Raw genomic sequence first — 72,089 nt, 5'->3', positions numbered from 1 at the left:
TGGTTGTTGCTCTGCCTTCATTTCTGGCAGGAAATGACAGAACGTTAGTAAGTGGAGGAATCTAATACTACTAGCTTCTTTTAGTGGCGGATCTAGGTTTTAAGTTCACGGGGTCCTTAAGTGCAGGTAACTTAGTTGACACAAGTGAAAAGAATGGTATACTCGGGTCGGGTCGGGTCTAATATATGGTATCATGTTATTAAAGAGTAAAAGATGTTATAATTATTTTTTTTAAAAGAAACGTCACAATTATTATTATTATTATTATTATTATTATTATTATTATTATTATTATTATTATTATTATTATTATTATTATTATAATTTGGTGAGATTTTATTAAAATGTATATATGTTACTAATATGAAGTATCCTTAAAACATCTTTTTCTTTATTTGTCACAAATTAAATAACTATTCGTAAATTTTTACATTTCTTATTTTAACTCATCAAGCTTCTGAATATAGTTGTATATTGTTTTTATCTTAGTCATTATTGAGATTTGAAGATGTTTAAATTCCACTATTGAAGAAACAAATAATACTAATATTAATTATTATAATGTAGAAGGTCATATTCTCTTATCATATGTAGTTTTATACTAGATTAAAGGTTAATATAAAATTTTTAAATTGGTCCTTTTATAAATAACTTTCAAAGTTAAAGGTAAAATATGAACTTGTAACAATTATAAGGGTTTAATGGAAACCATAAGAAAATGGTCGTCTTCTTTAATAGATCTCGACCTGCAACTAAAAAATGAAAATAGATCTTCTATTTCCTTTACATACTTAAGTTAATAAAATTCTTCTATTGGTTAAAAACATTAGACAGTAAATTTTAAAACTTGAATGGGTTCATATTGTTTTGCTAAACGTTTAAGGGGGTTCTAAGCTTAATTTTAAGGAGGTTCATATAACAAACTTTTATGGTCTTTTTAACATAAATCAATCTCTGAGGGTGGTCCATTGAACCCCTTTGTACATAGTAAAACTGCCACTGCTTCTTTAGAATAATATTATAGCCATTACAATACAAGTAAAAGTGAAAAGGGAAAGCCCAAAAGTTCAATTGTTTACTGACTAGTTACTAGCGAGTACGTAAAGAAATAAATAAGTAATTACAATTTTAGTCCCTGCTGCAGTGTTGAGAACCTGTGGACATGAAATTACATATTTCAAGTCTAGGTTATACAAAGCACTGTTTTAGTCCAAAAACTTGTCCCGTCAATGTTTTTGGTCCAAATCATTAATGGATGTTAAATGTGAGGTCATGAAATTTACTCATGATATCTATATTGCTCAATTCTAAAACACAAGAACCAAAAGTCTAAATAATATTTAAAAAAATTTCCAAGTTTTCATTATCATCTAACTACAACATCAAAAATTAAATTTTTAAAAAATAAAATTCAAATATAAATTTAAAATCAAAATCCAAATTACAACAAATGTCTTCCAAAAATATCTGAGCAAGCTAGATGGATTGTACCTTTAATTTAAGTAGATGTGTAAATATATAGTATATTAATAGTGTAATTGTATGTAAAAAGTTACAAGTATTTTATTTCAAACTATTATTATATATATGGGTTAAGTATTGTAAAACAACTATTAAAGTAAAACAAATAAGACAAAATCTTGACCCTTATATCATGGTTAAATTGATGCACGAAAGCAATTGATGTGGGATGATTTTCATGATGCATGGTGATTTTCATTAAAGAAAAACCTATTATTTATTTGTTTTACTTTAATTTTTGTTTTATTTTATCTAAAACCGTTATATATATTTATTACAAACTAATAATTATAAATATAGTCATGTAAAAAAGATATATATATATATATATATATATATAAAAGTTAACTATTTCATAAAAAAATTATTTAATTTTACATTAAATGTTTATAAGATTAGCTGATAACATCATGTAAAACATCTATTAGTCAATGTTAAAAAAAAAACATTCATTAGTCAACTTAGGTCCACCATTTTTTGTCTTTATATATTCAAAAAGAAAAGAAATATAATATTTTTAAATATGGGTGGTTACACTCAGGTGTTGGGGAGAGAAATTTTTGTAAGGGCTTAATTTCTTTTCTCAAGCTAAGGCCTAAATTTTGAACATATTATCAGATAAGCTCTTATAACTTAATAAGTATAAACGACTCCTATATTTGCCCGTGTTTGTACATGACAACAGCCTAATAGAATTAACTTTTATCCTCTTTGCCGTTTGGATAATCCCACTCGCTTTGCTGAGTATACAATGTCACTGGTATTAGATTTATCAAAAATAGGTAACGCAAAGTATCAAAGATATACATTCTTCTTCTATTTACACTTTGGATCGATAGATTTAGTTTTTTTTTTCTTTCTACTTTTACAATTAAAATTAAAAAAACAATAGGAATATTGATCAAGTGTGATCATTTGAACACTCAAACCATATTTTCTCTAGAGGTGACAACTACGGCTGGTGGTATAACAACACGACTAGTACCCGCGTGTTCAAGCAAACAATTGCGACAATTTGGGCAAGAAGAATGCGACTCAAACCACTTATCTATGCATTCAACATGAAACTCATGGCCACAATGTGGTAACACTCGAACATTTTGTCCATCAACAAAATCATCAAGACAAATAGTGCACTCCGTGACTAAAATCTTCACTTCTGATCCGAGCACCCGTGTTGCCATCTTAGTCACGACAGATTTTTTAAGACCAACAGAGTTTTCAGATGTTTGTGTGGTCAATTGTGCACGTCTACATTTCATAACATAACGCAACACTTGAAACACTCCAAAAGAGACTATCAATCCACACAACAAGACCATCCATAGAATATTAACTATGAGATTCATCTCTTTTGAGTTTGTAACATTGGTAGCATTGTTTTGTTGGGGTGAAATGACCGAACCAACAAGAAGACTACGATGGTATGAAGTGGCCATAAGTTTCTTTTCGGGTTTGGTATTTTACACTACTAAACGAAAGGATCAAAGGAAGAAAATTTGTGGATTGTTAATTTCGTTTTGAACTATACCTCCATATATATATAGTATTGGAACTTTGTAAAAAATGTATGTATAATCGTAAATCATTAAATATAGTATAATGTGTGCTTTTTTATTGGTTACGAATCTTGTTAGCAAATCCAATGGGATTTCACTTTTCAAAGTAGATAGCAATTAAGTTTCACATTGAATCTTATGAAATCTATTTGATTATTAAGGTTAAACATATCACATCATTTTCAGATATATATAATATTGGTTCGTCATGCCCACTCTTTGATTGATCGTATGTTAAGCAAAGTTTTGCTTATTACCTATCTAATATCGATCTATAATCTTTTATAATACATTTAACTGCACTAAAAAAGATACGGAGTATATCGAACTGATATAAATATTCATTTCTCGTATCTAAGGCCTTTTATAATCACATACAAATTCTAAAATCTTAGCTCGACAATCTTAACTTGAGATATAAAAAGGGATGTAAACTAGTTAAGCAATTAAGAGCTTGTTTAAATCGAGCCGCTTGAGTCGAGCAAGAAACAAAGTTAATTTTCAAATAGTTTCAGCGGATAAATGAAAATAATCAAACTCTATTACTTGAATAAGCTCTAATTAACCTCCCTCATACACCCTCGAGATATTGGGACCGAAAATAAGTGGAAGATGACACTGAATGCTTACTTACTTACTACTAGTCGAATAAGCATAGTTTCAAGGAGTTTTAAACATATGTTTTAAGCTCTAATTTTGAGCTTGGGCTCAAGAAAGGTGACGAGATTCAAGTTTGATCTCTTAAACAAACAATTTTGGCTTAAAAGTTCTTAATCAACCAAGTTTAGAAATAGATAAACTCATAAACATGTATCAAGCCCTATACCACTTCCCTAATGAAATCGTTGAGTTTAAGCTTAAACACGAGTATAAAACTTATTTGAACTAAAAAAAAAAAAAAACTTATTAGAACTCAAGTCACTTGAGTAACTTTTAAACATTCACATTCCAAAATTTCTTTTTTAGCGGCATACACCCGATGATCTCCATTCCCAAAATGTGGACCCAAAAACCACCCACAGTAGGAACCCTGTCCACACTAGATGAGACAAAATTGACCCAAACCTCAATATTTTTTTTTTATCACATGCGGGACTTGAACCCAATCTCTCTTTTTTTCACCAAAGTTCATGTTACTTGGCCCAATTTGAGTTAGAAATACCTTTAGATATAAATATATTATTGCCAATTGCACTTTAGAACTACTTTGGATAACATTATTAACAAGTACTTCCAGCTGGGTCGCAAGTGTGTTTCATTTAATTGTTTACCACTTAAACCTTAAAAAGATCAGTTATAGATTTTATAGTGATTTCTTTAATTTACTTGAGTGATAGATAAAAAATAAAAAATAATATCTTTTAGTTATCTCATTCTTTGTTCTTTAATAAAGTGAGATTAATTAACTGATTGTTTCCGTCTTATTAGGTTTAAATTATGATATGATTTTTATAAAGTCGTCAAGGCTAGGGTCCTAAGATTTGGACATATGAGTGGCCAAACCATTTGAGATATTACTTAATATGAGTATATTGTGATAACTTATTATGATTGTTCCTAGATACTACTCGTATTAGTTTTCAGACTCGTCTGATAGATGGATATATTCAATATATATATATATATATATATATCAAAGGTAAATATCAAAATAATAAACAATAAAACAGTTAAAAAATAACAACATTAACAAAACAAATTTAACAGAATAAACTCTTTTGTAGTAGAAAAAGAAACCACAATCAAACTAAAACTAACAACAAACTAAATTAAAAAAGGTGAAAATTAACAATAACTTAACAATCAATATCTAAAAATAAAATAACACGAATAATATCCAAAAATAAAATTAAAAGGATATAAAAAATGTGTTTTTTTTTTTTACAAAATTACTTAATTTGTTTATTAAAGATATGAAGAAGAGAAATAATATGAATGAGAATGATTGAAAAAAATTTAGGTTGTATATATTATAATTTATTGGGAAAGTTTTAAGGATATTATATATCTTTAAAATTTAAAAGGTTTTGTTTTGATAGAAAAAAATTTATGATAGAGTATTTAATATAATTATCTATTTAATAAGCAAATAAAAAAAATTAAAAAGAAAGAGAGACCTCTAGAGTAATTAAGAGAAAATTTTAGGGCTAAAAAGAGCTTTAAGAGGTGTCAAGTGTACCCCAACCTCCTCTTTTAGTTATAGTATAGATATGATTTTTTTTTTTTAACGACATAGTATTCTACTTCAACTCCTAAATTACACATTATGCCTGAAATCAGACTCTCGGAAAACCCCTATTAATCCACATTCACAAATGTGAGAAGTGGAACTCGAACCCAGGTGGATCCTCCCAAGTGGGTCAACCAAATATTTGAAACATATCAAAGATTTAAGATATGATAGAACTTGTTTTATCAACATGCCCGGACCAATCAGTTAAGCATTAAAGGTTCTTAATTACGCGATGAATTTCAATCACGATGTTAACTTAGGGAGGTTTTGAACTTGATACATCTTCTGAGAAAACATGATGCCTAGCAACTATAGCACCTTGACGATGGTCGTCTACTTTCAAGCTTATATGGCGGAACAAGGTCCAAGATGTAAATCCGAATTTCTACAATAAGTTAAATCTAATTTTTTTTGAAACACATTTATAAGTTTTTAAGAGATATATGTATATTGATATGATGAGTTTCTTATAAAACTTTTATGGGAGATACCTTAATTTTATAATTAGTTGCCTAATCAACTTAAATTTTATAATTAGTTGTCTAATCAGCTTATAAAGGTGGAGGATAAAGGAAAAAGTGAGTAATATTATTATCTAATTAATGGAAATCATATTCACTAGAAAAGACATACAGAGGTCGACCAAAAAGTTATATTCTAGAAAGGTACATCATGGGTACAAAAAGATGTATGAAAAGTAAAAAGGCCGGTTGAGGCTTGTATATATTTTGTTGTTCTTATTTCTTAATGAAATTGTTAATATGTTGGTGGTGGATGCAAATATATGCAACACTGGTTTTTTACACTTTTTTAGTTCCCAGAATGAAATAATTATAAGCCTCCAACTTTTATCATTTTACTAATATCTTTTGTCTATATGACTTGGGTTCTGGGTTGTTACTATTACAACATAGGTTAAAACAGGCCCGGCGCATTTGAATATATGGGTTTGAAGTCTTGAAGATCTACTAGAGTTTCTCTTCAATGTATGTTGATTTAACCGGAACAAATTAAAAACCGCAATTAAATAACGATCAGACTCATTGTTACAGATTATGTCTCCTCGTAACAATACTCACTCAGTTGTCATCCTCACCTCACTAATTAACTTAATTATTAATATCTACAGTATATAAAGGTCTCTAAAGTCATCAGATGTACTTGTTTGAACTACGTAGACACCCACTACAAGAAAATCGACTTTTAGCAAGGAAAAATGTCCTTGTTAAATGTACCATAATCCTTACTAAATCTACAGTAAGGACATACCTCTCTGAATCATCGTCGCCGATCGTGGCTAAAAGCTTTTAGCAAGAACGGTCAACGACTAATAGCAAGGACAACTCTGAATACGTAATATATAGCAAGGACAAAGTCCTCTCTGTATGTTAAATAACTTTTTTAATATATTTTTTCTAGTCCTTGCTAAATTCTTTAGAGAGTATTTGGTCTTTGCTAAATTTTACAAAATTTCAGCAGCATATTGCTGTAAATACAGCTTTCCGCCCAAAATTTTTCCGGGTCAATACCTGTTTTGCATTCCATATTTTCATCAAACAAAGACAACAATATCATCAAAATCATACAACCACAATATTCATCATATGACATGCATTCATAACATAACCATGCTATCAAATAACACCATCAAATTCAGGCTAGTGACTACAAAATACACTAATTCAGGCTAGTGACTACAAAATAAAAAGTGTCTAAGTTAATAGGATAACATGGGGATAACCTACTTAGAGTTTTGTTTCAAAATAAAGTTAGAACATGCCAACAACAAATTCAAGTTTCAAAAGGAATTGACAAAAGATCCAAGTTCATAAGTCTAGCATGGGAATAACCTAGTGAGAGCCAGAGCCAGAGAGTCAGAGTCGGAGTCGACGTTCTCGCGACCATCTGATTCAATCACAATATTGTGATATGCCAAACCTTTAACAACGTCTTTCAAATGAGTAGCAAGGCGAGTGCATCTTCTCTTTGTTCTTGCTAACTTTTCATCGAGTTGTTCTTGGGTGTAGACAAGTGGTAGTGAGGTAGATGGTCCGGGACTTGATGATGATGATGAAAAGTATCGGGACAAACCAGGTACAACATGTCCAATACCCCTATCAAACTCGCATTTCTTACCGAAAACCTGCTTCATGATCTACTTCTCAGTCAATGGATTAGCTGCATTTTCTTGCTCTTTCAACAGGTCTTTCATTTTATCCTATATAATTGCAACCCGTTGTTATACAAATCTAGAGTCATTTATGCAGAATAACTCTAACTTTAACCAAAGGCAGCACCTAAAACTACATAATACTTTAACCATATCTATGCATAATCCTCATTATAGTTCTGGTCCCACTTTTCTTACATGTTTTGACTACGAGTCAAACAGATTAAATAATTTTAAAAAAGTAATAATTGTCTTGCGATGACAATGTCCTTGCTCAATCTCTGGTCAAACTAAAAAATCAATTAGGCCCACTCTTTTTGTCTTTTAACGGCTTTTAGTGAAGATTTAGTGTCCTTACTGTAGAGCTTTCTTACTAAATCTTAATATTCTTGAAGTGACCATGTTCCTTTTAACACGGACCTAATAGAAGACGGGATTAAGTAACTATTAATTTCTCTTTATAATTTGCCTATATGTCACCTCTCTATATGACGTGCGTAGGCTTAGCTTTTTTGGGGGCATTAGGCGAGATCAATTTTAGAGGTTTTCCATTAGCATACAAATTAAGTGTGACGAGTTTTAAGGTTTAAACATGGAATGCATTTTGTTTTATTAGCACATTTGGGCAACTCTTCACTTTGGGTGAACATACTCATGCTCCAAGACCAGAAGCCAAAGCTATTGAAGCTGCTGTCTCCCCTTCACTTTCGTTTTATTTTTCTTTACGTCCAGGCGCTTAGAAACAGTTGATATAGTGCAAAAGACAAAAAGTAAAGTACCTGCACTTGTTTTATAGAGTATTTGCACTTCTTTTGTTACTTGTACGGCTGCACTTTTTAATTATCTGCATTTCTTTTATCAACTAAACAAAAGAAAGTATAATATTAGGGAGTAGAAAAATATAAAAAAAATATGGAGTAAAATAATTAGGGAGTAGATAAATGTAGAAAGATTAAAGGAATAATATGTACAACTAAACAAAATGGAGTAATAAATGTAAGAAGAGAGAGCAATATTGGATTTCATCTCATCTTTCATAAACGTCTTTTTCCTTGTCATATAGTAACGGGTCCACATTGCTTATATGTCATCTAAGGGTTAAGCGCAAAAATGGGCCCCGTGGTTTGTCAGATTTACAGTTTTTACCCCTTCGTTAATTTTCTGGCCAAAATCATCCATGTGGTTTGCACTTCATCCTTACTTATTTTAAGTCATCCCTATGGTTTGTTCTTTTTACAATTTTCATCCCTATAGTTTGTTCCTTTTACAATTTTCATCCATATGCAAGTCACGTAAAGGCATTTTCATCATTTCACTTCACTTTTCCTCTCACTTCTTTAAAATCATCCATATGGTTTGTTCTTTTTACAATTTTCATCCCTGATATTATTTTCTTTTTAAATTCGGACATTTGTTCATCACGAAAATGTCCCTCACGTGACTTGCACACGGGGGTACTTAACAGAAGTAGGGAAGAAGTGTAAACCACATGGATGATTTTGGCTAATGGCCAAAAAGTTAACAGAGGGATGAAAACTGCAAATTGACAAACCACGAGGACAATTTTTGTATTTAACCCGTCATCTAACTTGTTTTGAAATGGTGTATAAATAGTACAGCCCTCATAGTTTCATATTATCTTGGACAACTAATATAACCCTCTTATAATTCTCTTACATATGTCGAAGATCGATTGATTATAACATTGAACCAATTAAAGTCTCTCTTGTTGTGTTATGGGCTTCCTTATTTTGTTTTAACTTAAAACTACATGGATGATTTTGGCCAAAAAGTTAATAAAGGGATGAAAACTGCAAACTGACAAACCATGGGGACGATTATTGTATTGAACCCGTCATCTAATTTGTTTTGAAATGGTGTATAAATAGTACAGTACTCATAGTTTCATATTATCTTGGACAACTAAACTAATATAACCCTTTTTTAATTCTCTTAAATATGTCGGAGATCGATTGATTATAGCATTAAACCAATTAAAGTCACTCTTGTTGTGTTATGGGCTTCCTTATTTTGTTTTAACATAAAAGTCCATGTAACAAAACCTAACATATAAACTTGGGGACCTTACCAAAGTGGGGTTCTAGGCTATTTCCTAGTGGGCTTAAGCTATTGGGTCCGTCCAAAACGTGAAAGACCTGATTGGCAGATTGGGTAACTCGTAACTGTAATTCCTCTTTGCTTGAGTAAGGATATTACTGTATTAGGCTATTAGCCAAGTCCTAAATTAGAGAAAATGTCACAAATGGTCCCTGTGGTTTGTTATATTTGCATTTTGCCCCTTGTATTTTTTTTCGTTGCAAATGGTCCTTGTATTTTTCATTCTCATTGCTGCAGGTCCCTAACACTAACTTCTGTTAATTTAAGCCGTTAAACCCCTCACGTGCAAGAGGGAATAATCGTAATTTTAACAACTATAGGGACTGTATGTGATAATAAAAGTTTTTAATTAATAATATTATATATATACGCATACTTTTTATATTTATTGTGTATATATATATTTAGTCACACTTTGATTTTTGTATAAAACTTCTTTCAATCTTTAATCTTTTAGAAATCCATTACTGGGTGAGTTTCACTTGTGACTTGTCCATCCTATTTATGGCTAATATCATTTCCTAAAGAACATGTCCTGCATAGGTCTTCAAAACCCTCCAACCGACATACTGATTTTGCGAAACTCATTATAAAAGCAACGTTTGCAAGGCCACGAGTTGCTGTTATTTCATATGGTCCAGACAAGATCAAGCTACGTGACATCGACTGGTGTTGTTAATATTCCATCCTAGTGTCCGTCATAACATTAGATCGAAATCCATATATAGTTCAACCTTCCAAAATTCAAAGAACAAGGTAAGTTACCAAAAAACTTGAAGTGAAAATGAAGATAAATCTCATCCTACTTCTTTTTTTGGTTGATTCTTGCATTTGGGCAATAACATTGGTTCCAATTTCATATAGAAATCAGTGGTAGAAAGTTGCACACCAGGTGTTTGACAAAATGCTTCAATGAAAACAAGTTTGTTTTCAAGGCTTAATTCAATCACTTTCAAAAGAATTTCCAAAGATTAGATAAAGATTCCATTATTTGGTATTAAATTCATTTTTTTTTATAATGATTTTATGATTGTGCTAGATATAGATATTCGATAGAGGACATAGAGATACAGATGCTTGTAAAGTTGTAATGGGGAAGAACAAACGCGGTAAATGACGATTCTACCCTCACGTGATTTGCACGTGAGGGGTTTAACGGCTTAAACTAACAGAAGTTAGTATCAAGGACCTGCAGCAACGAGAATGAAAAATTCAGGGACCATTTGCAACGAAAAAAAAAACACAGGAGGCAAAATACGAATATGACAAACCACAGGGACCATTTGTAATATTTTCTCCCTAAATCATGTTTCCTCTTACTACATGACAACCGACTACTAAAATTAGATTAATTTAAAATACTTAACACTTAACACAAGGTCATCAACGAAATACATCCTTCTTCTATTTACATTTTGGATCAATCAATATTACATTTCTTCTAATTTGACAACTAGAAGTGGTAAACAATTGCAATATTAATCAAGTAATGTGATCATTTGAACACTAAATTTAAACCATATTATCGCTAGAGGTGACAACTACTACTAGTGGTATAACAACGCAACAAGTAGCCACTTGTCCAAGCAAACAATTGCGACAATTTGGGCAAGAAGAATGTGACTCAAACCACTTATCTACACATTTAACATGAAACTCATGGCCACAATGTGGTAACACTCGAACATTTTGTCCATCAACAAAATCCTCAAGACAAATACTGCACTCTGTGACAAAAATCTTCACTTCTGATCCGAGCACCCGTGTTGTCATCTTTGTAACAACTGATTTCTTAAGACCAAGAGAGTTTTCAGATGTTTGTGCTGTCAATTGTGTACGTCTACGTTGAATAACATAACGCAAAATTTGAAACACTCCGAAAGAGGCTATCATTCCACACAACAAGACCATCCATAGAATATTAATTAAGAGTTTCATGTCTTTTGAGTTTGTAACGTTCGTAGCATTGTGCTGTGGGGGAGAAGAAAAGACCGAATCATCAACAAGAAGACTACGATGATGTAAAGTGGCCATAAGTTTCTTTTCGGGTTTGGTTTTTTACACTGCTAAATGAAAGAAAGAAAATTTCTAGATGGATTGTTTTGTTTTGGAACTATACCTTCATATATATAGTATTGAAAGTTATAACTTTGAAAATGTTGTACATATAAATCAAATAATGTGTGCTTTTATATTGGTTATGAATCTTGGTGGCATATCCAATGGGATTTCACTTTTCATAAGTAAATCGCAAGTGTCACATTGAATCTTATGAAATCTATTTATATGATTATTAAGGTTAAACAGAACACATCATTTTCAGATATAATATTCGGTCGTCAAGACCACTTTGGTTGATTGTATATTAAGCAAACATTGGCTTTTTACTTTTCTATATCTATAACTTTTATATTAGAATGCACTAACAAAGATATTATAAACGATGTATTCATACCTTGATCTAAGACCTTTTATAAGCACTACTAATTATAAAAGCATATAACTCGGGCTTGTTTGTATTTTTCTTTTTTTATTAAGTGCTGTCTTAATAAAAATGTATTGGGGAAATTTAAGAATAAGAACAATTTTGCGTGGAATCTCTATGATACAATCTAGAGAATTAAGAATGAAAATATGTGTATATTTGATTCGAGTTTTAAAAATAGCAATTTGCCCCCTTTGTAAATTCCGAAATATAATATCCAAAAAGTGAATGATAATGAAGCAATTGGTAAAAATAGCAATTTTAAAAATAGCAATTTTCACTTAAGTCATTATTTATAAGACCCTTACTCATTAAGCCAATCAAGTTCAACAAACAACACCATAAGTTGAGATTTGAGATGTGAGCTAGTTAAGCAATTAAGAGGCTAAGAGCTCATTTAAATCGAGCTAACTTGATGATTGTGGAGGAGTCGAGCGACAAACAAATTAAGTTACTTTTCAAATAGTTTTTGCAGATAAGTTAACATATTAATATTTTCATCAGCTTGTTTTAAAAGTTGGTCACCAACACCATTATATTGAACGCAAGTTGATTAACTTTTACTTCTAGTTGGGTTGATTGTTTACAACTTTAAAACCTTAGAAATCTCAGTTGTACATTTTGAAGTGATTTATTTACTTTAGTGATAGATTAAGAATGATATCTTTTAGTTATCTCATTCTTTATTCTTTGATAAAGTGAGATTAAATATCTGATTTTTCTGTCTTGTTAGGATTAATCTAATAGCTTTAAGAATTTGACATATGAGTGGCTAAAACATTTGAGATATTACTTAAGGAGGATATTATGATAAATTATGATTGTTATTAGATATTATGATATTTGATAATATATATCCTAGAAAAAATATCTGTAGAAGGAAGTTGTTTGAGATGATATATGAAGATGTCAGTGACGGTCTATTTAAGGATGTTTCAAACTAAAGACATCATATCATTTGAGAATGGGATTAGCATTTTCAAATTTAATTAACTATGGATGAATGTCTATGGTGTGAAAAAACTAAAGTTATGTTCATTGTATGAAATAACTTTCAAATCTTGTCTATTGTTTGTTTTCAACCAATCAAAAACCTACAAGTGGCGGCTTATATAGTTGCCACGTATACCCGATTACATACAATAGATAAGATTTGAAAGTTATTTTATACAATGAACACAACTTTAGTTTTTTTACACTATAAACATTCGTGCATAGTTGTTACACTCACAGATACTAAACCCTTTGAGAAAGAGAAGTGATCTGTACACTACCAGATTTTGACCGTACACCACCAAACATGCTATATAGTATTGTACTGTACAACACTCTTAAACACATTTAGTGTTGTACGGTCAAAAACAGGTGGTGTACAGATCATCTCCCTTTGAGAAAACATGACGCCTGATCAAGAACTATGTCATCTTGAAGATTTATCTATTGAAGCTAATGTGGCAGAATAAGGTCCAAGATTATAAAGACGTGTATACTTAAATGAATTTCAACAATGTTTTAATATGTAATTTTCGTGAAACACATATATAAGTTTTTGATCAATATCGACATAGTGATGATGAGTTTATCAAGAGTTTTATGAAGTATGATCTTATATGGCAATTATTGGTACGACTATAGAACTTAGCAAATATATATATATATATATATATATATAATTATAGATACCTTAATGCTATAATTAGGTGTCTAAACAACTTCAATTTTATAGATAAGCTACAATTTTCGTCCTAGATTTGGTCTTAAATTGCAGGTTTCATCCCCAACTTCACAAAAATACAAATTCTATCCCTGACTTCCATGCTTCGTCAATACTTTTGGTTCAAACCACTAACAACCATTAAAAACGTATTACAAATTTTGTCTTTGTGTTCGGAGTTTGAAGGGATGTATGGATTTTCCTTATTTTGAATACCATTTTTTTTACAAGAACCATGAAAACTCCGAAATTATATATTGGATCACATATTTTTAAACTTCATTCACATGTGAAACACGATAAAAATGTATATTGTAGAATTAATATTTTTGAAAACCTTCTAGCATAGGGTGAACTTGTGAATGAATTTGTTCACGTTTCTGTTCACATGTGAACAAACGGCTATATGTAAGGTCTTGAAAAAAACTTTGTTCTACAATATATATTTTTATAACGTTTCACACTTGAATGAACTTTAAAAACATGTAATCCAATGCATAATTTAAGAGTTCTTCCAGTTCTTGCAAAAAAATAGGTTCTCAAAATAAGGGTCCTTGTTTGTGTTTATATATATATATATATCACATCTTAGGGGGACAATCAAATAAGAATAACCTTTAAATAAGAACGTGGTGAGAACACTTAAAAACTACATTTTGATACAGTAAAAAGTTTATAAAACTAACATAGTGTATAACTAATTATCATTATTTAAGTGTTTAACAACACATTGGTTTGTCAAAATCGAGAAAATTATGTTTTTTGTTTTGTGCATCCATCTTGGATACATATTCATCAAAATGATGCATCCAACAGAAAACGTGATTTTTTCGATTTTGACGGATCAATGTGTTGTTAAACACTTAAATAATGATAATTAGTTATGAACTATGTTAGTTTATGGACTTTTAATGCATCAAAATAATGTTTTTAAGTGTTCTCACCGTTCTTATTTTAAAAGTTTTTTACCGGAGTGTTACCCTCACATCCTATCTATCTATATATACACTAGGTTCACATAAACATATACGGTAACAGGGTACAAGGACGATACGGAAACGAGATAGATAAGTTGTGATATATATATATATATGTGTGTGTGTATGTGTGTACGACCTAGATCAGTCACCACCACCAATACTCAGCTTTCCCACCACCAAAAACGTCTTGAAAACGCTTCCCTGGAGTATTCATTCTCTTGGCATTTGGGAAAGGGAACGGCAACCTTCCAGACGTTTCGATGTTTCAGAAGATGGTCGAGCCGAGCAAATGGAACATAAATCCGGCCAAGATCAGTCACCACCACCAATACCCGACTTCCCCGCCATGAGATTCGACATACCCTCAAACGGGTTGACGAAATTTGTAATTCATTTATAACGTTCGTTGGTTATTTGGACCAAAAGTGTTGACGGAGCACAACAGTCATAAATGAAATTTGTAATTTCTTGATGTTAAGGATGAAACCTGCAACTTGCGACCAAACCCATGCTGAAATTTATAATTTTCCAGTTTTGTAATAGTTGTCTAATCAACTTCTAAAGGTGGAGGGAAAAGGAAAAAGTGATTAATATATCCAATTAATGGAAAGCATTTTCAGTAAAAAAGGCATACAAAGGTCGACCAAAAAGTTAAATTCTAGAAAGGTGCATCATGGATACAAAAAGATGTATGGCAAGAAAAGGGGTTTAGGCTTGTATGCTGTTCTTAATAAAATTGTTAGTCATTTGTTACTATGTTGATGTTCACTGGTAGTTAATGCTAGTGGTGGATGATATACTGGTTTTTCACACTTATATATTTAGTTCCCAGATTGAAATAAGCCTCCCGATATTATCTTTTTATAATCTTGGTTCTATATGACCTGGGTTGGGCATTCGTACTTATGAACAGCCAAAAGATTACCTCGTTTCAAAATTTAGAACAAGGAGTTTATGACAGTTGCAGAAGGTATAAAATGCTACTTGGCATCTGGACCAAAACTAAACTCAAAAGTATTGATGATCATCTAATTGACTAAGCTTGTAGATTAATACTTGATGGATGTTAATTAGAAGTGTGTAGTTACAGTACCAGATACTACTAGAAGAATTTACAATGGTAATTAGAGCATACAAACCTAGCTAATTACAAGTTGTCAATATTTTCCATAAAGCATCTACCTTGTTAAGTTATAGATCAGTTTCTACAAATCTACATTGTCGTTGGAGAAGACTTTGGCCAAATCTGAAAAGCATCCATAATCCAGCAGCCTACGTCATCATTTTCTGTTGTTTCTTCAAGAATTTCTTCTTGAAGATTTTCAGGTTCCACCGTTCCATTGATTCCTCATCCTTACACAAACACAAGCCAAATTCAATACAAAATAAGAATTACTTGAATCCATACAAATATAGAGGTGGCACTATAGCAAGTTAGGCAGTACCCCAACGAGATGGATCAGTTGGCTAGATATTATAAAATAAGTCCAAGTATATGGGCCAAACGGTTTGGGCAATGTTTTTTATATATATCAAAAATCTTTTTTAAAGGTGGTAACATAGTTATCACAGGGGGAAATGATTCCCTAAAATTATCCCAACTCGACTTAGTCAAGTTAGAAAGATCTTGACCCTTTGATGAAAATCAAGAGTAAAAATTTAAAGATTAGTTTAAATCTTGACCATTGATTTTTATCCAAGGCTCAAGATCTTCTAACTTGACTAGTCAAGTTGGGATAACTTTAGGGAATCCCCTCCCTATCACAGGTGCTTTAAATGATGATGATTATTGTTGAAGCAATTAATCCATCTCACAAATATCAGAAGTAGGACTCAAATTTAGATGAATTTTTTCAAATTTAAAGACCTTACCAATGGGCCACCGACCTCATTGACACAACAATTATCCCTAAATGAATTAGTTTACAACAATTATCCTTAACTCCTCAAATAACAACACTACCCCTTTTAAATCAATAACCTACACTACTCACCACCACCGACACCCTTGGCAGCCACCACCACACCGCCTCCACTACTACCCTCACTACTGCATCGCAGTGGCATCTCTCTAGTTCCTGTTTCAGCTTTCTAATATCTTTTGTCTATATGAACTGGGTTGTGCACAGCACTTGTACGTAAGAACAGCCAAAAGACTACCTTGTTTCGAAACTTGGAGCAACAAAACGTTTACAACAGTTACAGAAGATTAAGAATGCTATTTAGGCATTTGGGCCAAAACTAGGAAGTACTAATGATAATTTAATCGGCTAAACTTGTAGGTTAATACTTGATAGATATTAATTAGAACTGTGTAGTCACAAGATGAAATCATCTTTGAAGCAACCATGTTAACTGGAGCATATAAACCTAGATACCTACAAGCTGTATAATATTTTCCTTGAAGCAACTACCTTGTTAAGCCATTGATCAATTTCCTACAAACGTTGGATAAGCCTTGGTTTAGATTTAAAATAACTGCCCTTAGCCGCCTATTTTCTGTACCTAGTTTTTTGACTGAATTTTTCAGTTCTTCATTCTCCTCTTGAAACATTTTTATCGTATCTTTATCATATTGATGTTGCTTTCTCATATCAATATGTTCAGCTTCAAGTCCTTGAACTCTTCTTTGTTCTTCCTCATCTTGAAAATTTCCAGCTTCCTGTGATTCCTCATCCTTCAAAAAACAACCGAAACTTCCCCATATTACTTACCTCAATAACTATCTTAATATTTACAGTATAGTAGTATAAGGTCTCAAAAGTCATCAGATTTACTTGTTTGAACAAAATGTTTTCAAACTTAATCAAGGTAGTCAGCTAAAGATATAAACGTACTCAAAAAAAGTCCAAATAGACATAAACACCAAAATTGTCATGTTAAAAATATAATGCAGAGGAATAAAAAGATACGCAATGTTGAACTTACATCACTTAAGAGAAAGATGACATTTGTTAGTTTTTCTTCTTCCCGGTCCACTCTAACCCTTCTAATAGTACTATGTACTTCAATGGGCTGCTCCATCGTTCCAAGCCCAATATTCTCGGTAGAAGCTTGACAAAGCTGATCCACAAGAGGCTGTGTTTCTTCCTGCAAAGTACAAATAGAAAAATAACCTTAGAACATAAGGCTATACAGTATGAGTATGAAACCACCATAGGATTGGAAGTCATAAAAAAAATATAGACGCTTGGATTTCAATTCTAGCCATGAAATGAACATGCTTGCTTAATACATCAAATCTTTTGAATTAGCTCAAGCATATAATAAAAATGCAAAGTACTAACCCCTGAATTTTGCAGACTGGCTGATCTGGAAAGAGAATTTGGAGCATTTAAATTCCACTTGTCTTTGATGCTTTGTAGTTTTTCAGTTGCACCAAAATGACTAACAGCCTCATCTAATTTTGTCTGCACTGCTTTGGTATATTTTTCAAGTAATCGAGTGATCTCCTCAACTACACCCTGATAAATATTTGTAAATAAATGTCTAAATTTAAATGTATGAACAGAATATAAAATCATGATTACACAAAGAAACAAATTATACCTCCTCCGTTAGCTCGCTGGCACCTTCATTGACATCATCCTCTTCTTCTTTAGTACATCCACAGCCTGAAAAATGAACATCTTTTTCTAAACACAAGGCTGAGATCCTTTCGAGGTATTCCTTCCCCAATGCAGTTTCCCTCCACGCTGGTAACAACTCACGTGATCCAAAACCACACGCTTTCTCATTTTCCTCGCGTTCTTTTAAATGTTGTGACTCCCACTTAGTGATCACGGGTCGCACCCTTTCAATCGCAGGTGCAACACTGACGCAATCACAATATAGAAGCTTCATCAAAATACAACAAACAATTAGAATATATATTAATAAACAAAGAAAACTAAAATGAAGATCGAATGATAGATTAACTATAGTTATATTACATACCACCAAAAAGGCAAGCGGGCCAACCAAATTAGAATGAGGTTTCCATCCATCCCTGCACTCTTTGGCCGCGTCCACCACAAATTTACACCAATCAAACTCTTTAAAATCACAACTTTCTGCTATTGATCGGAAGTAGCGTAGGTAGACACGACCATTTGCCATAGTTTGAACCAATGTTGACACCATCAAAACTAAAAAATCCAGTTTGAACATAAAATCAACGGCTTTCCTAGGCGTCATTTTCTCCACTAATCTCTGAGGGTGCACCTCTTCATTGAAGCCTAGATGTTCTCTCCATGCTTTAATCATAGTTTCGTTATTGCTATTTGCAATCCGTGTACGCTTAAGAATCGTTGTTCCCATAGGGAAACCATAAACCTCATGGACAGCTTCTCGGTTTACTGGGATATCTCCGTGAGGTGTACGGATTACCATCTCCTCCGTGTTAAGTTGTGAAACAACATAATACGCGAGGTTTGTAGGTATTTCACGGATTTGAAGGTCTAAGATACTTTTAAAGCCCATTTTGGTAACAGCATTTTTCTGTCTTGTTGTCATACCTTGAATTACATTGTGTAACAAGGTTGGGGGGCTCCTTGATTTTAGAACTCCATGTCCTAATTTTTTTTATATAAAAAGATAAAAATAAATACATGATCACTATAAAAAAAAATTGTTTTTTTATATAAAAGAATTAAAATACATGATCACTATATTACACATGTAAAAGCTACTTAAAATTTATCACTAAAAAAAAAAAAAAAAGTTGAATACACTAACCATTAGCAACATCCCTCACTTCAGACGGTGACGAGTGATTTGATTCACGAGATTCTATTTTAATAGCGAAAGAGAGAGGGCGTGTGAGATGAAAAGTTGTTTTTTTGATTAAATGAATTTTTTTTATTTTTTTGAACGGCATCAAATGAAAATAGAGAAGATGAATTTTGGGGGAGCTGGAGCTGGGTGTCTGTTGGGAAGTTGAGAAAAGATATATGGACTATTTAAATTTCCCCCCATTAGATATACAGTACTACAGAATTTTAAAAATTTAAACTACTCCCTTTAATAAAAAAAAATTTAACAGAATGTTTTTATGCTACAACTAGATTAACTTTGTGTACGGCTGAGAACATAAACAAAAAGAAAGGCCAAAATGCATTTTAATATCCTCAACTTAGTTGATTATGTTCTTTACTACTCTGAATTATTAAAGGTGTAATATAATACCATAGACTTGGTTGACAAGGTTTTCTAGTACCCTAATTCACTAACTTTTTTATATAAAGATCATCAATTACTAATTTAATTTATGTTAATATATACATTGGTTTTCTAGAAAAATACTTTTAAGTTAAAATTTGTAATTTTAAAAAATAATTTTGTTAGAGATGTTGAAACTATGTTAACAAAATATATACTTGTAATATTATAAATAACGTATTGAAATTAAAAATATAGTTCAATGTAGATATTAAGTTTATACATATATTAAATATTTTTAAAACTAGATACTTATATCACAATTTAAAATAAATATAGAAGATATAATTTTTATTTTGTAAACAAATTAATAAAAACTTCAATAAGAAAATTATTTATTAATTTGTACAAATATTTTTTTGTAATGAAATTACTTAATTATACATATAACTATTAATTTGTTCTGTAATTTCAAGGTTTTAAATAATAATATAATTTAAATGTTTATTTATTAAATTTTTAAAGTATACTTTTTTTGAAGTCATTAAAATTTTATAAAAGTGTTAAAGATATCATATACTCTATTGTCTTTAGTTACTTATGGAGTTATGGTTAGTCAAATATATTCTAATATCATATATTAGTTAATTAATTAATATAAATTTTTAAAAGATTTATTAGTGAGTCTAGGGTAGTAGAAAACTTTGTTAACTTAGTTTATGGTACTATACTACACCTTTAATAATTCAGGGTAGTAGAACACTTAGTCAACCAAATTGTGGGTACTAAACTGCATTTTAGCCAACAAAAAATACAATAACTAATAGTTATATTAGTATTCATAATTTATGATAATATGATGTACGTAAAATATGTTAAAGCATAACTAATGAAATATAAATATTTATAAATAATAAAGATCTTTTTTATGATATATATTCATTAAAAATAATATAATAAATACTTTTAAAATCTGTCTATATGACCTGGGTTGCACACTCGTGCTTATGAACAGCAGAAATTTTACCTCGTTTCAAAATTTAGAGCAACAAGGCGTTTACAACAGTTGCAGAAGGTATAGAATGCTACTTGGCATTTGTGCCAAAATTAAACTCAGAAGTACTACTGATATAATTGACTAAGCATGTAGGTTAATACTTGATAGATGTTAATTAGAAATGTGTAGTTACAGTACAAGATACTACTATAAGAATTTACAATGGTAATTAGAGCATATAAACCTAGCTACTTGCAAGTTGTCAATATTTTCCTTGAAGCAACTACCTTGTTAACTTATATAGATCAGTTTCTACAAATCTACATTATCGTTGGAGAAGACTTTGGCCAAATCTGAAAAACATCCATCCAGCAGCCTATTTTCTTTACCGAGCTGTTCAGCTGAATTCTTGAGTATTTTAAACTCATTTTGAAGTGTTTTATTCACTTATTTCTGATATTGATTTTCCATCCTCAATTCTACCGTCTCGGCTTCAAATATTTTCCTCAGTGCTTCCTCATCTTGAAGTTTCTTTGAAATTATTCTCGTCAGTTCTTCTGCATCTTGGACTTTCTTTTCAGCTCTTCTCCTCAGTTTTAAGTTTCTTTTCAACTCTGCTCCTCAGTTCTTCCCCATCTTGGACTTTCTTTCGCAACTCATTATTCTCATCTTCAAGTGTCTTCCTCAATACGTCATTATTTTCTATTGTTTCCTCAAGAATTTCTTCTTGAAGAATTTCAGGTTCCAGTACGTGATTCATCATCCTTACACAGACACAAGCCAAATTCAATACAAAACAAGAATTACATGAATCCATACAAATATAGTGGTAGCACTAAAGCAAGTTAGGCAGTACTCCAACAAGATGGATCAGTTGGCAAGATATTTTAAAATCCAACTATGTGGGCCAAACGGTTTGGGCAATGTTCTTGCAATTGTTCATGTCACCAGGTATAGCTCACTGGCTAAACTATATATATAGCTTCAACTATATCATATGAAAAGAAATATCATGAGCTAAAGGATTGTAACTATCAGAATATAGGGTAATACAGGCCCGGTTCATTTGAATAGAAGGGTTAAAGATCTACTTGAGTTTCTCTTCAGTGTACTCTACATGTATTCAACAGTAAAAAAAAGGGCAATAAAATAGTGATCAGACTCATTGTTACAGATTATGTCTCCACATAACAATACTCGCACAGTTTTCATCACTGAAAATCAATCATATGTCAAAACCGAAACTTCCCCATATTACTAACCTCAATAACTATCTTAATATCTACAGTATAGTAGTATAAGGTCTCAAAAGTCATCAGATTTACTTGTTTGAACTACACATCATGTTCCTTTTAACTAAATATATTTTCAAGTTTAATCATTGTGATCAGCTAAAAATAATGTACTCCAAAAAAGCCCAAATAGACATAAACACCAAAACTGTCATGTTAGAAAAATAATGCAGAGGAATGAACAGGGACGCAATGCTGAACTTACATCACTTAAGAGAAAGATAACGGAATTTTGCTGCCTCGTTAGGTTTTCTTCTTCCCGGTGCACTCTAAGACAAGGCTTGTAAGTTGTAACTTTCAAGAAAAAGTGATTTTTGACTAAAGTTAGCAAGCGCAATGGTCACTACTGCATTTGCAAATCCAGCTCTTCTGTCCATATATATGCTCATCATACAAAAGATTTACATGAGAGGGAAAATACATGTGTATGTGCATTAGGTAGCGGGTCAATGGTTATTTTTGTATGGCTCAGATGGGCCCGTTTTGATTGAGTTGACCTGAAACACATGTTAGGCAATCTTTTTACTTTATTTTAGAAGTGATTGGTGGGTCAACTATCATACATGACTCCAAAGTCCAAACTAATTATAAATAATATGACTTCATGGATGCAGTGAGGAAATTTAGTGCATTCAAAGGTACAGTTTGGGTGAATTTTCAACTTGGTTGATGTTGAGCCGTTACTTTTTAAGCCACTATTATATGAACTTTACATCTTTAACTAGTTAGGGATAAAAGTTAGTCTGAATCCACCCATTCATAACTCTACGAGGCGAAACTGGCACCTCTACCACAAAAGCACTATTGTTAGCTTACCATTATGTACGAACATACAATGACTACGAAAATCACGCAATCAGTTAAAGAAATTTGACCAAGTAACTTGAAAACTTACTTGAAGAAGAATAAGACAGCCTCCAACATCATTCGTTTTTTTACTTTTTCTCTGGCTCAAATACTGATGAAGATCTCCAAGAACAGCTGCACCCAATGCAAAATTACTCACTGTATCCACATTTTCAAGGAGATGAAGAAACCTTGAATCCACCTTACCATTTGCATTCGGAAATAGTAGCGTGCCAAAACAATATAGCAAAAAAACTCGAACAAAAGACTCATCATGCCTCTCGCCAAGAGAATCAAGTTTTTCCTTCAATGTGTTGAGACTGATTGTCCTCTTCGAGAAAAATGCACCAAACTCTTTCTCTAAGTTTGATAACGGCAAATCCTCCAACAGGACCACAGGTTGACCAATAACACGTAGTCCTAAGATTAAAGACACGTCCAAAAGGGTTATCTTTATTTCTCCAGAAGGAAACACAAAAGCTTGTTTTTCAGAATTCCATGTTTCCATCAACAGGTTTAACTGGGACCTCCTTAATACGTGTTCTGGAATATGCAGCAGGTTGCCAAATCCTGCTCTTTTGATGGATTCCCTTTGGTTTTCTTTTAATTTCCTCACTTGTCTTAGACATGAAGGCAATGAGAACTTTGTATTAAAATTGGAACTCTGCATAAAAATTCATGTTTGAGAGATCAGAGGCTGAAATCAGATTGTAGAAGAATCACTTGTGACTGACCCACTGTTTCTCTTTTAGAATTTTTAGGCTAATGTTTAAGAGGATTAATCATTATCCAATGAAAAATCATTAGACGTGGCAGAACGAGAGGTACAGGTGTGTTGAATATGATCAAAAATTGTATTATTTCAACTTCTTTATTAAAAAAGCAGGTTTTGGAGTTGAAAGTACACATTGGACGACTTTCACCCGGTTGACCCATTTCCTTTTTTAAATAATACCACTTTTTATTGACCCATTTAACTTCCTAGAGATAAAACACAACAAAAATCAGTCCATTTTATAAATTAGAGGTCAAAGATAATATTGTTACGAGAGTTATTCAAAACTTCGAATAAACTGATTTAAAAGGTTGTATGCAGGGTAACTATCAACTAGTTACATGTTACAACCGTTTGGCCCACTCCCTTTTCAGCTACATATGTTTTTATGACCCGTTTTAGATAAGATAAAATGAAATGACTAATTAATCAGCAAATGAATCCGAGTTCAAACCTCTACAAGAACAATTTATCAGACGGGTAGGCCTAAAACATTGAATTTTGTTATATCCGAATACATGTTTAGTTGTAGACAAGTAACGATGTTTTCTGAAAAAAAAAATGAAAGGAAAACTTGAAAAACAGAATATATGTTCAATTTTCTAACTTATTTTGTAAAACTCGGATTTAAAAAACTTTCTATTAAAAGAAAATAGGATAGCTATTTGTCTCTTTCGACCTTGAAAATGAAAACAGTTAGATGCATTTTCAATGGTTTTCCATAGATAAAAGAAACATTTATCATCGTTTGCAATTACAAATCATGATAAGCTCATAAAAATTGTTCAAGAATAAGCTAAATAAACAAGCCTATCAAAGATAAGTCAAATGCAAATAAGCCATGCCAAACACCTCCCTAAATGTAACTAAAGTATCCTTAATGAGCCACTGGCAAAAAGGTTATGCATTCAAGTAAGGCTTGAACTATTATCATAATTTAACACAGATCTGAACAATTAAAATAAACTATACAAAAATGTTGGTCATAAATTGAATGTAAAATGTAAATTAACTAAAACTTGGAGGGTTTCTTTTCCTGTTTTCTTTTTTTTTTTTTTTTAAATTACATGGACAATACATTTTTTTTTTTTTTTTAAAAGGAACGACAGAAAACCCATATTAAACTTGTGTGCCCTTTGGCACCAAAAGAAGAAAGATTTATTGTTAATGATGGCAGAGAAAAAAGAAGAAGAACTAGCTTGTTTGAGAAGCTCAAACTCAAAGGCGCCAAATGAAAATGACTAATTTTGAATAGTATATATTAATGACCGTGGGTTTCCTTTTAGCCGAAATGGTATTATTATAAAAAAGAGGATAATTTGGATGATGTTAACATTATTTTGGTTGGAAGATATTGCTCTCACAAACCATTAAAATCATGGGGGGCTTTTTGGCATGTGTAGAAATTGATTTAAGTGAGTTTGTGAGAGCAACATCATCCAACAAAGATGATGTTAACATCATAAATTATTTTCCCTATAAAAAATAACTACCCAAGTGCTATATTTTAAAAGAAAAAATGACTAATTTCCTTAACAAAATAGCCTAAAAACTCTTTTAACATTATAAGAAAATGGCATGTGATATCTACTAATTCTCTTTCTTAATGTTGCCCCTGATTTTTTCACATGTTATAATCCAATAATTAGAAAGATTTTTAGGCTATTTTATTATGAGGATTAATCATTTCTCATTTTAAAAAGTGTTTATTGAAAATAAGGTTGGCAATTGGGTACCTGTTAAAGTAACTGTTAAGCAAAAAATGTACTATGCAACTTTTTCTATTTTTAAAAGTAATTGTGTTTAATATTTTAAAGTTCAATATTTAACTTTTTTGATACATAAATTGAATAGCTGTCATGCTCAAATCATCAAAGGCAAGTATTAAATAAGTCATTTTAATGTTTGAAAGTTTAGAATCTTGTGCGCACCAAACCTGTTAAGACACGATTTTTCAGCCTTAATTGAAATGATGTTTTCTTTTGATAGGTTTTGTATCATATGGCTAAATACTCCACTTTTCAACTATCCTTTTTCTCGTTGAATGTAAAATGTAAAACCATACATTGAAAAATACTCTTAACAAACTTTAAAATGTATATGCTACATTAAAAATGTATATTGAGCTTGGGAATATAATTCCTACCCTTTTTCTTTCGTCCATTTTACCATTTAGTTCATGGAAATGTGGTGTTTCAATTTACTGAAATGGTACCTGGACTATCCATCATATTACTGGTTTCATACTTAAACTTTAAAATTACTCTCATCATACCCTAACTTATCAATTCTCCACTAGAACAATACCTGAACTTGACAGGCATCAATTTAGCCGTTAAGTTAGGGTATGACTATCGTAAATTTTAAACTATAGATAGGTAATCAATAATATGGTGCATAGTCCAAGTACCATTTATGTAATTAACCATTGTTGTTGTTGTTGTTGTTATTATTATTATTATTATTATTATTATTATTATTATTATTATTATTATTAAAAACTGTTAATATGTCAAGTTATAGATCCATGATGATTTTAATTGTGTATTTTCATATTTATTTATTTTTAGCAATAAATTCGAGTTTTATAAAAAAAAAAAAAATACTATTATTTATAAAATTTATTTTTTAATAAAATAATATTTTATTTTATAAAAGATCATTTTTAGTACAAAGTTTTTATTTTTATAAAATTTAGTTTTTTTTTATTTTCAATTTTATTTTTTAAAAGGATAAACCGGAAAGAATATCTTAATTTATTGTATTGCATTAGTATCTGTACAACTACCATGTAAGGTTTGAATTAGCTCAAATCGGATTTAATCAACTTCATGTGGTGGTATACATTCAAGACTTCAAGTACATTTATCAATCATTTACATGAAATTAAATATTTATAATAATTTGTACATGATTTACCAATTCTTGTCTTGTTTATCGATTACCCTCTTTTTAGGTGACGTGACACATATAATGACGTAGAGTAATAAATGAAGATATGGATTTTAAATCACCAAAGATGTATATTAGAATCAAAATGCTTGTGGTTTTTTTATATATCTTTACTGATTCGGAATTCATACATATATTAATAATCCACGTCATTGTCAGATCACCTAAAAAAGACATTAACCAGTAACAAGTGAAGGATTGATTAACCATGTACAAAATGAAAACTTCGTGATGATCTAGTGATTAAGCTCTTTTAATTTTTTCCAAATAATATCCAAGTCACAATTTTATTTCATAGAAAAATGTACGGAGTATTTAACTGGCTATTAAGGATAACAGATGAATAATTGATAAACCATGTACAAATTTTTACAAGTTTGTGAGGAATAAATATCAATAAAAATATTTATTGGGCAACCATGCGTGTAAAAAAAAAAGTTTGTTATGTAAAAAAAGAAAAATTCATTAACGATCCAGTGATTAAAGCCTTTTTATTTCAAACTTCTTGTATAATGGGCTTTGCAAGTGAAATAAAGCAATTCCGTAATACGTCAAAAGTCATCTCGAGGATAACTAAAATTAGGCTCCATCTTACCATCTATCTATCCATACATATATTTTAACTTGCCTAGTTCAGATAGCTAAAATGAATAATGTTGAATTCGAACTATTCTACACGTATAGGTGACGGTCTTAACTTTTTTTTTGTTTGAAAAAACTATAACTTTTCTTTTCTTACATTTTCTTTTTTTTAAGAGACAAAACTCAAGAATGCAAAAAGATCAACTTTATTTTTTATCTTTTCTTTCCCTTTAAAAAAAACTGAAGTATGCAGTGTTAAAGTATGAAATATGCGCAATGAAGAGAAAATCGCGACAGTAGCCAATTTTCGTTACGATCGTACTAAAATAGTTAAGTTTTTTCGAATTATCACAAAATCACAACAAGAAACCAAAATCGCAACAAGAAACGCAAAATCAGAACAAGAAACGGCAAATCGCAATAAGAAACCTGAAAATCGCAACAAGAAATGGCAAAATCGCAACTCGGCAACTTGCAACATGGTTGGCCTTAAGTTATTTGTGAGTTGCGATTTTGCCATTTCTAATTGCAATTTTCAGGTTTCTTGTTGCGATTTGCTGTTTCTTGTTTCAATTTTGCATTTCTTGTTGCGATTTTGGTATGTTGTTGTGATTTTGTTGGCTATTTCGCGATAATTTGAAAAAACTTGCCTATTTTGATACGATTATGGCAACGGAAATTGACTACTATCGGGATATTCTCGGCAATAAAATGCAAATTGATTTGATAAACGAATACTTTGAAAGTATGAAACTTGTTTTAGAGACAATTACCAGATATATAATAAATTTTTTTATTCATCAGATACACTTTTGTGACATTACATTATGTCTCAATTTTCGATCTCTCCCTATTTATTTTATATCTATCAGCCCACTAAAGCTTGGAGTACGTCCAGTGTGCTTCATCCATTTCCTCACTGCACCCTGCATACACATTTAAAAAACAAAATGATTTCTTTTACTGCAAAATAAATCAATGCATAAACCATATATAAAAAAGCAAGGGACAAATTAGTACTTTGAGCAATCGGTGCCGGGGGTGATTTCATAGGGAAAATTGACACCACATTTGCCAGGAAGATCTCGAACATTGGTAAGGTTAATTCCAGGGAGTGTTGAAACGGTTTGTTCAGCGCACCTGCAGACCATCTGGCGATCATCCTTGGTTGCCGCGGAATTTTGTAAGGACTTGACTCCGTTACAACAATCTGTGGAAACTTGACCACCCGTGGTCAGGAATCCTGCACAGGGGGCAAGGTCACTCACCACCAACTCACAGGTTATAGCGCCTTCTATGGCTCGTGGTACAGCCACTACTATGCAGTAGAAAAGTGCTACTAGAGCTACCTTCCCAACCATTTCAACTATTGCCATGACTTTTTACTTATTGGTTTGTAGAGAGGAATAAAGGTTTTGATAATACAAGATGATTTGTGGGGCGTGCTTATATAGAGGCATTATCATAATCATGATATCAATTTAGTAGGGGCAAATTGCTAAAAAAAAGGGGAACTTAGATTTACTTTTTTTAAAGAAAAGGGCGTCTTATATAATTTTCCGACAATTATATACTCCATTCACAGATGAATTTGAAACAAATGTCACTTCAGGCGGGTGACTTATGATGATAATACTAACTTATCCCTTTATTTACTTAAAATTAATTAATAGTAACTCATTTTGTTACCGAGGACAAAATAAGAAGACACAGAAAATTGATTTTTCTTTTTTTTTTAATAATTTACCCATATCTCTACTACCTAATAAAAGAAATCACCGCCTCCCCTAATAAATTTTTCTGCCTTTAAAATTACTTATTTATCCTTGGACTTACCTTTTTTGTTTTTTTTTTTCCTTTTTTAGATTTTTCACTATCTATGAGAAAGACATTACTAATGATCAACATCTTCACATGCCACAACAAATTGGCCATTAAATTCATTCATTCAATTCCTACGTCTACGTACAAAATATTTAGAATATAATATATTGTTTTACAATTTACTTTTTACTTTTTAGTTAGTCTTCATGATCATTTTGATAACGTAATACGAGTAATAATATAATCTATATCTATACTTCTTATTTAAACAAATTCTCCCTATTAATTATTTTCTGTCTTTGAAATACCTTAGTTGTTCTTGTATATTTTTTATTCCCATAATACTCTTTACACCCTAAAATCAGTCACGCTACTGTCCCTCTTTTGTAACTCGCATTTTTGTTGACGCTGATATGGAAATTACTACCATCAACCACTGTCACTTCCGCCCACCGCCGCAGTATACCGCCGCTGTATCGTGCGGGTATCCATCTAGTTAGTACAAAAGAATCTTTGATTTAATCAAGCTGTAACTTTTACTTATTTTTCTCTTTTACGTTCACTATTGTGTTTATTTGGAATTTAATTAACTTAAGAACTAAATATCTTAATACAACTAGCATAGTATTTGTGAAAAGATAGGGGCTTAAATTTTCTGTTAACGGTTTTCATTAATTGTTCATTGTACCAAAAAAAGTTAATTTAATTTTTATAATAATATTTTTACAATTAAAAGTATACGTTATTTAAATTAAGTTGGTGATTAGAAAACGTAATTATTTATATAATGAAGTTTAACTACATATTTAAAAATGTTATGTGATACGGATAATTTTAGTATTTCGAGTTATATGAGCATAAAACAACATAAGTTGGGTACGTAGATTAACTAGATGTGTGAAGTTAGGTGCCATAAGGAGGTGATATCACTATCATTATTTTGAATATAAATATACTATAATCATACAAATACATTGTTTATTTATATATTTTTAGTGTTTGCATTTCATGGTTTTGCAACTCATGAAAATGTAGTTGATCACATATTAATGTGTTTGTTAAGTTGTTACCACCAATTAAGCAAGCTCGCCAAGAGCATGTTACCGACTATCTTATGTTTTCTTTATTGAGTACGCAATTAGAAAGAACATTAATAAGATTGCTGTATAAATCCTTTACTATGAGACTTTATTGAACGTTGAGTAGATTTTTCTTGCAGATAATCCGTGTTTATGATAAGCTAATTCAGATTTACAATACTGATCCACATAATTAATGTGTAATATAGTTCAAAGGGATGACGGATGAGTAAGACCGCAAGAGGCCCAAATATCATCAAAAACCCAGAAGACGGCCCAAGCACATCCGGTCCAGGCTTTTGGTCCAACATATTCCCAATTTCTGGTCCCATTCATGTACATGGTGTTCCCAGCCTACGTTTATGAGCCGTTTGGTTCACGAAATTTGTAGAGCTTTGGTGAAATGGAATGTAGAATTTTATATGTTAACCTAATATAATACAAAAAAAAAAAAAAAAAATCAACTTACAATCTACTATAGACCATACATCCCAGGTATTTCAAATTTGTCCCCAACATACACAACTAAATATATCTTAATTACTTTTTTATTGCTAGGCCCAATCCATCCACAACCCACTACGTTTTCGGTTTTCTCATCACATTTTGTGTTCCAAGCACAAAACCGGCTATACTGCACTAAACCCGGCCCATAACGTCCCCGGCCAACCCGACCAGAACCTTTCGGTCCGGTCCTCAATATAGCTTTTTCCCATTTTGACTCTTTTTCGTTGACTCTTCAGTCTTGTGCAGTCCATGGACCGTACTAAACTATTGATCCCTACTTCAACTAATCTAATAGAGCGTATATAAACCCGGCCCATGATGATCGTATATGGAAAACATTACAATTCCAACCGATCGAAAGGAAATATCATTATATCATCATTTCTCTTTCTTACGTACATTTAGTTTGTAAATAAAATAATTAGAACATATAAGCTAGCTATACATGAAATAAATTTACATTTAGTCCAAATATGTACTTATAACAATCATTTATTGTGTTGTATGTAGTTTGAGCTTGCAAGCTGAGATGAGCATAAGGAGAGCCATACAACCGAATGCAACATAAGAAGATACAACGGAAACGGTTGCCATCTCACAGAATTTTCGTGCTAGACTACATATCGGAGCCCAGCTAATCCCTGGCTTTTCCACCCCGAATAAAGCCACAAATCCAACACCAGTAGCCGCAGCAGATCCAGAGAGCATCAAAGCCATCATCACCTGCACTCGTTGCATCAAAGTCGTAAGTTTTGTTAGCTTTTCGAGCTTCAAAGCCTTGTGGCTCAAAATTTAAGCCTAATGAATTGGACAAGGCTTGTATATTTTTCACTAACCCAAACCGAACTATACTTGGTCAAACTAAAGAGTTTCTAAATCATAAAAGTGAAGTTTACCCTTTATACTTTATTTGAAAATCTCTTAAATCTAAATCTTTTAATTGAAAGTTTTTGGAAATACATAGTTTCAATTAATTGATACTTTGATACGGTCTAACATGCTGGTCCGATGACTTTTATAACTCATTTCAGTCAATCTTTCAAAAGAAACTTAGGAAAAAAAAAAAACTGAACTAGCAATTTATATAGGGATTAGTATTTGTAATTAACATTGAACGAATGTCTATAGGGTGAAAAAACTAAAGTTGTATTTATTGTATGTAATAACTTTCAAATTTTGTCTATTGTATGTATCCGACCAATAAAAAACATACAAGTGACAGCTTATATAATTGTCACATATACCCGAATACATACAATAGACAAGATTTGAAAGTTATTACATACAATAAACACAACTTTAGTTTTTTTCACAATATAGACATTTGTTTACATTTACAGATACTAATCTCATTTATATATGATGTATATATATTTGTATATCAAACTAAGATTTTGATTGTTTGGAATATTAATCGAGCCGTTTAGATCCCAGAATGCACGGGAATTCGGTACAAAACTTGATTTTTTTTTTGTTGGTGATTTTTAGGTTAATTATAAAAACTTTTACATTCCATTCCAATAAAAATCTGGTATATTTAAACTTACCGCATCAATAAGCATCAAATAAAAATAAAACGATAATTTGGCTTCTCTATCGAAGCTTATGATTTTCCTGTGAACCACGATCAACGAAACAAGAGAGTAAACACCGATTACTGCATCTACTATCATTTTGTACCTACATACATCCCATATATCACGTCAAGAAACGAAAAAAATAAACTTGAAACAATGTCAAGTTAAGTTGTTAATTTCAAATATATAATCATAATAACGTCTCACCACAACGCAGACGAATAAGTATAGTGAGCTTTCGCTACAACTACATGGTCATCAAGATATATTTCTTGATGGCTAGCTAGCATTGTGGCAATCGAAGTCGTTGCAAATCCGATGGCTATAACACGTAGACCGATATGTGAAATTTTGATATACGGGTTCCATCGTGAAGAACTTCTCGTAAGTTCTTGTTCCCTACTATTCATGGTCTCCATTGTCATTGTCAAACTACGGAGAGAGGTGGTGAAATAGTATTTGAAGATCGAAGTGGTTGATTAAAAAACAACAATAATACATCATAGACGTAAAATGGTTTAAATTGGCTTTGTTAATTTCGTGGTGTTGTAGAATTGTTTTGAAATGAAATCGAATACGTAAATTGATGAAAATTGAAAACGTAAGTGTAATGATATATCGTTATAAACGACATTGTTTTAGTTGTTGCAACGAATTTGGTGGTGGGAACGTAACAAATTTATACACGAACAATATTTTGAAAACTAGATCGGAGGTCAGGACTTGTCAATTTAAAAATTCCCAAATGTGATACTGAACGGGTCTCATATAAACCGGTTCTGATACAGGACCAATACGATGCAGTTCATTTTGGTACTTTTCCCGTTACCAGGATCAGTACCAATCCCAAAAGCCATCAAAAATGAATTTTGGTCCTAGTCCCACTTAAAATTCCCGACAACTTTTCGTTACTGAAAAGGGTAGGAATTTCCAAAAAAAAAATGTTCTATCTTACCGACTGGTTTAAAGTACTAGATGATATCATCATTATCATTATAATTTAATAAACAAGAAAAATGAAATGTGCCTACAAACCGGATGATATCATTCGTTTTAAGGAACCCAATTATATAAGAAATAAGAGATTAATTGTTATCTAACATAAGCAATGAGTTTGATACTCTTTTTTGAAACAATGTTTGGACGGGAAATTCCTCATTGGCAACTCAATTTCCTCGGCTATCTGCCTTAGAAATCCGACCTGATTGTGTTATTTCAGAACAACGAGAAGAAAACTGGAAATGGGAATGGCGACGTTCATGGAGGAAGTGAGGATTCACAAATTTCCTCTCTAAATTGATTATTCAACTCAGCTATTTTTACTGAATCTGAGTTTCCATAGAGACTCCATTTTCATTTATCTGATGTTTCAATGAAAATAGTTCGATTTATGGATTTCATATAGCCCGAAGCAAAATCTGGTGAAATTTACAATTATAACCTATGAAAAATGGTCTTCTAAGGAAAATAACTTGATGAGGTATAATCTTTTCTCTTTAACATTTTTTTTTAAATGTTCAATTTTGGTCAGAGACTATTCACTCCATATGTGGTCTCTACACCCACCGGGTAAGATATCATCGCGGTAGTTCACAGGGAAAACTTCCGGATAGATCGTCAAACGGCATGAAATCTACGACATTGAGTGGAAAGATGCTTACAAGGGAATACTAGTCTCTAACTTTTCATTTACTCACTAGCTAAATATGGAAACTTTGTATCCTTTAACGATATTCAAATTTATTATTTCAACTACTCTAAAATACAAACGTATATTAACAAGACTAGCACGGTACCCGCGCGAATGTGGCGGTGGTCATGGCAGTGGTGGTGTGGTGGTGGGGGCGACTGTTGATGGTGAAGGAGGCAGCAAGTGGTGTAGATAATTAATGTAAAAATAATTGATGTAAAAGGTTAATAGAGATACTATAAAATATAAAGGGTTATTTACTGAAATGGTACCTGGACTATTCACCATATTACTTGTTTCATACCTATAACTTTAAAATTACTCTCATCATACCCCAACTTATCAATTTTTCACTCGGACGATACCTGACTTGACGGGCGTCAGTTTGGCCGTTAAGTTGGGGTATGACTACCATAAATTTTAAAGTTTTAGGTATGAAACCAGTAATATGGTGGATAATCCAGATATCATTTATGTAATTATTATTATTATTATTATTATTATTATTATTATTATTATTATTATTATTATTATTATTAGGGTTATTTACTAAAATGGTACCTGGACTATCCACCATATTACTGATTTCATACCTATAACTTTAAAATTATTCTTATCGTACCCCAACTTATCAATTTTCCACTCGGACGATACATGACTTGACGGGCGTCTGTTTGGCCGTTAAATTGGGGTATGACTACCGTAAATTTTAAAGTTTTAGGTATGAAACCAGTAATATGGTGGATAGTCCAGATATAATTTATGTAATTAACCATTATTATTATTATTATTGTTATTATTATTATTATTATTATTATTATTATTATTTTTATTATTATGATTGTTGTTCTTTTTTTTTTTAATTACACAAAGTACATTGGTATATTTTTGTAAATATTTGTATTTATTTTATAAAAAAAACTTTACTTTTATAAAAAAAATTATTGTAAATATTTATTTTTTTTATTAAAAACTATTAATATATCAAATACTATTATTTATAAAAAAAATTTAATAAAATAATATTTTATTTTATAAAAGATCATTTTTGGTACAAAGTTTTTATTTTTATAAAAAAAAAAAATTTCAATTTTTTTTTAAAGGGGTAAACCGGAAAAATATCATAATTTCTTGTATTGCATTAGTACCTGTACAACTACTATGTAAGGTTTGAATCAGCTCAAAACAAATTTAATCAACTCTTTGTGGTGGTATCTATTCAAGACTCAAATTACATTTATCAATGCTTTACATGAAATTAATGTATTGCGTCTGATTTACTTATTTTTTTTATATAAAAAATAAATAAATATGAAATAAATAAAATCATCATGGATCTATAATTTGATAGATTAATAGTTTTTAATAAAAATTAAATATTTACAATAATTTTTTTATAAAAATAAAGTATTCTTTCATAAAATAAAAGTAAATATTTACAAAAAAATATCAATGTACTTTTTAAAATTATTTATTCCTGAATAATACTTAACAACAACAACCATGATAATAATAATAATAATAATAATAATAATAATAATAATAATAATAATAATAATAATAATAATAATAATAATAATAATAATAATAATAATAATAATAGTAAAAACATCACTTCCATTAGAAATTAATAGGATTTACAAGAAATTATAGTAATAATAATAATAATAATAATAATAATAATAATAATAATAATAATAATAATGGTTAAATACATAAATGACACATGGACTATCCACTATATTACTGGTTTCATACCTAAAACTTTAAAATTACGGTAGTCTACCCCAACTTAACGGTCAAACTGACGCCCGTCAGGTCAGGTATTGTCCGTGTGGAGAATTGATAAGTTGGGGTATGATGAGAGTAATTTTAAAGTTATAGGTATGAAATCAGTTAATATGGTGGATATTTCAGTAAATAACCCAAAAAATGATTGATAATGTAATTAATCATTAATGTTAAGGATGTAATGTATGTGAATACATTTTTAAGAGACCCAAGTGAAATTATTACAAATTTCAACACTTCCAAAAATAAAATATTATTTTATTAATAATAGTACTAGCATGGTGTCTGTGCAAATGTGGCGGTGGCGGCAATGTGGTAATGACTGGTGACGGTAGCGACTGATAATGGTGACGATAAGTAATGTATGCTATTGATATAAATATAATTAATATAATGGTTAGTGTAATTATTTTAAGAGTTGAGGGACTAGTGGTGTAATTTTTTTTGATTAAGGGTATTTTAGGTATATTAGTGAAAATAATTAAATCTAACAATAATACTAACGGAGCACCCTAAATTCAAAAACGAAAAAATGTGAACCATTGGATGAGTTGCCTTATTAAATTTAAGTCATTGATCAAGAAAGATGATGTCATGTTTGACTACTCTTTTGGTCAAGACCAACTTTAGTCCTTTAATATCAATAGTTTTTATTCAATCCCTTAAATAAATAAATTATATTATAGAATTTACTATATTATGATATTTTGAAAAACTCTAATATTTCTACATAAAATTCTTCCAGCTTATTTCACTTATGAATTTCAAGGTATACATCTATTTTAGGGTAATAGTTCGTACATGAAAAAAAAATTTCTACAATATTAAAAAGACTTTATTAAACATTAAGTGTTAAGTATATATAATATGGATTGAGATCTTCTAAAGTTATTATTAACTTCATAGGTGAAGTTGAGAGAATCTTGATATTTGATATTTGAAATCTTGACCTTTGGATTAAAATCAAAGGTTAAGATTCAAAGTTGATATTTGAATCTTGACACTTGATTTTAATCCAAATATCAAAAATTGTCAATTTTACCTATAAAGTTAATAATAACTTTAGAGGATCTCAGTCCATATAATATTGACATATTAGTGGTCAAATGGTTAAAATGTTTTAAACAACAAACGATCATGAAATTATTAACGCATTATTTTAGTATATATTGACACATTAATAATGTTAAAATGAATTTAAAAAATGTTAAATAAAGTTTAAAATATTGTATTGATGGTGTATAAAAAAATTGTAACTTTCGTATCAAAAGTGTACTTCTTTAATTTTATTGAAATGTATAAGTATTGTATACACTATACACCTTAACTACAGCCGCTATAACTATTTAGTAGTACCTAAAAGTTTATAAAGAATAGAAGATAATGAGGTTATTAATGCTTGTTATTATTTTGGGTTTGATTTCTTTTTATTGTACTGTTTCACATTAGATCTTTTGTTTCTACTCGCTTTGAACATTAACTACAATAGGAATACGTTATGTAGTAAGGACAAAAGCCAAAAAATTTTGGTTGACGTCGTTCAACGTCCTTGATATGTATGTTGGATAATAAATTATAATGTCAGTACATTATAAAGTTGATTTTTTTAATTTTACATTCATTGTTATGTTGACATCTTAATTAATAGTGAGTGCAGAATATTCTTCAAGGAATAATATAATAAAGGTAATTCTTAAGATTTACGATGATTAGTTAAATATAGTTAGCCGCGTATTAGAAAAAGAGTAAAGAGTATTTTAGTAATACTGGATAGAGTAACTTTCAACATTACCATATATAAAATGGGTTATTTCATATATACTAGAGTGGTGCCCGCGCATTGCAACGACGACGGTCTATAACGCTTTAGACACCGTAATAGTTTATAACGTTCAGTTTACTTTCATGAGATGCGTCAATGCAGGATTTAACCGTATATATCATTCTAAAAATAAGTCGCGTATTAGGTGCAAAAAATAATGAAGTGCAAACACTAACCATGAAAAATAACCACTTGCAATTGTAGGGAAGGAGACCAAGGCAATTAAAAAAATAAATAGTCAAAGATTAAAATTTAATACGAATATACAAAGGACATAATTGGTTCGTAATTTCGTGAGTTATAAAAAAGTAATTATTGTTTAAACATTTTGTAATATAATATCTGACAATTAAGATGTTTTTTCTTATTCGTAGCAATACTTTCAACAATAATTTTAGAGTTAATGAGGATTTTATAACAATGAGGATTTTATAACAATAGGGGTTTTAGGTAATTGTGGGGTTTTTTTTATTAAGGGTAATTTCGGAATTTCAAGGATTAACTGCGTGAAGGTAGTTTAAATGTAGAGAGTATATTAGGTAATTCAAAGGTAGATAGTTGAATGGGATAGGGGATACTTTATTTACATAGGTAGTATAGATAGAAGTATAGATATAGATATAGATATAAAGATATAGATCTATTATGTACGCTTACAAATAAACTTTTACAATAAAACTTTTGCTTGTAAAATATTTATAACCTTTTGTTTTTTCAAAGCATTCCATTATATTGAGGTTGTTTGGTTAGTAATTCTATATATTAAGTTGGATGTATTTATAGATATACAATTAGTAAAAAGTTTTATATTATATAATTGTGTATATATAACTGTCTAATTATAATAAAAGAATATAATATTAATAAATTTTATATATAAGATATACATAACAAAATTAATTAACTAATATATATATATATATATATACATAAATAATAAACATTTGATATATACATTTTAAAAGAAAAATAGTAAAAAAAAAAAAAAGAGTTTAGGTGATCAGTAATCAGTATCATATAAGATTGCTATGACTTACATATTTTTTTTTTTAAATTAATAGATATATTAATTTAATATTAAATAGTGGAAAATGATATTCATACAACACATTTTAACCAATCTACAACAATAACTACATCATGCAGTTGTATTCGGTGCATAAAAATCTATAAATTTTTTGTAGATGGCCTAATTATGATGTAGAAATATCACTTCCCTTAAATAATAATGCCCATAATTGATTAACAATATTAATAGTTATGTTATGAGAATAGAACGTACATGAAGTTAATTTGTTGGAAATGGGTAGAGAGAAAAATTAGGAGGTGGTTAGTAATGAAAAAAGTGGGTAATGGATTGTGATTACCTCCAAATTACTCTATAAATCTATAATGCCTCATTATCCACTTTTAGTATTGATTAACTTTTTTTTTTTTCAACCAAGCATAGTGATATGTCGTATTTTATACCCATTTTCCACGGTTTATATAGTTAAGTTAACATGTTTATTGAGTCGTTTTTGTATACAATTGTTGCGTTTATGCTATTTGTTAGTGTTTCAGATGACTGACAGGTATGTAAGGGTAAATCTGGAGAAAATGACTTTCTGGAGCCAAAACCAGTGCTAACGGATGAATTCTGGAGCGTTTGGATGAAGAAATCAGCTGGTCAACAAAAGTCAAAGGCCATTGCGCCGCAACTCCATGTTGCGCCGCAACAGAAATGTCAGAAAATTTAGTTGCCCCACAATAGAGCTTATTGCGCCGCAATGCCTCAGGTCTTCGACGAGTTCAAGTCAATAAAGTCAAAGTCAACGGAAAGTCAACCCTCCATTGTGCCGCAACCATCCATTGCGCCGCAATGGGGGTCGGTTCTACACAGAATTTTGGAAACCTATATATAGCGTGTTTCATCATTCTAAAACCCTATCTTCTGTTCTCCAGTCGACTCTAAGCATACTTTTGAAGGGTTTTTCATCTGAAATCATTCTTGGAAGATTGCTAGCGTGATTGGAGATTTGTTTAGCCATTGTTTATCATTATCAAACGATTTCAACATTCGGTACAATATGTTTTCATATATTATTGTTTGTTTTTATTCGTATTATAACATGAGTGGCTAAACGCCTTTTCATCCATCTTGATGGAGTGAGACAATATGTAAAGATTGCACTATTTTTATAATTCGAAATGATTTAATTTAACGTTGTGTTGTGATCTTAGTTTATTAATTCTTTATCATTTAATTATTGATTGCGGATAATTTTTGTACTATCTTAGTGGCGACTCGGGTTGGGTAGAAGTTATTTTGATCGCTTGGTTAGAAGTGATTGATTCTATGACGGGTACGGTAGAAAGTAATTAATAATTAATAAGAATTCAAGGGTTAAGGTTGGGTACAATTAATAGACACATTTGTTATCTTAAATGACCAAAACCATTGTTGAATTAGTGAAGTTATAAAAAGGCGCATCGGGGTACCGGTCTTAATAATGGAACTAATTTAAACAAGAGAGTCAAATGAAGTTGTAAACTTGACGGTACGGGGTTAGCGATCAATTTGAATCTCCGTCATTGAATCAACTAAATGGAATTTGAACTTCATCAAATGTGCAATCTTAACATGTAGTCAAGCGAAATCAAATTTGGGTGACCTTTAATTTATTATTTTAAACAACAAAATCATCTTTCGATTAATCTTGAGGGATTACTGACTTTTCTCACTAACTACTTGCAACGTGGCAACTCAGCCACAAAAAACCCCCATTTTTACTTGAATCGCTTAATTGTTACAATTACTTATAATAGTCCTTGTGAACGATCTAGGCTTACCAGCTTTTAACTATACTGCATGCGATCAGGTACACTGCCTGTGAGTGTGTAGTAGTCAGTCTTTTGGTAATTCATATTTATAAATTTTATTACTAGATTTCACACATCACATAGTTTTTTATTATCATATCTATTACTCACCCCTAAATACATTTAACCAAGCACCCTCTCAATTCATATGCCAAGCTTTTTGATTTTCAATTCCCATATGTTTGCCCAATAACTTGACTATCTTAATCAAACATTACCTTGTTTTGGGTTTAACTTGATATCTAATGTTCGGTTCCTAAAACAAGTAACCATAACAAAAAAATAAAATAAATAGATTTGTTGATAGCACACAAAATTTGGTTGACATCTATTATAACTATTTTGCCTATCAAACTTTATATTGTTTGACTATCTTATTCATATAATACCTTGTGTTTGGGTTTAATCTAATATCCGGTTGCCTAAAAAACAAGTAACCATAATCAGAAACCTCACTATGATTTAAGAACCACGTAATAGGAAACAAATGAAGTTTGATAAACATAATACTTATAACTGATGCCAACCAACTTTTGTGTGTTATCAACAATTTCATTCTTCAGTGTTATTTTTACAAAACCTTTAACCGATTCTCATTAAACCTTCATAAACCCTAAAATCAAAACGTCAAATAGTATACAACTAAGGTATACAAAAAAAGAAGATATAACCAATAATGGAAATCAGACCATAAAACGTCAATTATGTTATTGCTAGCAAATACCATTATTTTTTGTTTTGGCTCCTCCATATCATTCTTGTAGAAGATCCGAAACATGATTGATTGGGCATTGTTGTTTCATGATGGTAGTCGAGATATTGAAATCCTTTTATTCCAAGATGATCATATTGATTCTTACCTTTTTTTTTTTTTTTTTTTTTTATCAACCGTATTATTTTTCTACTATTTAAATGTTAGATAAAAAAGGACCAAATAGTTGAATAAAAAAAACATAACTTTTTTACCCTTAAAGGCAACCTTCTCTTTTTATAGGATTGGATAAAAGTAGGGTAGCAAATCTAGTTGTGAAAGATAGGTCGTCAACCCCTTAAATAGATAATAAATAATCTACAAGACATCATTTCCAATTATACAATTAATGTCATAACCTAGGGATGTCTTAACGGGTAGCATTGGTTGAAATCGACAAGGTGTCAGTTAAGTGACATGGTTGGCAGGACTACGTCACTTCGAGGGTCAATTTGTGACGCCTATTAGTTGATGAGAAGTGTACGTGGTGGTGCATCCCATAATCAATCAATCCATTAAGTAATTAAAATTAGTTAATTACTAAAGTGAAATGATGTTATTGAGCTTAGTTGGTGTGGCACTTTATAAATGCTAATACACGTTGTAGTAACACAACTGCTGAAGAAAGTGACGAAGTCATTGTTGGGAGTGGTATTATTCTCTATATCTACCATATTTATTGCAACAAATTTTTACAGTTAAATCTAAAGATAAATAAGTGGAACACGATGTTGTATTTTCATTTTTTTCACTAATCAAATGGTTAGGTCCTAATTCTACAAGAGAAATTTGGTTGTTTAATTAGATGCCGCTACCACGCAGCTGAATAATAGTGATAAAAAAAAAAAACCTTACAAGCTCTCCCAATAACTGAAGGATTAATACGAGCAAAGTCTGCACTTAATATCCCTCGAATATCCATTTCACAAGAAAAACCCAGATGTATAAACCACTGAACCTGTTGATCCTTAGTATATTTTCAAGTCTAACATAACCAAATCTATATCCGTAAAAATAATATTACCTTACTTTTCGTACTAAATCTTTACTCCCTTATAAAAGAAATAATTTCTTTTTATTTTAAGTAATTCTACCTTTGAATTACCAGAATTACCCTTGACTTTTTATATTTGCCCTTAATGAATTATAATTTACACTCTAAACCTTTATTTTAATAATTAACACTTTAATCTCTTTTTTATTTTTGACCAGCAGTGGTGATTGGACTCAGCGACATGTCTCTTCATCGTCCAGTAAAGATCGACCATGTCACCAACACAGTCAATCCGAGGGCATGACTGGCGATGGAAGTCCCACTACCGTTCTGGAGGAAACTATCTAAATGTTAGAGAAAACCCCTATGCCACACCTCATTGGCAAGGACTTCCCAATATGTCTTTCAAAAGTTTCGAACCCGTGACCGACATTTGGCTGAAAGACATAATGGGCATTAAATATTCCATTGGGCTAAATCCCAAGGACAACACTTTAATCTCTTATCTTTTAAAAATTTCTACTATCACAATTACATCAACCTACACCACTTGACACCGTCACCACCACCACCAATAGTATTGTCACCGACACCATTAAACTGCCTTCCCCACCACCGCCGTCGTATTGTGCGGATACCATGCTCGTAAATACATAAATCATATCTCCAAGTCAATTTTTTTTACTGTTATTGTCAAACATTATGAAAGAAAAATGCAATTTAATCTAAGCATTAAGTCGTTCATGCCTAATATAAAAAGGTCTTTTTTGAACATTAAAAGGGTTCAAGACAAAGTAATAAAATCAATTATTTTAGCCCTAAATACATATTTAATCTAATTTTAAAAAGGAAAAATCTCATATCACTCTTTTTAAACCCATTGATTACCATATATATAACAAGGCAAAGTATATGTTTATAAACTCAAATCCTCAAAAAACCAACTCACTGAAACAAGCAGCCGCATCATCACCCAAAAATACATTTTTTTCAAAAACACCCCCTTCACTTTTGACACCAAAAAACATCTACCAACAACTCAAAACCCCTTCAATTTTTCATTAAAAAAAGTCATAAATTTTTCAACAAATTTGTCAATTTCAGTGACACCCAGATGGAATTTTGAAGAAAAAAATTCTGGGTATTGTTAAATTTAATTACTTGTAAAATGGGTGTTCAACAAGACTTGATTGTTGGTTCATCTTCATCTGATGATTGGGAGGAATCAGCAGATGAAATCAGCCCTTGGATTATTGGGAATCAGAGGTGGAATGAAGCTGAACAAGTTGCTGAATCAATTATTTCAAAATTTCAGCCAACAGTTTTTGCTGAAAAGCACAGAGATGATGTTATTTTTTATTTGCAGAATTTGATCAAGAGAAACCTTGATTGTGAGGTTAGATGATTTTTTATATCTTTGATTTTTTTTTTTTAATGAATCTGAAGTTTTTTTTTTTAACAATTTTTTATCTGATTTTTGTTGGCAAATGTTGATATAGGCATGTGTAGGAAAAATAGATGCTAAATGTGATTATTTGATTACTGTTTGTTGTTGTTGTATAATGTATATACAATTATACATACATACATATATAACTATATATATAAGTGGTTAATGGTGGAGGTTTTTCGTGTTTATGTTACCTTGGCGAGTTTATGACTTGCCTAACTGGGGTAACACGCGATCATTTCCGAACCCTTTTTTGCCCATTCAAGATGTTTACCTTGTGAGGAAATTAGACGCGTAACTACTATGGTACTTTGGTGGTGGTTATACACTTATACGTACATATGAGTGTATATATATACATACACAACACCAATGATTTGTATAAGAAGAGGTTGATGAAGATTTACATAGGGATATAAGACTTTCTTGTGGACTTGTGGTTGTAATTATTAGTGTCATGGGATTCATAATTCCACGTACGTTAGGCGGGAGTTTTGGGTAATAAAGTGGTATACTATATGATTGTCTTTTACTAGATTATTATTTCTAAATTTGAGGTTTGTAAAACGGCTTATGATTGTCGTTGACGTATGCTTTTTTGACTGCTTTCAACTTTTTAAAATAGAAATGGTTCTTAAAAGTCAATATGAGAGCATGCCTGTATACGTTAAGGAATGATTCTATAAAAGTTAAGGAATATTGAAGGTATAACTTTTAAGGTTCATAACTTATACCTCATCGGCTGGAATAGTCATGGTTCTTTTTGGTTTGTTCTACCATATATGATGTGGAAGAAATTTCAGTTCCAAATTTATTTCTTTATTCTACATTACTTTAATATTGTTGAGTTATTGGGTTCCTTCTTTTTTTAAAAAAAAAATTCAAAAAACACAAAATGCTTTTCTCTCTTTGAAAAGAATAACGCATATCTTTTCGGGTAAAGTTACAGTGGGTTGCCTTCAGTAGCTTGATGCATATATTTGGTAAAATTGAACAAGTTTACAGTTGTAGGTGATAGTTACATTTCTGTATGTATGTATGAAAGTTCATATTGATGTAGCTTTTCCCATAGACTTTCTATTTTGTTTTTCCTATTATTGATGGATGGGAGCATGCCCTACTACATTTTGTATGTACTTTTAAAATTTGTTGTCTAATTACTTGAAGATTAAAGAATTTTTGTAAGGTATGGTTAAGGAATAAGATCTAATTTTCACTACTGTGGTCAGCGTGACAGTTTAGTAAGTTAGTTTATCATATGAGATTGTATTTCATCATTTAAAGTAAGTTTGCGTTTTTTTTAGAGTAAGTACAAAAACCTAAAAATAAAAATCGTAACCTTTGCATGATGAACCATGTGATTTCCGATAAGGCTACACCTTGCTTAAGATATCAATCTATATAGTAAATAATTTATAAGTAACGATTTGATAATGGTGACACCTACATACTACACTGGATCATTGTAAACAATTGCTACCAGTTACGCCTTAGAACCTAATAAAGTTCTCTAATTATGCCATAGGTATTTGCTTATGGTTCAGTGCCGTTAAAAACCTATCTCCCTGACGGAGATATCGATCTAAGTGTAGTTGGTGCAAGCACACATGACCTCATAAAGAGGATTGCATCATTACTCAAGAGCGAGGGGAGAAACCTTTCGGCAGAGTTTGTTGTCAAAGACGTCCAACTTATTGGGGCCGAGGTATTTTTTTCTAATGTTACCACACTATTATTTGTACTAAATTATTCCATGCATCTCCAAGAAGTATGTACTTTAAAGTTTCAAAAAAGAGAGTCAAGCTTTTGACTTTAGAAGCCGAATCTGTAGGATTTGGAAATTTTTTGTTGAGCTTGTCACTAGCTGTCAATATTTGAATTTTCAATATAGAGAATATGACTTGTAAAAGAACATACTTTCAATCAATTTCTTGCTTTGGGAATGTACTTTAGATCAAAATGTAACCGTTATAATTTATAAGTTTTTTAATCCAAATCAGGACCCAATTATCGGGATAAATCATGGCTCATTTTTCATATTAAATATATAACATAGACCTTTAGGCTGTGTTTTCAAAGTGTCTTAAATTTATATTGACTAAAATTACTTTTTCTCTGCGTGCAATCTGTTCTTGAATAAAAGCTTTTATCTGATAAGGACAGCTAAGTCATTATTAATCAATTTATCATTCTTTTTTGACGAAAAGGTCATTCGAGTCAAGGGAACAGTCTCTTTGCAGAATGCAAGGGAAAGACCAAATACAATGACTTCCCTCCCCGGCTCTCACGTCTTGCTGTTGATAAAGTTTTTATGCCTGCATTGTTCATTTTGTGGTGTTTCGGAAAATGAATTTATGATGGCAGGTTAAGCTAGTGAAATGCATGGTGCAAAATCTCGTGGTTGACATTTCCGTTAATCAAATGGGGGGGCTTTGCACGCTATGTTTTCTTGAGCAGGTAGGCAATGCTTTAATGAACTTGATACTATGTTATTTATTATTTAAATTTCTCTATCAACTAGAAAATAAAAATCTTGTCGCATTTTATTCGGTTCACAATTCTTGCAAACAGAGAATCATGTGACCAGACTGTTTTTCATTAATGTTTATTAGAATAATGTAGAATATATTGGCATATTACATATATGTAATCATAAATTCATGGAACATCGCTCTATTATTATAACTTGTATGAACACATGATTGACAAACCATCTGAAACTATCTTTGTCATGCATTGTGTCAGTTTTTGCTTTTACTAGAAGTTACATCATACCTCTAATATGAATAATTGATGTATTTCCATTACAAATGGGTGGATGATGTGTAACTGGTCAAAATGTAAAAACAGTCTGGTTGGGTTGACTCGTAAGACTATTTGCACAAAAATTTTTAAGTTGGCATACATATTTAGCTCGTCGGATATGATTAAAAAGTAATATATTTCAATGGTTATATACCCATATCTTTTAAATAATGTGATTTACGAGGATCGATGACACTGACCATCTAAACCCTGGATGCTAAACTGTACTCCCTGACCATCCAGTTCTCTAAATTTTGTAGGTGGATCGTGTAATAATGAAAGATCACCTTTTCAAACGAAGCATAATTTTGATTAAAGCTTGGTGCTATTATGAGAGTCGAACTCTTGGCGCACACGTTGGTTTGATATCAACATATGGATTAGAGACTCTAGTTCTCTACATATTTCACGTCTTTCATATGATATTAGATGGTCCTCTTTCAGTGAGTTTTGGAAATCTTCATTTTCAAATATCCATATTTACCAGATTCTCCGTTGAATAGCATGTTGTGTTTGCTCAAATGATAGGTTCTTTATAAATTCTTGGAGTATTTCAGTATGTTCGACTGGGATAACTATGGAATCAGTTTGATGGGCCCCGTTAGATTATCCGAGTTGCCAAGAATTATTGGTGAATTAATAATTACCATCTTTATGCCATTAATTCAATTCCCATTTCTTTTTTATTATCTGAAATTTATTTCCATTTTCGAATTTGTAGTTGACAGGCCACCAAACAGCGATGAGCTATTGCTTGAAGTTGGTTTCCTTAGACACTGTTCTGAGTTGTTATCAGTTCCCCTGAAACCTGGGGATGTATTTCCCAGAAAGTTTCTCAATATTGTTGACCCTTTAAATGACCACAATAACCTCGGGCGTAGCGTTAGCCAAGGTATGTATGCCTCTGATTATGAACCTCATTGTCTTGTAAATCACTCTATATTGTATTGTAGACTTTGAATATTAAACAATTACTTTTTATTGTTAAAGAGATAGTTGATATTAACATATTATGATATTTTATATAATCCATTTTAAAGTGTGCTTAATTAGTTTATTGCTTGGATAAACAGCCGTGGTTGTGCTTTTGATTATCGGAATAGGAGCAAATATGAAAAAAATTATATTACCTGTTTTATCATTAATGAGTATCAGATAACCCCTTTATAACACACATCCAAACACTCTCTAAAGATTACAATAAGCATCATAATTACATATAGATTCGGTGTTGAAATGGTAAAGTATAATTAGTAATACAGTTATATTGAATACAACTCTATTAATTCTTGTACCTTTTTAATATACCCAGGAAACTTTTTTCGGATACGTAGCGCCTTCGGTTATGGGGCTAAAAATCTTGGCCAAATTCTTGTGGATCTGGAAAACAACATCGCTGAGGAGCTTCATGTTTTTTTCTCGAATACATTAATCATGCATGGAAGTGGCCAAAGACCCGATCTTCCAGATTATATATCAAGGTCTTCTCCTGACGCCAGCATTTCAGAGGCAGATATGTTACTTCATACAAGGGTAACTGGAAAACCTAGAAGCTCTAATGATGAAAATTCCTATTTAGGAAGTGGTTTGTCGGGCAACCAAATATCTAGGGAGGGTAAAGACGTGTCTGCCTTGACATTGAGTAGTGAGGTTGCGGCTTCTGATGCTGTCATCAAACCATTGTTACCTCATCAATATTACTCAACATTAACTAATAAGATGAAAAATCTTGATATTGATGATGAAAAACAACCCTTGGTGCATGAAGAGGAAGTACCTTTTGAAATTGAGAAAGCAGCTATTGAGGGAATAAATTATAATCAATTAGAACAGCTGGATCTTACTGGAGATTTGGCACATCATGTGGCTTGTTTGGACACTGTCCGGTGGTGGAATCATTATCCTCATGCTCCCCGTCCCTTGATGGGACCACCACCACCGCCTGTTTTGCTACGCATGATTGCATCGGAACATGGTGGCATAAGTGGCGTTGTTCACCATCCTGGGTTCCATCCATCAGACCAGATGTTCATGTCTAGACCACCTTTTGTTCCCAATGAACCCAACCAGAGAGGCCGCAAGAATCACTTTCCCGATATGGTAAGTTTTATTTTTTGTAAAGATGAGTTCATTTTTATATGATTTTAAATTTCTAGCTAGTTCGATATACCTGTATTCTGACATTGTGATGTATTTAATTAAAAACCAATAAAAATGCTACTTATCTGATATAGTGGAGGTTTAACTATCACTTCCCCTTGTGGTAGCTAAATACAGTGACCAATTTATTCAAAAATAGACGAAAATTTGTTGAAATGAGTGCATATACAAGATTCTCTTATTAAATGAGTGTTACTGTACGATCTTTGGAGTTAGAGGTCTCAGGTTTACCCATTAACTTATAATTTTGGTTGAAGTTCGGTAATGCTGTTTGTATTAGAGCTAAAGATATCAGAATCTGTACCTGATATCTCTATTGGAGAAATCCTATTGTTCATCGCTTGGCCGTCCCTACTGGATTTGAGGTATTATCAATGGTAGAATAAGAGTTTTTAGCTAAAAATGGAATGGGTAAACAGATTAAAAGGTGTTAGACATGTATTTCAAATTCATGCAAACCCTTTATTTGCTTTATTCAAAGATTTCAAGTGTTATTCTAATAATATATATTCTTTTCTGCATATAATTAAAATTTGTGAAATGGGCAAACATGTTTTCAGGTCAACCCTTAACTAAAAGTGAGTTATTTAATCTGTTACCTGACTGCCCTTGTTATCTCTGCGTGGTAAAATTGCCAAAGTCTCCTAAAAGATCTCTGATTGTCGGTTTGTTGATGGCGTCAAATATAATGTTAGTTATTGTGGTGTTAAACTATCTTGTTCTTTATGTGTTAATCCTTCAGAGTCGACCTCGGCATGGTTATCACACATCAACATCAAATACAACAAATAATGGAACACCGAACACCAATGATTTCATGGCCCCACCTGAAGGAGTTCCTGTATTTGTTCCAGTTAGCCGCCCAGTACACCATAAAGAGCCTATATTACATAGAAGAAAGCACCAAAACCCTAACCGAGCTCGTGACCCAGACGGTACTCAGAGGCCCAGATCTGTTTCTGGTATGGATAGGTATAGGAAATGTATCATTTCTTGAAATGTTAAATATATACTGGTTGTTTTCTTATATACTGCAAAATGTGGGTTGTATTTTGATCTTACAAAGTACAACCCACAAAACATGTGAAACATGTGTCTTTTACGCAATAGATCTGATTTTGGTTTGAAATGTGTAGGTGTTCTATAGAATCCTCGTACCATTTGAAAGACGAAGATGATTTCCCACCTCTGTCTAGTTGATCTTATTCAGAGACCGGTAGCTAGTTTGTGAAACTTTTGACACCCGGAAGTTTATTTCTAAAATCATGGGTTTAACAGATGTTGTTGTGCATGCAATATGTGCATAGGATGTTACAAAGTTTTTTTCTCTCTTTGATAACATCTCAATAGTTTTTTTGTCAACATGAACCCTTTGTAAGTTGATGTTGTCTTATAGCTCTGAAAGTGTTTTTGAAAGTGATTTTGTATGCTGCTGCCGTAAGTACTTTTTCAAGTAATTTGGTATACTTATGTCAGATATCCCTTTCAACGAGGGAGGTTATTCGTTTGCCACCGCTGATTACTTCCTGACATCCCGTACACGTTTAATAAACGGTTAACGGATAAGGTTTTTCTATCAGGGTAGGCGAGCCTTTTTTTCCCCCACAGCCTAACCATATGATATCTCGTGACCGTATTTGAACCTCCCCTTAGTTATTTTTGAGATTGTACCCGGTGAGATTTGAACTTTTTAGGCGAGCCTTTTTTTCCCCCAAAGACCTCTTGTAAAGAGGTTTTGAGCATGTTAACCACTATGCCACCTTGGAGGTAGTTCCCATATTGGCTTTTGCTGAGCTTTTTAGGTGATATCATCAATAACGCTTGAACTTGGATGTAACGATTTCATGTGATTTTAATCATTCAGAAAATCTGACGATATATTTCAGATTATTACGTATTATTACCTTTTCAAAATGATGTTTAAAGCTTACCATTAAGAAATTCTAACGATATTTTCCACATTACTAGTATTATTAATTTCGATTTCATGTGATTTTAATCAATTATACAAGTATTTTTTAAACCAAAGTATGTTGAGCATGTACATCCAAACGTGTGTTTATACATATATTATATGCATTGGAGACGTGGCAGGCACAATTAATATAGTAACCACAAAACGCGCCATGCAAATAACTATAATTCCCATCTTCTTCTCATCATTTCTCTTCCATTTTGATCTCACATGAATTTTTCCCCTCATAACAAACAAATTCTCAATTATTTATAGCTATGGCCCTTGCCAGAATTCGGAGTCGTTTGACATCGTCACCGGCGCAACCGCCTTCTCCCATGCCCAATTCCCGGGCGCAACCACCTTTCAACAGTTACGTAGACAAACTAAAAAACATACCAGAATTTGATCTCCCTGATGACATGAACCGACCGCCCATTGCTGATGTCGAATACAAGTTGATCAAATCTAAGGATAAGCATTCGATCCATCAAATGTTGGATTCTGCTGTTAAGTTTGGTATTTTTAAGGTTAGTGGACATGGGATATCGCCCGAGGAGCTACAGATGGCGTTTACAGAAGCTGAGTTTTGTTTTGGATTGTTGGCTGATAGGTGGAGCCGCGATGGTGACCGCGAGGAATTTGCGTGGTCGAGATCTGCCATGGCTATCGCAGAACGGCGTAGAGATGTTAAGAATGAGGCACAATTTCAGCAGTTCAGGTTTGTTGCTTTTCTTTAACGGAATATGTTGATTATTTTTTTATTTTTTTTTTCATAAAATCATTATATTTCATTACGGAACAACACTTTACATTAAAATAGAAGGCAAATGGGCAATAAACTGCGCTGCTAACCATTATGCATTTTAAGAAACTTTGGATAATTAGCTTTCATTTTCCTTCATTTATAATAATTGTGATGTATACTTCACAGGAATAAAATGGATAATATTGCGAATAAGCTCGAAGGAATTGCAAAAGATGTTGCTCAAATAATGGGTAACAATAGTGGTAAGCAACCTCGAAAGAAAATCAAGGAAAACGAAACAAGAATGACGTTGTTCAAGCATAACAACTCGTCTCTTCAACCACATACTCCACGTTCCTCTCAAACACCACGTGCATTGGATGGCGGATCTAGACGAGATTCAGCAGCATTTGCTCTTGGCCTTCATATCCCAACCGAGTTTGGAGAGTTTCGCCTCTTGTCTGAGGAAGGACCTTTCTCTTTCCGCACCAACCCTAACACCATTGTGTTCACCATGGGAGAACAAGCTGAGGTAAAACCTATTTATTTTTTGTTCCTTGACCTACTTGAATTTGATGATTACATTTGTGATAACATCTACTAAGACAGAGAAAGATGGGTGGGTTGGGTAATATGTCAAAGGCTCAAAACGAGTCAGGTCAGATTGAGCTGCAAACACTATTATGGTCTATTTTGCCAAAATAAAAATATTAACAATAAACTAAATCCTTTATATACTGGTTTAGGTTTGTAAAGATTAACAATTGACTTTAGATGGCTTTCAACTAGTTTGACGCGTTCCACTTCCATCTGCCCTGTTTTTGACCTGTTTGAGACCATAACTCATACTGATATCTTTATGACTAGTCCATATTGCCACATTAAGCTGTGTTCATGGGTAAAAAGTGTGATTAAAGTTTAACAGTTTCAATTATGTATATTTACATAACTAACTTGGATGATAAATGAGTAAAGGAATGGAGCTATGGAGAGTTCAGATCTGCAATGGGGGAGATAAACATAGAACCAGATATCCAAGACGATAAAGGGGCATACTCCATTGAACTCAAGTGCTCACCTACAGTTCTAAACGAAGCAGTCGACAAAAATGAAAGTATCACCCTAACTGATCAGATCATCTTTGTAGTCATAGTTGCCATAGTTTACAAGTTGTTTACATATTTACTTTCTTGAGTTCCATGACCAAACATGTTTATTTATTTGTTACAGTTTTTTCTGTGGGCTAACAGTTCTGATTACAGATTGGTAACCCTCATTCCCTCAAAGTATCTTACTTTCTTATGGCCCAAACCAGACAAGCTATTAGACTTGCATGGATATAAATGTAACAGATTTTTCTGAAAAGAGTCTTCATATGTAATTTTGGGATTTCATTTATCTATGCTTATTTTGTTAGTTATTTTTTACTTCTGTTTTTCTTTTAAGAATCAAAGCAGAGGGTGAAAGCAGTATGATAATTTAGTACCATTTTCATCGCCTTTTGATGACCAAAACAACCTAACGCAAATTATGCAGGATTGAAAAGTTTATTATTATCCCTGAGAAACCATAAAAGGAGAAAGAACTTGTCATATAAATTGGAAATTTTTGTTTCGACCCATTTTGACTCCTTTTAACATCAAAGTTGGTGTATGTCATATATAGAATTGTCAGCCTCAGCTACATTACTATGTGTTAAAATCTTATGTTTTCTATCGATCAAAGAATGGTAAATGAAATATTGAATTACAGATATTCTAGCATCTTACAAGAAACAAAAATGGCAACAATCGATATTAGAAGGAAAAGTACTAACAGAAAAAAACTATAAGCCAAAGCAGGCAAGAATTTGATGTCTATTTTTAAACAAGCCATGAAACTGCTACTTTGAGCCGTAAGACCTCTCTGTAACAGGCTGCACTTCCGTTGTATAACTGTAATCTATTCCATAGTATATACGGTTAACCTTTGCATTGACAAAATCCCACCATATTAAATGAATAATTAGCTGATACATACCTCTAACATATATCAACAAAGTCTAGCAGCTATGTTTTCTTTTTACCAGTCCTTTGAAAAAGTCAAAACTGTATAAAACCAAAATAATCAGTGTTAAAAGGAAATAGACTTAAACAGAGTGAAGCAAAACACAGCTCAAGTGCAAGTGTTCCATGTTGGTCAAATGTAGTTGTATTACACATAAGTAAACCCCCAATGATGCACCAAAACTATCCATGCTTTTAAGAGTTGGGACTTGGGAAGAGGTGTTTCTATACATAGTATTTTCTTCTAATATTGCATAGAGACTATTTCCATATAAAGCTCCCAAAACTAACCATACCCATTGCTACTAAGTAAACAAAATCAACCTGTTTAAATCCTAATGGTACATTAAAAGACCGTACTCCATTGTTCGTTTGTGGTTTTGGAAGGTTTTCTCATTTTCTATTCTCTATGCCTATTTGATAATCATATCATGAAATATGGGATTTCAATAAGGGTGAAACTTTTTAACTGATATGGTTCCGACATAGAAAGCTAATACATTGGTCGTCTTTACTCCATTAACTAAAACGGTATGGCCACATGAAAATTGCATGGCCCTTGCTATCACTAAATACATGATACTGTGATTCTATTTAATGTCTACTTTAAAAGAAGTTTGTAGAGTTAATGGCAACTATTTGAGACCTGCAAAATCATACGTCAAATCTGTACTCTTATATGGGGGATTAGATGCTATTTTCTTATTATTTATGTAGCAAGTACCCAAAAATCGTACCTATTGCCATCTGGATGAAGCTCACACATCTCACCATTATCAGAAATGGCGAGTAAATATCCAGAAGATGTTAACCCCTGTGCAATTAAGAAGTGAAATTGTTAGAACTCCCCACTGACAACTCCTAGCTAAGTGAATGCTATGTGAAATTACTAAAAATGTGGGAACAAACAATTATCTGCCAGATGCAATCATCTCGCCATTGAATTTAATGCATGCATCTAGGGAAGTCTCTTAATGTGGCAATTTCAACCTATTTATGTAAGAAGGGGTCGACTTGGGTTAAATTTATTTCCAAAAAGTATACCTGGTATAATTGACTAGCTTTAAAAAAAATGGTCAGATGGGTCAAAAGTGGTACAAAGTGCTTGTTTCAATAATGAAACCTCCCAAATCATTCTATTAATATAATTAGTACATTATTGTTATGGGATTTATATAATCATACTTGACACATTAATTAGTATGGAATATTTAGACAAAACGTGTTCCAGGTCAACCCACCCAGGCCCTCAGCCCAAACTAATAATATACCTGGTTTACCCAACCCACCTATTATACTACCTCTTAGTTTTTGCTTATATAGTAAACATGTTACCCACAAAGAGAGGTAGGCTCACCTGAACAGTAACTACATTCTCCATTAGCATTTCTTGATCTTCGTTTTTTTCTTGGACAACGACCCTTTGCCCACTGATGTTTTGAGACGAACAATTGAAAATTATATACATTAATACCAAATGATTGGTATGAACATCACAAAATACCATTTTCTGGACATAGGAACCTCAAGAACATGGTACGCTCCCCACTCATCATGACTAGATTAAACGACCCTATGTCTTCCATTATCTTACTTACTACCATACTGTCTACTGAGAGAATAGACCAAAAACATTTATAAATGTTCAAATTTCATGATATAAAGTTTACTGTTCAAACTTGCAGACTACTGAATGACCTTTAATTGCATGCAGTTAATTTTAGCTTTTCCACATTTTAAGGGAACTTGGTAAGGGGAGTCAGCAGAAGCAATTAGAAAAGTGGTTCCCAAAACTGGTTTGGTTTCCAATCTTGACAAAAGTGTAACAAAACACAACCCATTCTGTTGGATGTAAATACTGTATTATTTGCACACACACAAAAATTATATAAAACGAGAATAGTGAAAGAGTTATTAATAATCATTGCGATTATATCTGCAATAGTACCTATGGAGCCAGGTCTTGTAATACAGTTCCTCAAGCGGTCTGAAGCCTGCATAAAAAGTAAGAGATACCATGAGTTACAATTTTTAATATGAGAGTGAAAGAACCCAATAACTATCATGTTCTGCAGAAATAGTTCGGTTGATTTTGCCACTAAAAACACTCATGCTACTGGATTTCCTGGATAAACAAACCCTCGTAAATAAGTTATTTTCGAAAAGTGACATGACTCACAGATGGCCCTTTTTAGGGTTTAGTCAAATGTTGCTTAACGGCTGTAACCACCAGCATGAGTCTTCTTCTCAGAAACTAGAGGTGGTAACATAGGTAGGTTTCGAGTTACGGGTCAAAGTGGGTATATAGGCTCAAATAGAAGAAACATACAAGAGACACATAAAGGAAACTTTATACTGAAAGTATCGAAACAAAAAAAAAAAAGAACAACGTAACACATACAGAAATGCACAGAGATGATCCATCAAATATTTTAAGAGTACAAAAACTAGTACTCACCATGGTTTATCAAAGTATGGAAAAGATGCTCAAACTTATTAAAGAAGGCTGATGTAATGTCTTCTCTCTGCAGCTGGTAACCAAAAGTTAACTTTCGCAGCGCCGCATTCAAGGATGTTGTTGGCTTATCATTGTCAACATTCAAGCCTACACCTACAATTAAAAAGATTAGAAGTTAGAGTAATGGAGGGAACCCTAGCCCCGGTACCACAACTGGATACCCGTCGACTCATCCCGTATGAGCCATATGATGCCTGTACAATGCCTCCATGTGAAAGGTTGACTAAAGATGCAAAATGGAAGTTTTTCTGGTAAAGTCAAAGAGCACAATTATAGTTGGAGTGAGAAATTTACCAACACAAACATTGAACTTCTTAGATCTATATGTTGATGTACACAAAATTCCTCCCACTTTAAGGCCGTCTAAATAGAGATCATTGGGCCACTTTATTCTGATATCAAGAGGGGGGAAGCCCTAGAATTGACATAACATAACAAATGTCAATATTACAAATGAGAAGCAAGCATAATTGAGGAATTACAAATAAATGATTAGCTTTCTTGATATCATGTTATTCATGCAAGCAACAAAATCATGGATGTTAGATAAAGATAAAATCTTAAAAGTCGACGTTATTAATGAAAGAAACAGTTAGTTACAAGACTCCACAGGGAAAACCCGTAGTATTTATAAAGACAAAAATGACCTGCCTCCGTGAACAAACAGGAAAATAAACTACATAAAACGCCCAGTCATAACTATATCCAAATTTTGACAGGTGCTGAAATCTGATTACTTCTCCTCAACAGGCAACAGATATATCAGTCCATTTCAAGAAATTTTCAAATAAAAAAAAGACCTCACACATCAGCCATATACATATCTTTAACAATCATAATCACCCTACTTCTATCTCCAGTTTCTTGATTTTTATACATTTATACATACTTTCTTCGAAGTCAGTAACTCACATTCTACAGGATCAATCACTTATTGATTTATTACAAATGCGATGACAACATAGTAAATTTAACACATATGTACTCTCTTAATGATGCTATTGCATTAATTATCCAACTAGTCTTTGAGAAATGATATTATGAACTGTATTCATTACATAACTAGTTTAGTCCTCACTAATCTAAAGCTGTTGAAATCCATTTAAGACAATACGGGCCAATCAAGAGATACAAAAATACGATGTGAAACCGGAATATATAAATGTTACATTTTCTAAGACAATATCCTTAATTGCTTCTGTCACAGCCAGGCACACAACATACTGCACAAGAGGCACCACACGACCATCTTCCATTTGTACCGTAAACGAAAAAAGAAGACCACCTTTAGGAGATTCCCATACATTTTGCGAACGTCCTAAAACATTCAACTAATTCAATAAATTAATCTATTATATATAAATTACTATATTATTCGCATGAATTCAATCGTATGATAATGACAAAAACACAACACATTCATATAGCTCATAAGTTTCATACCTCGTCCTTTGAACTGAACATCTGCAATGCACACCGAACCTATCGGAATGTCAGAAAAGTTGCTGCATACGCCATCAAATTATTAAACCAAACCAACATACAAAATCACATAAATCTCAAAAACTTCTTATCTTACACACTTACAGAGACACCACGTCTTGTGTTGAAGGCAATCTCGGAGACCAAAGAAGAAATCTACCAAAACACGTAGTCATAAGAGACGCCATATAACTATCGACATTAAACTCATCTTTTTGTCGATGTCTTTCTGTCTCGGATTGCAAAAACGTCGATAGTTTAACATCATCTGCAAGTTTAAGGGACATACTTTCCTTCAAAGACTTTGCTACTTCCTTCTCATTGGCAGATTTTCCGCTTAGTACTAATACACATTGTTGAATGGACTCCATTTTTGCTAAAACACATAAATCACAATTATCATCTACATGAAATATACATATGTTATCATATATTTCTCCTTACTTTATATAAAGTGAGTCAACTATAGCCCAAACTATATTTTCTAAGTATCCAACTTAGAAACCTTTTTTATTGTTTGTATCCAACTTTCATATATTGTTATATTCATATATTGTATAAGTTGTGAAGGTACTTTTTCTAGTCTATATAAGTTGTGCCACATCTCATTGATGTCAAAAAAATATAATAATACCCCCGACCCATTAAAAGTGTCCATTTTCAAAGTTTTTTTTTTTAACTTTGACCAAAAATATTTTTGTTTGTATTACATAATAATTGCTAAAAACTATATGAATTGGTCGAGGTTTACATGTGCTTTCATTGTATATATAACTTTCATCGAATATTATAGAATCCAATAAAAAATATTTAAGGTCAAAATTAGAAAAAGATAAACTTTGAAAATTCAAAACCGGACGCATTTAATGGGACCGAGCCACGGAGGATATTTGAAAGTTGAATACAGACGATAATCGCTTAGAATTATACACACACACACATATATATATATATAGGCATGTAAAAACTCTAAAAAACATGGAAATGAAGAAGTAAGGGGATTGGGTTAGGTTACCTGATGAAGAATTGAGAGTGAAGTGAGAAAATCGAGGTTGTTGTTTAAAGAGAAATGAATTTCGTATAGGATTACAATTATAATTCTTAAACAACATTTAACTATAACTTTGTTTCAAACCAAACCACATCATAGGTATCATCGAATCGAAAGACAGAGCCCAGGAAGTCTTTTGTTGAAAATCACAAATTTACTTCGTTTCTTTTTTTACCCACCAGAAAGGCAGAAACCACGTACTTTTTTAGTTAACTATCAAAGTCAACGGATGAGTAAACCCCTGAACTTTTGTTTATTGGGCCGAACTTTGTTTATTTTCATAAAAAGTGAACAATTGGGCTAAGGATTTGTGAGCAAGTATACGGTGACTATACAACTTTACAATAGTGGGCCGAATTTTGTTTATTTTCTAAAAATATTATTTTGACATTTCTATCAGAGAAAATAGCGACAATAGCCAATTTTTGTTGCGATCGTACCAAAATAGCCAAGGTTTTTTAGATTATCACAAAATAACCAACAAAATCGCAACAAAAAATGAAAATTGCAACAAAAAAAGTGAAATCGCAACAAGAAACGCGAAATCGCAACAAAAATGCCAAAATTGCAACAAAAAATGCCAAAATCGCAACAAAAAATGGAAATCACAACAAAATACGCGAAATCGCAACTCGCATCTCGCAACGGTTTGACTTCGACTTTTTTTTTTATTAAGGATACTAGTTTATTATATTAGACATAAATACAAAACTTCAAATAAACCCTAAAATTTCATTAATTTTAAAAACACAATACAACTAAATAAAACATAACATTTATTTAAAACATAAAACATTAAGAAATTAAAACACACAAAACATTAACCTACAACACAAATACATAAAAAACATTACAAACTTAATAAAAAGAAACATACATAATAATAGTTCGTAGAACACATTATTCAAAGACAAACTAATTTTTCATCTCATAAACTGCTTTGGCAGTTATGATTAAATGCTCCAAGGTGGTAACCGCACAGTCAAGTTGTTCCAGAGCAACTTGGGTCTTGTCGATCTTTCCCTGCAAATAAGTAAAGTATTGACACTCAAGCTCAGTACAATACTCAGTTTGCATGTATCTAATTTGTTCAAAACACCATTACTTCTTCGCACTTAGCTTTCGCATAACTGCAACAAGTTCCTCTCTGAACAATTGGTGGTCGAGGATATCAACCATGATACTGTCATCCACTTGATCGACAGTCATTGGTGGTTTTCAGTTAGGGACATTTGATGAAGATGAAGAAGCCATTTAAGATTTATAAAAGTTTGTGATTTGATCAGAAATGTTTGATAAGAAGCCAGTATTTGTAGGTAAAGTAAAAGACGCTCATCCAACGTTCAAAATTAAAATATTTACACTTTCAGTCCCTCTAACGTTCAAATTCAAAATATTTACACTTTCAGTCCCTCCAACAGCCAAAAACTCAAAAACATTTACACTTTCAGTCCTTGAATGGCTAGTTGGATTGTCACTCTATAAATACCAACTCAGAGTACAATTCAGTTTCATCATCATTCAAATTTTCATTATTCTAAAAACGTACTCACTCTTTCTAAGCAAATGACATCTTCATAATAAAAAAAGAATGTTCACCGACCTCGTCTGATCGAAGATGAGATGAAAACAATAATCATAGCATTTTTTGTTGCGATTTCGCGTTTTTTGTTGCGATTTTCATTTTTATTGCGATTTTGTTGGTTATTTTGTGATAATCCGAAAAACCCTAGCTATTTTGGTACGATCGCAACGAAAATTGGCTATTGTCGCGATTTGCTAGTTATTGTTAAAGTTAAAAATAAAAATATAAGTAATTGGATGGGAATCACGATATCTCATGTAGTCATGTACCATATTTGGTACCCACTAACCCCCAGTCAGGCAAATCTTAACCACTTAATAATCCTTTAATTATCTCAGGTTTGTCTTTGACAAGACTCGAACCCAGGATCCACTTAAGATGTGGCGCCGGTGACCGCAAGTTATTATCCGATGGTTATTAAGTATATTAAAGATTTAAAGGTTATATTGTGTGTGAATCACGAAGTTTACTTTGAAAACAATTAAGAACCAAAGATGGTTGTTGTAAACGGAACAAAGTAGGGTTTCAACTTAAAATAAACGGTCATTTGTAAATTGGGTCCATGGAAAATTGCGAAGTAAAATGGAACCGATTTTTAGGGGGTGTTTAGTAGGAGAGAATGATGGAGAATGTAAATGTAATAAAGAAAGGAAATAGTATGAAAGAAAATGAGTATTTGGAAAAGAAATATATTATATTGTTTGGTAACAACAAATAATGAACATAAAAAAAATATAAAAAATAAACAAATTAATATGATTTTTTTTGACAAAAACTAATTATAATTTATGATATAAATAAGTAAGATTAATAGTTAAATACATGAGAAAAAAAGAAAAGAAGATAACTTGATTCCATTCTCACTATTATTCACCATTTTAGGAGGAATCATGAGAATGGAAATGATTCTCCCCTTTACTTCTTTATTTCCATTATCTTATATAACCAAACAATATAAATAATCCTTATTCCATTTTCACCATTTTCATTCCATCATATCAAACACTCTCTTATATTATGCAAAACTATCCATCTACTAAAAGTTAAATGGATGGACAATTTCACCCTTAACTTATTTTTTCAAACGTTTATTTCTTTTTGAGTCGAATCAAATGTGCATTTGAACTATATAAAGTATTATATTTTATTATATACTACATTAAGGGAATAGAATGTGAATAGTAACTCACATGTATGGCGGGTTACTATTCGTCCATATTATAACCTGCACCATTATTTGGATTTTGCCAAATTGCAATCATTTCGGGTTTTCTTAATACGAGTTACTTTTTTTTTCTATATGTTTTTCTTTCGGGTTTTCAAATAATTATGTTAAAAACATTTATTATTTTTTGTAACAATATTCAGCTTTTACCATATTGAATTCCTTTCAAGTTTAAAATTACGAGTTACCTCTTGGTTTTTACATATTTTATATAATGTGAATAGTAACTCGCCTGTATGGTGAGTTACTATTCGTCCATGTTACAACTCGCACCATTATTCGGATTTTGCCAAATCACACCCTTTCGGGGTTTTTTTTAATACGAGTTACATTTTGGTGTTTTTCCATATGTTTTTTCTTTCGGTTTTTCAAATAACTATATTGAAAATATTTATTATTTTTTGTAACAATATTCAAATTTTACCACATTGAATCCCTTTCAGGTTTAAAATTACGGGTTACCACTTGGTTTTTACATATTTTTTATTCTTTTAGGTTTTCAAATAGTATATCAAAACTATTTTTTTAGTATGCCTTTGAATAAATATATATTTTCATAGGTCAAAAATTTTAACAAACATATATAGCGACACATTATTAATAACAAAACATAATCGTTTTCAAACAATATATTAAAAATTCTTATTATTTTTTGTGGTATTGTCTTTGAATAAGGATATATTTCATATGTCAAAGTTTCTATTAAACATAAATCATAAATAACAAAAAGTAATCGAACTAATTGAAAGCGCGCAACGTGTAGATGGAAACTATTGTGATTTTGCTGTTAAATAAATATATATTTGATACGATAAACTTTTAAATAAACCTATCAATGACATAATGTTTGTTAATTCAATGAAAGTACACTAAATAACACAATTGTTTCAACGCGACAATTGATGTCCCGCAACCGGAAATTTCCACTATCACAATTATATCAACTTACACTACTTAACATCGCCACCACCACCAATAGTACCATCACCGACATACCATCAACCTAGACCGCCTTCCCCACTATTGCCGCTGCATTGCGCGAGTACCATGCTCATATATATAAAAAGATATTATTCGCTAGCTTAAAAGTAAGTTTCAAATCCTACGGGTTTTGAAACATAAAAATGTACTGATCAAAATATTAGCTAATTGAACTTTGGAAAACAAATGATAATTGAACATCATTTTCATAAAAAAGCTTCACACCCACCTCAAGATAATTATCATCAAGATACTTTGATTACTCATTTTTGGACCATGAGTTTTTCTATTGCATTTTTTGTGGTCAGAAAAATTCAGAACATCTAAATTAACACTATCTATAATGCAAAATAAAATATTAACAAAAATAAAAACTACACAAATATCTCCATTATTAATTCATTGGGTGGATATCCGAAAATTTTTTATTTAGAAAAATGTTAGATAAAGCATGCAGTACCTATTTTAGATAAAGCAAGGGGGATTATGTAAAATTCAGGGGAGGGTATGTAAAATTCAAGGAGGCTATATATGTTTATCAAATTTTAAAGTTTAATTTGTAACTTTTTTTTAAAGTGGCAGTACTTAAGCTTAGGTAAAGTCTGCAGTACGAAATTCCCTTTTTATTTACTACATCCTTTTATATCAAACATTAGTTTAACCAGCTATATTATAAACTTAATTAACCACAACTCTTTAATCAGTTACAAACTACTGTTTGTCAACAAAAAGGAGCATTTTTTTTATATTTGACGATACAATTTATAAATTCTTTGTTTCAAATATCCATTAATATTTATCACTAATAGTTAAAACACAGTACAACTACAAACTATGACTATTCACACGTAATATAACTTTTATTATAGATACAATAATAGCAAAAAAATATTAAATTTCTAGTATTGTCAATTATATTAAGTATATACATATGGCCAAAAACAATATACCTTTCTGAAAACAACTTTGTCTTATAACTTATACCACTAGTTAACATATTATTATGACTTATAACAAAACAATACATATATATTCCTTGCAAGAAATCCAATAAATACCCCGGCCAATTGGTAACCTGTCTTTAGCTCCACCCAGTCCCCCACCACTTTCATTCTTAACTCAACAAAAAACCCATTATCTCTCTTTCTCTAATCATTCTTTACTTTATATGTTCAACTCAATATGTCACCAGCCTTAGGAGAATTTACCGGAGAAGAAGATGTACAGCTTCCTGCTGACAAAACTCTTTTCGGTAAATACGAGCTAGGGAAGCTTTTAGGCTATGGCGCTTTCGCCAAAGTCTATCAAGGCTGGGACATCGAGTCTGAACAAAGTGTCGCGATTAAGGCGATTAACAAACAAAGAGTTGTGAAAGGCGGCTTAACGGGTCATGTTAAGCGTGAGATATCCGCCATGAGAAGGCTTCATCATCCAAATATTGTGCGATTACATGAAGTAATGGCGAACCAAAAGAAGATATATTTTATATTAGAGTTCGCCAAAGGTGGCGAACTCTTTTCAAAAGTTGCAAAATCACGCTTTAGTGAAGATCTGAGTAGAAGATATTTCCAACAGCTGATTTCAGCTGTTGGATATTGTCATTCTCGAGGTGTGTACCATCGAGATTTGAAACCAGAGAATTTACTTTTAGATGAAAATTGGAATCTAAAAGTAACTGATTTTGGTTTGTCTGCTGTAACTGACCAGGTGTCAGGGACAGCAGACAAGGTACTACATACGATGTGTGGTACACCTGCTTATGTGGCACCAGAGATTTTAGCTAAAAAAGGTTATGATGGTGCTAAAGTTGATATATGGTCATGTGGGATTATATTATTTGTTCTTAATGCGGGTTATTTACCTTTTAATGATCCGAATTTAATGGTTATGTATAGAAAAATATATAAAGGGGAATTTCGTGTCCCCAAATGGACGTCTCCAGAGCTGAGACGTTTTTTATCGCGTCTTCTGGACACAAATCCCAAAACACGGATCACTGTTGAAGAAATATACAGTGATCCGTGGTTCAGGATTGGGTACAAAGACGCTGATATTAAGTCCCAATATTTTGAAACAACTAAGGATGACGGTGGTCGGAATTTAAAGAACTTGAATGCATTTGACATCATATCATTTTCGTCCGGGTATAATTTATCGGGTTTGTTTGACGAACAAGATGCGGGAGAGATGTTTTTGTCGACGGTGGCGCCGGAGGCGATAATCGAGAAGGTGGCTGATGCGGCGGAGGAAGAAGGGTTAAAGGTGGCGATGAGAAAAAAGTGGTGTGTAAAAGTTGATGGAGGGCAATATAGTAATTTCACATTGATGGTGGAGGTTAAAGGGTTGACGGAGGAGATAGTGGTGGTTGAAATTAGGTGGAGAGAATGTGAGAATGAATCCGGTCAAGAAATGTGGAAAGATAAACTTAGGCCAATGTTGAGTAATTTAATTTACCAACCTGAGGTTAACTCAGAGTAATTAATGAAAATAAAACACAACATCAAAACGTAAATATATTTATGTGTTGCGTTCTTTTATTTTATTTTACTTTCATTTTTGATTTTGTATCTCAGATAATAGTTTACAAATTAAAATACATGAAATCAATTTTCATAAATTGAAAGTACTTAATTGGTTGGTCCATGATCTGGAAGAAAATTTCATTTTTACATTAATACTGTGAAAGAATATAATCCGTCTAAATTTTTTTAGTGGTAATCTTACTAAATGCATTTTATATATTTACTATAAAATATAATAACATAAAACATGTTGTTGATATATATATGGCTTTTTAAATAAATTATATGAATCATCACGACATCACCATGAAGTTTTTGTTTATAAATACACAAAAAGTAGAGTATCACGTAATTGTGGTGTTTCTGGTCGAAGGTTTAATAGTGATATATTCACAACAAGAGTTTGTTATTTACAACAATTACACGTATTTAATGACAGTGTATAACTATACATCTAAAGCAAATAATTGTTGTAATGACAAATTTGAGTTGTGAATATATCACTTCTCTTAATATAATATTCATACAGTAATTTAGAAATTAAATTTAAATTACATGATCATTATAGCGGTGGAAGTGGGCCTAATTTGTTCATTTTGTACTACGTATATCATGATTCATGACATGGTTGTAGTACTGCTCTTTAATTTAATCACAATTATTGTTTGTAAGAAAATAATACTCGTAAACTGGATTGGAAATATAATAAAAGTGATTTTTTTTTCATTTAATAATTCGTGATGGTGATGACTTCAATTATTAGCCTCAAATTACTAATGTCAAACTTCCAATTTGCCGATTTTGAATAATGGGAGTTCATCATTTTAAACTAGCTCGATATTTGCATAATACGGTGACAAGTGGTTGGTGTTGTGAGTACTAATGATAATGGTCACTTTTGGTCGTGATAATAGTATCGAGTGGTATATATTAATATAAATGTAATTGATATATAGATATGATAGTGGAGATATGCTATAAAAAAAAATAAAAAATTAAAGGTATAAATTGATAAAAGGGTATTGAAGGAAACCCTAGCTACTCCTAGTGGTATAAATTACGAGTAGTAATTAGTATAAGGGTTTAGCGTGTAAATTAGTTTATTAAAAGTAAAGTTGGGGTAATTTCTAACTACACTTTTCAATAGAAGATTTATTAAGAACAGAATCATATTTAGACTAACTTTTTTTTTATGTTAACTACTGTTTTAGTTGAAGAGTAGGGAGTTTTTACTGTTTTAGTTGAAGAGTAGGGAGTTTTTATGAAGTTGTAAAGATAGTCTAAAGTTTATTTTCGATCTTTTCCTTTTGGACTTGGCTAACTTTTTTATTTATAACTATTAACGTGGCATCCGTGTAATATAAACGGAATTAGATTATTGTTTCGCGTAATACGCGAGTAAATATAGTTTTATACTTACATACATCAAAAATATAATTTTTTTAAAGTAATAACTAACGAATTAAAATATTTAATTTCACTTTATTAACATTTGATTTTTTGATCTTGAAAATTTCACAAACATTTATTGTATTGTTCATTAAGTCTTACTGATTTAATAAATTATTCAATACCAAAAGTTATTGCTTATCCATATTGTCACAAATATCTCGATGTCATTCAGATTTTCATGTCATGTCATGAAAAATGTGACACATGACACATTCTTTCGATAGTGCCAAGACATACAACCTTCTAAATTGAGTTGAAAGGTTGCCATCATTAAACCAATGATCATTCCAGAATGTTTTCTTATTTTCACTCCTTCTTTAATAACATCTTAAGGGGTTAGCAATCGAGCGTGCATCAAGGAATGAGGAACATATATTTGTCCATGTATTATTACCATTTGTTTTACATAAGAACGCAAACTCAGAAACATGAATCACATGGATGATTTTAAACCACATGGCATCCAGTTTTTGAACCATATGTCATATTCATGATATATAAGCATGGATGGAGTCCGACTCTAATTTGGTACAATGTAATCTTTTTTAATGGTATATTTGTATTTTTTTTTCCTACAAAATATTAATAAATAAAGAATACATACAAACGTTGACTTTCTTGTCATAAGCCTCTTATTTGAAAGTACATCACTTGGTTGGAAACATTAGTCTTGAGATAAATCTCTTTATTGGTAGGGTAAAAATTTTGAAAGTTTTGATTTTTTATAGAATAGGGAAAAAAAAAATTTTTTTGTTTGGGTAAATGTACACTACATTGATAATATAGTTGTATGTAAAAACGTTATATTTTTTTCAAATTCTTTTATAACAGTAATCACAATAGTCATGCATATTTACAAGCTAAATCATACATCATTAATTTCGATAATTTTTTTTTACTTTGTTAAAAAGAGCGTAACTTCTCCGTCACCAAATGCTCCAAAATTGCTGATCAATGTTAAAAGTTGATGTTCCCAAAGTTTTCACTCACCTAAGCTAAAATTGGCCTTCTCAACACTGTCGTTGATAATTTGACTAACCTGGACATTAGATATCAGGTGTTACGACATTATTAATATTCAATTTTACTTTATTATGGTTTGAAATATAGCTTACTATTTTTATTAGTAGAAAATTAATCTGTATATTTTAAATGAAACATATGTTAGATATTTCAATTAAAATATGCTTTGTTATATATATATATATATATATATATATAATATTAACTATTATTCTATTGGATAAGATATAAGATAAAGAGTATTATTTTATTATTATCTTTAAAAATATATTAAAGAGAAACCTTAATTCATTTTTGAAGAAGTATGGATCATTATATGAATTTTAACTTTTTATTTACATGTATTAGATCAAATGATGATGATGATGTATACCTTATTTAACCCTTTGATTTAATTTTATTTTATTAAATTTAAGTTATTATTACTTCCTTATATAAGTGTAGACATTAATAATTAATGTTTTTAATGATATAATTATGAGAACTAATGTTTTTGTATTTTACATCATTTTTTTATCTTTAAAATTAATTTTTAATGTTATTTCAATAAATTTTTTTTAATGTAATACGTTTCTATTAAGTTATATTTTGTATAAGATTTTTATCATATAACGAATAAAATTTGGTTATAAGGATTTTTGCATAAGACTTTTATCATATAACATTTTTATTAAATCAATGTTTTAAAAAGTGGACCGGAGTCAAACCGGCCTTCTTAATAAAAAAAAACTAAAAATCAAATATGGATTCTATAGTAAGCTATCACAATTATATAGCAAAATAGTTTTATGAAAATTGCTTTTAAGTTTGATTAACATAACATGCGATATATAAATTGATAATTAATTTGCTAAGTAATTTTAGTGTATAACTAAATTATCCGGATGAATAAAAGATATTCAAAGAAATGAAAATCTTATTTAGCGAGACCTCTAATAAATGTTGTATCCAATTTTCAAAACTGTGGTTAAATAACGCACAAATATATATGAGAAACAATGACTAAGGTTTGTTACAAAAGTGAACTTTATGCCTAAAAACGAACTGTCTGATAAATGTTAACCAAAATTTAATCGAAGACTAAAATAACTTCATATTTTCTAGTTGTTTAATTCTTACCTGGTTAAATATTTGTCAACTTATGATATTTTCAATTTTTAACATGTCATTTATTATATATTTTTACCGCGTATTATTCGGGTATTAATCTAGTTCGGATATATGTTAGCTATTAATATATTAATATATTGAATATATAATAATTAAAATTATTGGATAAAAAGTATAAATTTGTGATCGAAAACCAAAAAGTGTAAAATTAAATTTAAAGTTCAGATATATATTAGCTATTAATATATTAATATATTGAATATATAATAATTAAAATTATTGGGTAAAAAGTGTAAATTTGTGATGGAAAACCAAAAAGTGTAAAATTAAATTTAAAGGGGTATTTTTTGTATAATCATAAAAAGTATAAGTATTAATATTGTGATTTAAGAAAGATAAATAATTAAATTTAATTTAATGGTAATAAATCAAAGATGAAATTCATCCAAGGGTTCTTGTTTGTTTAGGAATGAATTTATCACCTTGTTATATATATATATTGGTAGATTATACTTTATCTATTGATTTTGCTAATTTTTATTTTGATGGTAAATTGGAGTCCCCTCCCATATAGTATATGTGACTTAATAGTATTAAAGGCATGACAACTAGTATTTCATATGCAATAACTCTGATCGCAGATTGCTTACTCTAACCACCACAGTCGAAGATTTTGGTCCATCCCCCTTCCGTTTTTTCAATTCGTGGCTGAACAAACCGGGTATAACCGAATTCATCACCTTCATTATCGAATCAGGGCCTTTTTTTGGTCGCCCAGACCAAATTCTAAACGTCAAGTTCAAAACCTAGTCTCGTGAATTACACTCCCAAGAAAACCTCCAATCCACTATACTCACTGATGAACTTGTAGCACTGGACTCCATTGTAGATATCAAAGAATATACTGATGATGAGTTGGCTTTGTGGATTGAGACAAAGGATAAGCTGCTTGAACTGGAACATGCTAAAATGCAATATCTCCACCAAAAATCTCGTGCTAGGTGGATCAAATATGGGGATGAGGATTCATCTTTCTTCCATCGCTATATCAACTGCAGAACTTCCAAGAATAGACTGGATGGTTTAGAAATTGATGGCCAATGGCATATCGACCCTCCTAGTATTGGAGATGCCGTATACAACTTTTTCCAACAGAAGTTCACAGAGCCCATTAAAGATAGGCCCAAGTTGAAGTCTTTCGGGCTTAAAACTCTCCAAAAGGAAGATGTAGACCTTATTTCCCCATTATTTTTTGCAGAAATCAAGCAAGCAGTTTGGGATTGTGACAGTGACAAGGCTCCCGACCCACACAGTTTCAAGTTTGGCTAAAGTTATGGGATTTACTACAGTTTGATCTATTGTCAATAATGATCGACTTCCATGAAACAGGAACCATTAGTCGTGGTTGCGACTCTTCTTTCATCACTTTAATCTCCAAAAACCATGAGTTAAAATCCTCGCAGATTATCGTCCTACTACCTTGATTGGATGCATCAGGAAGATCATCTCAAAAACCTTGGCTAATAGGTTAAAGATTAATATTGCAAAGGTAAATTCCTCAACCCAATCAGCCTTCCTTAGTGAGCGTAGTATTTTGGACGACCCTCTAATGCTCAACGAGATCATTAATTGGTTAAAGAAAAGCAGATAGGAGACTTTTTGCCTGAAAATTGACATTGAAAAGGCATTCGATCATGTGAATTGGGATTTCCACATCTCCATGGTGGACCAGATGGGCTATCTTTTTCGTTGGCTTCGATGGATTAAAGGTATTCTTCACTCCATGAGATCCTCAGTCCTCGTCAATGGTTTCCCTATACAAGATTCAATTGCGAGAGGGGTATCCCGCATGGCGACCCACTCTCCCATTTCCTATTCATAATTACGATGGAAGTTTTTTTCTAACATCTTCAACTGGGCCTCCATATTGCGTCTAATATCCAACATCCAACTCCCAAATAACGGACCCAATATAAACCATTTGTTGTATGCTGATGATGCAATGATTCTTGGCAGATGGTCGGCTACAAATCTTCTCAGTATCTCTAGAACTCTAAGGTGCTTTTACCTTGTTTCCGAGCTCAATATCGAAAAATTGGGCCCCTGTTATCAAAACCTTTGAAATCAGGCCTTCACTTTGGAAAGCTTCCACTATTTCCCTTGGGCGGTCGCATAACCCTCATCCGGTCGGTGCTTGACAGTCTTCCTACATATTTCTTCTCCCTGCATAAGGCTCCGGTAAGTATGATTTCTAAACTCTAATCTATTCGTAGAGTTTTCTTTTTCTTTTTTTTTTTTTTTTTTTTGGGGGGGGGGGGGGGAGGTTGTTCTTCGTTCGATAAAAAAAATACCTTGGATTTCATGGGACATGGTTGTCTCCCCTATTGACTCGGGTGGGCTTGGGTTGAGTAGCTTACAAAGCAAAAACCTTTCTGTTTTAACTAAATGGTGGTGGCGTTTTTGAATGGAACCGGTTGGGGGCCGATTTTTTACGACCATATATGTTTCCTCCAGGAATTGCACTCCCCTACCAGTCAAGAATAACCTCGTGGGAGCTTGGAAATCCTTGGATTGAGCTCCCACCTGTCCGAGTTTAACATCTTGAGTGTATGTTTTCCGGCGTTTTAGGCAATGGTGATCGACTCAAATTCTGGCTTGATAATTGGCTCAACAACAAACCTTTATACCTCTTTTATCCTGATTTGTTTAGGCTAGAAAATATAAAGATTGTCGGGTCAGATATCGTTGTACATGACAAGGTACCTTTTCGCAATGGGTGTGGTATTGGTCACGCCTACCATTTTCGTCTACTGAGTTATATCAGCTCCAAGATATGCTTTCAAGGTTACAAGGTGTAAAGCTTTCCACTACAAACGATTCATGGCTCTGGTCCTTAACTTCCTCACGTCGTTTCACAGTCAAATCCATAAAATTTTGTATTCAAACAACACCATTTGGACCCAAGCATTGAGTGTTCCCTTAGAACAAGCTCACTCCTATTTAAGTCAATGTTCTAGGTTGGAGAATTGAAATGGAGTGCAAACCAACATATGATCAGCTCATCAACAACAACATCCCCATTACATCTTCAATCTGCTCCTTGTGCAATCTCCAAAATGAGTCAACTGAACACTTGTTTATTCACTGCCAATTCGCGAAAATCCTATGGAGTTACTCTTGGTGCAAAATAAACAGCCCAAAGCCTATTAATCTAAAGCAACTCTTGAAACCTCAGTTTCCGCCGGACACAACCCCACGAAAGCAGAGACTTATACACCTTATCCATCTCGCATACTACTAGACGATTTGGAAATGCAGGAACGCTTGTATAGTCTTTGGAAAACAAAGTCCCTCTACTCAGTTTGCAATAAGAGACCTCCAAGGCACGAGCTTTCAATGGTTATCGAATATATCAACCTCCCTAGGAATCAACTGGCCCTAATGGAGTAGTTTCAATTTGTAATTCTTACTTTTATACGTTTCTCTGACCATTTTACGCTTCTCTTAGCTTCTCGCTCGAGTTCATATCAATAAAATTTCTTTTTAATATTAAAAGAAATAAAATTTAATTAGCATATTAACATTAAAAGAATGAAATATTTTGTATAATCATTAAATAAAGTTGAAGACTTTTTTTTACATCACCACTTGTGATCGACGGAGCAGGACGTCATCATCCTAAGTTTTACGTAAGTGCTAAAACTATATAATTCCAACA

General features: G+C 31.7%; 7 protein-coding genes and 1 long non-coding RNA gene across 9 annotated transcripts; 3 read left to right on the top strand and 5 right to left on the bottom strand.

Annotated features, from left to right (window-relative positions):
• Positions 1 to 2,444: 2,444 nt before the first annotated feature.
• LOC122591702 (RING-H2 finger protein ATL74-like) lies at positions 2,445 to 2,960 on the bottom strand. The gene has a single exon (XM_043763951.1). The coding sequence runs from the start codon at positions 2,958 to 2,960 to the stop codon at positions 2,445 to 2,447; it is 516 nt and encodes a 171-aa protein (XP_043619886.1).
• Positions 2,961 to 21,050: 18,090 nt separating this feature from the next.
• Positions 21,051 to 22,579, bottom strand: LOC122594660. The gene is made up of 2 exons (XR_006323058.1): positions 22,414 to 22,579; positions 21,051 to 21,680 (listed from the first exon to the last, which is right to left on the bottom strand). It is a non-coding gene; the product is annotated as an uncharacterized LOC122594660 (long non-coding RNA).
• Positions 22,580 to 28,279: 5,700 nt separating this feature from the next.
• LOC122591701 (non-specific lipid-transfer protein 1-like) lies at positions 28,280 to 28,739 on the bottom strand. The gene is made up of 2 exons (XM_043763950.1): positions 28,384 to 28,739; positions 28,280 to 28,289 (listed from the first exon to the last, which is right to left on the bottom strand). The coding sequence occupies exons 1-2, from the start codon at positions 28,737 to 28,739 to the stop codon at positions 28,280 to 28,282; spliced, it is 366 nt and encodes a 121-aa protein (XP_043619885.1).
• Positions 28,740 to 31,216: 2,477 nt separating this feature from the next.
• LOC122591700 (CASP-like protein 1F2) lies at positions 31,217 to 32,769 on the bottom strand. Its single transcript, XM_043763949.1, has 3 exons — positions 32,558 to 32,769; positions 32,321 to 32,453; positions 31,217 to 31,496 (listed from the first exon to the last, which is right to left on the bottom strand). Exons 1-3 carry the CDS (start codon positions 32,767 to 32,769, stop codon positions 31,266 to 31,268), a joined length of 576 nt encoding a protein of 191 aa, XP_043619884.1. The 3' UTR covers positions 31,217 to 31,265.
• A 10,490-nt stretch (positions 32,770 to 43,259) lies between these two features.
• On the top strand, positions 43,260 to 50,116 carry LOC122592941. Of its 2 annotated transcripts, none has more exons than XM_043765274.1 (9): positions 43,260 to 43,656; positions 45,236 to 45,415; positions 46,075 to 46,167; positions 46,776 to 46,958; positions 47,044 to 47,146; positions 47,237 to 47,407; positions 47,828 to 48,615; positions 49,418 to 49,637; positions 49,812 to 50,116. In XM_043765274.1, the coding sequence occupies exons 1-9, from the start codon at positions 43,429 to 43,431 to the stop codon at positions 49,820 to 49,822; spliced, it is 1,977 nt and encodes a 658-aa protein (XP_043621209.1). In that variant the 5' UTR covers positions 43,260 to 43,428; the 3' UTR covers positions 49,823 to 50,116. The 2 variants fall into 2 exon arrangements, with proteins under 2 accessions (XP_043621209.1, XP_043621208.1); XM_043765273.1 differs by having other exon boundaries at positions 43,261 to 43,656; positions 49,418 to 49,647.
• Positions 50,117 to 50,858: 742 nt separating this feature from the next.
• On the top strand, positions 50,859 to 52,645 carry LOC122594608. The gene is made up of 3 exons (XM_043767044.1): positions 50,859 to 51,350; positions 51,564 to 51,909; positions 52,353 to 52,645. Exons 1-3 carry the CDS (start codon positions 50,908 to 50,910, stop codon positions 52,569 to 52,571), a joined length of 1,008 nt encoding a protein of 335 aa, XP_043622979.1. The 5' UTR covers positions 50,859 to 50,907; the 3' UTR covers positions 52,572 to 52,645.
• Positions 52,646 to 53,104: 459 nt separating this feature from the next.
• Positions 53,105 to 58,633, bottom strand: LOC122590750 (biotin--protein ligase 2-like). The gene is made up of 11 exons (XM_043762923.1): positions 58,438 to 58,633; positions 57,528 to 57,798; positions 57,384 to 57,445; positions 57,110 to 57,258; positions 56,235 to 56,355; positions 55,881 to 56,033; positions 55,371 to 55,416; positions 54,780 to 54,852; positions 54,160 to 54,236; positions 53,397 to 53,464; positions 53,105 to 53,318 (listed from the first exon to the last, which is right to left on the bottom strand). Exons 1-10 carry the CDS (start codon positions 58,532 to 58,534, stop codon positions 53,419 to 53,421), a joined length of 1,095 nt encoding a protein of 364 aa, XP_043618858.1. The 5' UTR covers positions 58,535 to 58,633; the 3' UTR covers positions 53,105 to 53,318; positions 53,397 to 53,418.
• Positions 58,634 to 63,335: 4,702 nt separating this feature from the next.
• On the top strand, positions 63,336 to 64,778 carry LOC122590748 (CBL-interacting serine/threonine-protein kinase 14-like). Its single transcript, XM_043762922.1, has one exon. The coding sequence runs from the start codon at positions 63,447 to 63,449 to the stop codon at positions 64,740 to 64,742; it is 1,296 nt and encodes a 431-aa protein (XP_043618857.1). The 5' UTR covers positions 63,336 to 63,446; the 3' UTR covers positions 64,743 to 64,778.
• Positions 64,779 to 72,089: the final 7,311 nt, after the last annotated feature.

This window comes from Erigeron canadensis, chromosome 3, assembly GCF_010389155.1.
Source record: "Erigeron canadensis isolate Cc75 chromosome 3, C_canadensis_v1, whole genome shotgun sequence".
Lineage (NCBI taxonomy): Eukaryota > Viridiplantae > Streptophyta > Magnoliopsida > Asterales > Asteraceae > Erigeron > Erigeron canadensis.
The sequence above is the reverse complement of the archived record's forward strand: the minus strand, read 5'-3'. Positions and strand labels throughout refer to the sequence as shown.

Bases quoted from the DNA above. Each gene is read 5' to 3' on its own strand.
- LOC122591702 (XM_043763951.1), bottom strand. From the start codon at position 2,960: ATGGCCACTTCATACCATCGTAGTCTTCTTGTTGGTTCGGTCATTTCA.
- LOC122592941 (XM_043765273.1), top strand. From the start codon at position 43,429: ATGGGTGTTCAACAAGACTTGATTGTTGGTTCATCTTCATCTGATGAT. The intron at 43,657-45,235 runs GTTAGATGATTT...ATTATGCCATAG, and splicing joins AGAGAAACCTTGATTGTGAG to GTATTTGCTTATGGTTCAGT. The intron at 47,147-47,236 runs GTGAATTAATAA...TCGAATTTGTAG, and splicing joins CGAGTTGCCAAGAATTATTG to TTGACAGGCCACCAAACAGC.
- LOC122591700 (XM_043763949.1), bottom strand. From the start codon at position 32,769: ATGGAGACCATGAATAGTAGGGAACAAGAACTTACGAGAAGTTCTTCA. The intron at 32,454-32,557 runs GTGAGACGTTAT...GGATGTATGTAG, and splicing joins ACTTATTCGTCTGCGTTGTG to GTACAAAATGATAGTAGATG. The intron at 31,497-32,320 runs GTAAGTTTAAAT...CAACGAGTGCAG, and splicing joins ATTTGATGCTTATTGATGCG to GTGATGATGGCTTTGATGCT.
- LOC122590750 (XM_043762923.1), bottom strand. From the start codon at position 58,534: ATGTTGTTTAAGAATTATAATTGTAATCCTATACGAAATTCATTTCTC. The intron at 54,237-54,779 runs GTGAGCCTACCT...TTAATTGCACAG, and splicing joins AGAATGTAGTTACTGTTCAG to GGGTTAACATCTTCTGGATA. The intron at 53,465-54,159 runs GTACGATTTTTG...GGTTTTATACAG, and splicing joins CTTCATCCAGATGGCAATAG to TTTTGACTTTTTCAAAGGAC.
- LOC122590748 (XM_043762922.1), top strand. From the start codon at position 63,447: ATGTCACCAGCCTTAGGAGAATTTACCGGAGAAGAAGATGTACAGCTT.
- LOC122594608 (XM_043767044.1), top strand. From the start codon at position 50,908: ATGGCCCTTGCCAGAATTCGGAGTCGTTTGACATCGTCACCGGCGCAA. The intron at 51,351-51,563 runs GTTTGTTGCTTT...TATACTTCACAG, and splicing joins GCACAATTTCAGCAGTTCAG to GAATAAAATGGATAATATTG. The intron at 51,910-52,352 runs GTAAAACCTATT...AAATGAGTAAAG, and splicing joins CCATGGGAGAACAAGCTGAG to GAATGGAGCTATGGAGAGTT.
- LOC122591701 (XM_043763950.1), bottom strand. From the start codon at position 28,739: ATGGCAATAGTTGAAATGGTTGGGAAGGTAGCTCTAGTAGCACTTTTC.